Source organism: Anomaloglossus baeobatrachus, chromosome 3 (genome assembly GCF_048569485.1).
Source record: "Anomaloglossus baeobatrachus isolate aAnoBae1 chromosome 3, aAnoBae1.hap1, whole genome shotgun sequence".
Classification (NCBI taxonomy): Eukaryota; Metazoa; Chordata; class Amphibia; order Anura; family Aromobatidae; genus Anomaloglossus; species Anomaloglossus baeobatrachus.
Window position 1 is genome coordinate 289,262,756 of NC_134355.1, and position 72,089 is coordinate 289,334,844.

Below are 72,089 nucleotides of genomic sequence, written 5' to 3' on the forward strand. Positions count from 1 at the left end.
ACCGTGGCCTGCTGGATGAAATTGCCTGCTGCCCCGGAATCGAGGTATGCCTCAGCCGTGAACCGCGTCTCTCCCGTTGTCACTTGCACAGTCCACGTAACCGGGTCTGAGAGAGTCCCAGCACCTAGGGTGGCCTCTCCTACCAACCCTAGGCTTTGGAGTTTACCGGCCTCTCTGGACAGAAGCGTAGCAGGTGTGTGCCCTCTCCGCAGTAAAAGCAGAGACCCTTGGCGAGCCGCTCTGCTCGACGTTGTTCAGACTGCCGCACTTGGTCGATCTGCATGGGCTCGTGGACGGGGGCCCCAGCTGTTGATGACTGAAGTACGGAGGGCTTCTGCGGAGGAGAGGAATGCCGTACCGGACATCTCTCACGGGACACTTCCTTGGATCGCTCCTGAAAGCGAATGTCTACTCGAGTCGCTAGGGCAATCAGGGCATCCAGGGTGGTCGGTACGTCACGACCCGCCAGCTCATCTTTAATTCGCCCCGAGAGTCCTTCCCAGAAGGCGGTGGTTAGGGCCTCGTTGTTCCAGCCGAGTTCCGCAGCCAGGGTGCGAAACCGGATTGCGTATTGACCCACCGTCAGAGTCCCCTGACGTAACCGGAGAAGAGACGAAGCAGACGCGGAGGCGCGTCCGGGCTCATCAAAGGTGCCACGGAATGCCTGCAGGAACTCTTGGATGTTCGTGGTCACAGGATCCCCCTTCTCCCACAAGGGGTTCATCCACGCCAGTGCCTCACCCTCTAGATGGGACATGATGAAGGCGACCTTGGCTTGGTCGGAGGCAAACAAATGCGGCAGCTGCGTGAAATGGAGGGAGCATTGGTTTAAGAATCCCCTGCAGGTCTTGGGGTCTCCGGCGTACCGGAGTGGTGAGGCCAAACGAAGTCTGGAAGCTTCTGAAGAAGTCGCCACGGGAGCTGGAGCCGTGGCTTGACTAGTGGAAGCCCGGGATGTTGAAGACGTAACTGCTGCTTGTAGCGTGTTCAGGCGGGCGTCCACAGAAGACATGAATTGCAGCATGCGGGTCTGAGTCTCACGCTGGCGTTGGAGTTCCTCCTGTACGGCTGCTAGTGCTGCAGCGGGATCCATGGCCTGATCTTACTGTCAGGGCCAGGTGGACGGGTAGACCCAGGAGGTGGATCCACTGGGCCGAACTCCTAGATGGTGGTAAGGGGTCCGGTAGCTGGAGCACTATAGGCAGCAGAACAGTCCGTGCATACGAGTATAACGGAGAAGTCCCTGGGACCACGGAGTCACTGATGGTAGTCCGGGTGACGCAGCTCAGGTTCGGAAGCCGAGAAGATGTCAGGTGGGGTCCGGAACCTTTGGAGCGAGATGATGGGTCACCGCAGGGATCCGAGATGGTATGGACTGTCAGGATGGCAGATGGACAGCGTTCGGGGGTTCGGGATTCGGCAGGACCGGATGGCGAGGCAGGCACGGCTCTACAAGAGAGATAGGTGAGTATATCATAGAGACACCAGGAGACCTGACTCCTAGCTTAAGAAACACGAAGATCAGGCCCCGCCCCCTTGGACATCAACCCCTTTATACCCTGTACCTGTTTGCATCATTTCCTGTTAATGGACGCTGGCCCTTTAAGAAAGGGTCAATGACCGCGCGCGCGCCCTAATGCGCATGCGCGCGGCCCGAGTGCCAGAAGCCAGAGCAGGAAGCTGCGAGGAGGAAGTAGCAGGGCCGGGCTGGGGCTGAGAAGCCGACGGGCGCCGGGAGCGGGGACCAGGACGCCGGGGACGCGCCGGCAATGGATGCTGGAGAGCGGGGAGCGGCGGTGACCGGACCAAGGAACCGGGAAGCGAGGCAGGGGAGCCGGGGAGTGTGACAGGTGAGCCGGGGGGCAGCGCAGGGGACCCGGGGAGCGTGACATATATATACATACATATATATATATATATATATATATATATATAAATGTTATAATGAATGTCTTTTTGGTGATCTCTATTTCATGGCACTTTACTCTCTTTTCTATTTATATTTTCTACTAGTGCCAGTGGTGATCCCTTTATTATTATTATTATTATTATTATTATTATTATTATTATTATTATTATTATTTGAACTGATGCCCTCTACCCTTTTCTAGTTTCCTGCCAGGAGATGCAAATTTGGTGTTGAAATGTCTGCACCAGATTTCAGCACCAAATTTGCACCTCCTGGCAGAAAACTGCACTGAAACTATGGGAAAACCATATTTGTACATTTTTTTGCAAAAAGATGCAGATTTGCTGCTGAAATTTCTACAGTATATTCCTGCAACCAATCTACACCTCCTGGTAAAAAGAATGCATCAAAACCACATCATAAAGCATGCGGTTTTGATGTGATTGTTTGCTAGGAGGTGTAGCTTAGGTGCTAGAATATGATATAGAAATTTCATCACCAAATCTGCATCTATTGGCAAAAAAAACACAGTTTTCTGCCAGGACATAAAGGTCTGTGATCTTAGGGACCTCACCTGAGGTAAGGTTACTCAGTTCATTGAGGTCCCCTGAGGTCAGATTACCTGTGGTCACAGGTGGAGGGCCATGGGAACCTCCAGCTGCGACCCCCGACTAACCTGAGTGATATCACCACTAATCACTATGGCTCATTCTATGCCTGAAGTTACAGCATGTGGTCATGTTCTATGGCCTTACGCTGTCAGTTCACATGTAGCAGAGCTGGAATCATAGTGGGACCATGTGTGGATTACATCAGGCCTTGGTATTTTGGGGGTAAAAAAAAGGGTGATAAAGGTGGGAGTTTTATGTATTTTATTTCAAATATAAACAATTTTTTCAGTGTTTGTGTTTATTTACTTTCACTTAAAGATTAGAAATTGGGGGGTCTCTAAGATGCCTCCCATTACTAATCAAAGGTTAGTTAGTAGCAGCTGTGAGCTGACATTAACCGGTTATTACCCTGATTGCCACTGTACTAGGGCAATTGGGATGAGCTTGGTAAAGCTCCGATATTGTCACATCTAATGGATGCGACAATCATATTTTTAGGCTAGGGTTGACCTATAACCATGGGCCTCCCTAGGATGAGAATACCAGCCCCCAGCTGTTGGCTTTATCTTGGCTGGGTATCAAAATTGGGGGGACCACATGCCGTTTTTTTTAAATTATTTATTTTTTTAAAAAAAAGCCACATACGTTTCCTCTTATTTCGATACACAGCCAAAGTGCACGTGAGAGGGCTGCAGCCTGTAGCTGTGGGTTTTATATGTGCTGGCATCAATTAATGGAGTGACCGCATGCCATTTTTTAATTTTTTTAATTTATTTTACGCCAGTATAATGCTGTCAGAGAGAGTGGAGGCACCGTCTGACTACAGGAAATCAGAAACATCTGTGGGTGGGTAAAGCAGTGAATATGTATGAGGGATAATGAGCGGCCCCCTAAGTAGTCTTAAAGCCATGGGGAGACTCAGTAAGTATGTCTTGCTTTATTTCTTGCTTATTTTTTTCTTTTGCAGCCCCCTACACCATTTGGAGCCCCCTAAACCATTTTATAACACATAAGTTTTGCCTCCCATTGAATTTAATGGGTTTGGTTAGGATGATCGATAGGATCAGTGAATCCAGACTTGTTTGGCTATCCCAACCCAATCCTAGCCTCAGCAGGATTGCTCATTTTTAATTACAAGATTCAGCTCTAACCATCTAGACATGGAAACCTCCAAGATTTCTAAAGGAGTCCTGTGGTATCTGGCAAATTATTACAACCATGTTTTGAATTCTGTAAGTTGTAGCCTTCAAGGATCTGGTTTCTTTATTTCAGCTTATTTCGTTTGGATTAAGATCTAAAGAATTTGTGTACCATAGGCTGACAGTGAGTTACGGAGGAGGAATGTGGTTTACTGAGGGAGATCCAGGAGTTAGAGTTTCCAGTGGACTTGAACCCCTTCTCCTTTGGTAAGAAAGACCCAGGGGAGGAATGCACCAAAAAAAGTCCAAGACTGCATGGGAGGTGGAGAGTTACAAATATGTAGCTATGTCATGTGTTGCCCCTGCCACCTCCTGTGTAAACCCCGCCACACTCAAAAGCTCAGATTCTGAAGTGAATCCAATGTAAGGGAGAGGAGGAGAAAGTACAGTGACGCTACTGTCTGCATGGAGAACAGTGCAGGGGGCAGGGCTGTGGAGGCACCTGCAGTGTAGGAGATAAAACACCTGGCGGAGTTTCCATCACTGCCCACGCACGCCTAAGCCAGCTAACGCCAGGGCCAGGGGAGGTTGGATGGATGTGTGTGCTATCGTGAGGGGATGGTGTGAGGCGTCCCTGGCCCTGCCCTCCACGGCTGAGCTTGCTGACACCAGGGCTATGGTGGGCAAGGCTTAGGAGAGTGCCAATGTGAGAGGGGGGTGAGGTGACAGAGGTGCAGTGCCACAGCAGGCAGAATGCCTCAACGGATGCTTAAAATATGGGGTGTGCAGCTGCCATAGGGGAGCAGTACACCCCAAATGAGAATAGAAAGATTGTGACTCCCATAGCCGACAGCACAAGGTGCGCTGCTAGGCCAGATGGGCAGCGGGCTATGTTGGGAGAAATAAGCAAAAAGCATGAATCACGCTGTCGGGGTTGGACAGTGTATAAAGTCAACAAAGAATTCAGGGTATGTTGCTATGAAAGGTCAGCAGTGTGCCCAAGCACCCCCAAAAACTACAGGAGGGATTTTGAGAAATAGAGGTACAGGGTGCACTGCTGTCACAGGGAAGCAGCGTGCTTAAAGGGAACCTGTCATCAGAAATTTCGCCCAAAAGCTAAAAGATTCCCCCTCTGCAGCTCCTGGGCTGCATTCTAGGAAGGTCCCTGTTATTATTGTGCCCCATGTGAGACCAAAATAAAGCCTTTATAAAGTTCTACCTTTTTGTATGCAGCTTCTGTAAATCTGTCACGGGGGCGGGCTCTCTGGCGTCCGTTATTCTGCCCCCTGGTCCTGTATGCCGCCCCCATCGCTCCTTTCCATATCTGATGCACCGCCCACTGCTCCAGCCATCCCCGCGCATGCCCAGTGCCAGTCTCACAGGACTGAGCAGTGTGACCGCTGGTGACGTGTGCGCAGGCAAGTGATTATGGACGGGACTGTGACTGTTATCAGCAAGTACCCGGCCATAATCTCGTGAGCGCGCAAACCTCCCCAGCATTCACACTGAGCTCAGTGTAGATGCTAGACTGTATGGGCTGCTTCCAGGGATGACGTCCCTTTGTCATGTGATAGTATTTCGAACATGCCCCTATCACATGACAAAGGGACGTCATCCCTGGAAGCAGCCCATACAGTCTAGCATCTACACTGAGCTCAGTGTGACCGCTGGAGAGGTTTGCGCGCTCACGAGATTATGGCCGGGTACTTGCTGATAACAGTCACAGTCCCGTCCATAATCACTTGCCTGCGCACACGTCACCAGCGGTCACACTGCTCAGTCCTGTGAGACTGGCACTGGGCATGCGCGGGGATGGCTGGAGCAGTGGGCGGTGCATCAGATATGGAAAGGAGCGATGGGGGCGGCATACAGGACCAGGGGGCAAAATAACGGACGGCAGAGAGCCCGCCCCCGTGTCAGATTTACAGAAGCTGCATACAAAAAGGTAGAACTTTATAAAGGCTTTATTTTGGTCTCACATGGGGCACAATAATAACAGGGACCTTCCTAGAATGCAGCCCAGGAGCTGCAGAGGGGGAATCTTTTAGCTTTTGGGCGAAATTTCTGATGACAGGTTCCCTTTAAGCAATTAAACAAGTCTTTAAGATTAAAAGATTTAACATTGCCACAGAAGGGGGCAGGGTGCCTCAGGCACAAAAAGGGAGCCAGGGCCAAGCCAAATGGATTGGTTTTCGCTATTGCTGGAAAACAATGTGTAGCTGTACTGGCCCAGCAAATGAGAATATGGAGGCAAGAAACATAACTGATGATGGATGTGACTGTGCAAGGTGTACATAATAGTTTGCTTATGGAAAAGGCAGAAAATGGAGGTGATACTGCAAACAATGGGGGTTTGATTGTGGAAGAAGCAAAGCACTAAGGCAGTGGAAGAAATGGTACAGAAAATACTGGGAGTATTGGTGGTGTGAGGGAAGTTAATGATGCTCCCGCTGCTCCCCAGGAAGGAATGGGGGCCACAATCTCAACTTATTCATTCAGGTGTCATCGCTGCTGGGGGTAGTAGTGTGCCCTTGTCCGATGGTTCTGGGGATGGTTACTTACAATGGGGTCTTTGCCCACAGCGGGGCAGGAGGGTAAGAATGTGGTCTTTCTCCAGTGGGTAACTAGGGATGCTTTACCTGTTAGATTCAAGGTCACAGAGCTCCTGTTGGGGATGGCTTTTACAGCGCACAAAATCTTTAATCTAATTCATGTCTAAAGGACCTCTTGTTTTATGAGACTAGAGGGCTTAGAACTCCTCTGACCTTAGTATAAACTGATTCAAAATTGCCCTGCATGGTAAGGGTTTGCTGTACAGGCAATAACCTGCCAGAATGCAGTCAGGAAGGTGGCCGTTTTGACTGGTAACAGGTCCCTTTCCTGTTTTGACATTATGATGGGGATAAGTCAATATGGCAAGATAGTTAACACTCCAAAAAATACTACTATGACTATAACATCTGGTCATGGGCCTGGACCTTCAAGGTAAAGTTAAAGGTCTTGGGTAACACTTACCCATATTCTCTCCTCAACAATCATGGGGAGGGACAGAATCTTCATTTTCTATCAGGGGCAACCTAAGGTTTGTCATGAATGTAACATTAAGAAATGTGTGCTATGTGGACCCCTGAGTCATCTTTCCCCTGTGTCACAATCAGGTGTAACCTGTGGTGTTATTGGTCACCTGTTCAGTCGTTGTCCATGTTCATTTGCCAATGCGGTCATAACTGTGCCGGTGGCAGGACTGGGAAAGGCCAAGACTTATCATGCTGGTAAAAGGACCAATAGTGGCGATGGGAAGTGTGAAACTGGTGAGCAGAAAGGGGATGCTTAGGTGACAAGAGCAGAGCTGTACGGAAAGGGAACAAGGAGTTATGTCTCTGAATCGTGACCCAAACATTACACATGCAGCCGAGGCTTCTAAAGATAGAGAACTGAATGAAGGAGACAACTGACGGGAAAGGTAAGAGCAGGAGGACACCATAGCTTCCCAAGCATCTTCATCCGGTGATGAAGGAGGTGTTTGCAGAAAAAGAATAACAGAAGAAAAATGGGGAGAAAGAAGGGGGGTTCATGTCTAAAGCTTCCTCTTCAGAGTGGGGCCTTATAACTCCCTAAATCTGACTCCGGTGCCATTGGAAGATTCAATCGCTCCCTGTGGTGGATCTCTCCAACTGCAATTGGGCTCTCCAGGACTCCTCTGCTGAGAATCAGTACAGGAACCCAGAGCTGGGAATTGTGGAGAAGGTGGTCTGGGCTCAGGGGGTAGCCAAGTCTTCTTCTCAGGGGTAAGTAAACAGCCCTCTGAGGGGGAAATAACCCAGTACCACCAGATATGGGTAAGATTGTAAGTAAGGAAAGAATGGATGAGTCTGTCTTAAATGTATAAAGAGAAATAGCACATCATCGTCAAAGGGAGAGGGCTGGTCTGTTTTTGGTAGGGAAAAAAAAGGCTGTCCAATTCAATCAATAATGATGGTAGCACTCATTTCATTGACGCTGGCAACCCTTAATGTTGGAAGCATATAGTCTAATGCAGGTAGGTACACAGCTTTTCATTTTCTCTGCCAACTTTTTGACATTTTGTTTATGCAGGAGACCAGATTAAATGATATATCAACCTTGCATAAAGCAAGGCAGGAGTGGACAGATGGACCCTCCTACTGGTCTCTTGCAGCCGAGCCATATAGTGGGGTGGTGGTCATTTTTAGGACAGCAGAGGTTGCATGCAGACAATTGATCAAATTGGAAATGGGGAGTTGCTTGGTCTTGGATGTCCTCATGAGCGGGCAAGAGCTCCGGCTCATTAACATATATGGTCCCCAGTCTAAGTGGGATGACCGCAAATGTCTCTTATTGAAGATCAAACCTTTCTTTTTGTCAAGTTGGCAGGTGGCCTTTGGAGGGGATTTAAATAATGTCACAACACCCTGTGTTAAAAGAGGTTCCAGAGGCCATCTGACTTATGATGGTATTGCGTTAAACTGTATAGTAAGTGAGGTGTGCTTGGTGGACCCAGGTAACACAGGGTTCACTTACTTCAGAGGTAGTCAGTGCAGGTCTTGAATACACAGGTTTTATTTGAAGGAGGCCATCTCTACACCATTACCAGTTGTGGAGGTGGAATCCTCACATTACTGTTTGATTGTTTTCTCTGAATATTTCAGAAACTCTCCAGATAGGAAGAGGGGTTTTGGAAGCTAAATTCATCACTCCTTGAAAAAGAAGCTGTAAGATTGTCGATTGATGCATTTCTTTGGATTTCTTCAGAGCCAGGTAAAATTGCTGGGCCTCATTGGCACTAAGTTGGAGTAGAGGGAGATGTTCAAACATCGTGTGACAAGATGTTGCTGGCAGCTCTCGAACCTTAGAAGCCTGAACAGGAATCAACTGTATTAGAGCCTGAGGAGGAAACTTGAGCATCTTGTCTCTATTGGAGATGACCAGGAGGAAATCTCCAGTGAAGTGTTTGCTGATGCGGTGTCAGTACAATAGGCACACATCTTTGTTTTTTGAAAATTACTATAGAAACTACTACTCACCCAATCCTTACAAAATCTACAAGATGTCAGTGAATAGTAAGATAGTGATTGGGCTGATAAATAGTACAGAGTCCCTGAGAAGGTCCAGATCGGGGATCCTGCAGGTCATCAGTACCTACTACTCTCACCTCTTGGAAAGGAGGGAACTAGATGTCGCATTTTCTGACTGAGGCTGTTCCTAAGCCGGAGGCTGACCTCACATTTGGTGTTTTGGCAGATGAGATCAATGAAGAGAAAGTGATACTGGCAATTGAGGAGCTTTGGTCCAAAAATTCGCCAGGTCCAGATGATTTGACATTCAAGTTTTATAGGACCTTTAGGGACTCTTTGGTCTCCCTTGTGACTCAGGTTTTTACTAAGTATCTTTCCTCGGGCTCTCTACTAAGGTCATTAAAGAGGTCAGGTTTGATCATTCTGTCAAAGGGTAAGGACTCATCACAGATTGAGAATAGGTGGCCAATATTACTTCTCAATGTGGACAGGAAGTTTCTGGCTAAGATACTTAGACGTTTGTGGACTGGATCAAAAACTTGCATACAGCGGCTGAGATTTACCTGCTGGTGAATGGGGGTATTGGACAGCCTTTCAGTGCAAGCTCTAGTGTTCATCAAGGCTAACTACTCAGCCCTCTGCTGTACGGGTTTGCGATTGAACCTGTCAGGACTCCGGATATTCTGATTACCTTTTGGGCATTTTTACCCTCTTCCAAGATGGCGTCCTCTGCTTCATTCCTCTCCATGTGTTTTCTGCTCTCCTGCCTTTATAAACCCCAGTCCAGCCTCTAGTCCTCTACTTCCAGGTGCTGTTGACTTGCCCTCTGCTGCGGTTCTTGCTTGATCTGCCTATGCAGACATGTAATCTGGTTTGCTTAAATAAGTGCTCTGCCGCTTCCATGTTTGAATAGCTGTGGTAACAGAGTTCGGGACTGTTCTGGACTTTAGTTAACTGCTCTGCATCTGTTCAGGACTTTAGTAAATTACTCTGCATCTGTTCAGGACTTTCAGCGACTTTGCTAAAGTATCTACTAGTGTCAACAGAGCTTTAAAGTCTGCATTGCTAAAATGCACACGCCTGTGAGGTTTGCAAGAGACTTTCCTTAAACGTCTCATAGATACTTTTACTGTTTGTTTATGGACTTGTTTGTGTCTTTTCTCAACGCAAAAAGATTCCTGAGTTATCCGTTTTAATTATTACACAATCCTTCCTCGGAAGTGTTGATTGTGGACAGTTGGCGGGGGTGCGGATGGGCAGGATGGTGCAAGAGGCTATCCTGAAGATCATGACCTACATGGTTGATGTCAGTATCTTTGTTTCTTTGTTTCTTTGCAAGAGGAGGTGGGGGTGGTGATGATATCTAAAATGGAGCGCTACTCATAGACTTCCGAGTCTAAGGTCAACCAGGATAAGTATGGGAGTCTTTGTCTGGGAGGTGGAGATCCTCAGTTTGATCTTCAGACAACCTCTCAGAACCTCAAGAACATACCAAAGTCCTAGAAATGAATTTTATCAGGGAGAATGCTCCACCAAAAACTGGGAAAGCAGACTCAAAGGTGTTGCCCAAAGAGTGGACCAATGTAAGGGATGGTCTTTGATCTTGAGGGAAAGGATTGGCCTGTGCACAACTTTTCTGATGACCTTATTAATCTATTTGGGCAGCAGAAATCACCTGGTGAATGATCATGGGGTCTGTTCTTAGCTTGGAGTAGTATCCTGAACTTTGTGTGTGGTCAGAGCTGGAACAAAGGGGGTGGGATAGTTAGAGTAAGTGAAGATGTTTTTGTAAATTAATGGAAGAAGAAAAGGAGAATTTATTTTCCCCCTTAGTAGTATATGTATGTATTTGTGTATTTTTTCTGTATCTAGGGTTCATCATATGAATGAGGATTGAGTATCATTCTTAAGTTAAGGAAGTGGGACCAGTAGGTAAGTTTCAGTTTGGTTTAAGTATGGTTTGTAAATAATGTCATTAAGAGTGTATGACTAGTTAAGGTGTATATAATTTGGTTGATAAGTAGTTGGGTATCGGTTATAATTGTACATAGTAAAGAGAATCTAATAGGTTAGGTGGTTTTATATGTTTTTTTTGTGATTATTTTTTATGTACAATGGACTGGAAGGAAAAAACCATAACATATAAATGGTCATTTTCATCATTGTTTGGTTTATTTTTTGTTTGATTTCTTCATTTTTGTTTCTTTATTTTTGTTCTAAAATAAAGGTTAAGAAATGTTCCATTTGTTTTGGTTTGTTTCTTTATTTGTGTTTTTCTTTTGATTCTAATTATTTTGGCTGTAGTTTTATGTATTTTTGTTTATACTTATTTTATTTTATCTATGTATTTGATTTAGTTATTTACTTGTACTTGTAATTTTTCCTTTTTTTTTGCATAGCTATGATTTGAGAAATTGTATTTGTTTATTTTTGCAATGGAGATTGTGAGCTGAAATTTGCGATTATGATATGGTTTAATTTTATTCTCTTCTTTTCGTCTTTATAAATTCCCAGACTTACAGGACATCTACTTCATGGTCATTGAAAAATTTCTATGCCAATCTCGATGTATACTTTGTGTCTCTGTCCTGCATGAACACTATGTCATCTTTTTCAAACCCATAGTACTTGTATGTAGCTCAGCATTGAGACCACCATCAATCCCGGTCAAGTATCCACAGCCTTTGGCTGTAAAACAACCCAAAATCATCAGGTTTTCCCCACCAAACTTGATAGTTTATTCAATTTCTCAATCCATTGGCCCCTTAATCGCTTGTATCTTCCAGACCCATTTGCACCCATCAGAGCCTAGTCTATTGACTTCTGTCTCATTGCTCCAAATCACCCATTTCCAATCAGCTATTGTCCAATTTTTGTACTTCCATGCAAACTCGGGCTGACTTTCCTTGTGATTATATTGAAGTCAAAGCTTTTTCACCTTTTTTCATGCTACCATTCCAGACTTGTGTAACATGTTTCGCATGGACATCTGCGATCTTACTATTGCAAAGCATTTGAGCCACCTCCACTGTCATGTTTTCCAGACCAGAACTAATAGACCTTGTGATGAGCCAACTTGTTAACTCCGATAATTTGACTGGTAGTCCTGCTCCTGGCTTTTGAATGAATAGATGGCCTTCATTTCGTATTTCACCAACTGTCGTAGCACTCACATGATACAGTTTGGTAGTTTTCCTGGCCGAGAAACCACTATCGATGAGATGGTTGATACTGTTTTTCTTTTCATGGGAAATCCTTATGGCTTCTCCTCAATTCAAATTAATAACCTTTTGCTTCGGAATCAACTTAATAAACTACTGTGCTATTAGGAAATGTGATAAAAGGTTGAAATTTGTAGTATACAAAAAGAAAAAAAAATGTTCAAACACCAGGAGAAAAACCGTAACAATGTAGTAACATGACAAGAATCTGCATAACTAATCATATCCTAAATAATTGCACATCAAATTTATGTGTGAGATAGTCAAGATGATTGTCTATAAAGTGAAGGTAGTCTCACATTCAAAGCTGCTGTAGTGGATAGTGAGATATGGAGCCTGAAAGTCAAAAGTTCAAAACATTGTTACCCTTTTGCTCATCACTGTAGGTCTCATCACTCCATCTCTCACAAAGCCTCCTGGTCAGGCGAGAGGAGGATGATTAATTATGTACACACATAGATGTGGCAAAGTCATGATTCTACATTGTCATATTCTCTTAAAGGACCATCATAAGGAAATAATATGACCTCTATAGTCACACCAAACACAACTTTGATATATCCCTAATTCAAAGTGATATTGCCTTTCTGTGATTTGCCACCATTGAAAAACATTGCATTTACAGTTACTGGAGCCATTAGGTTCCCCAAACAGTGATATCACCATGACTAGTTTTGATGAAATCTGCTACTACAGATATGATATGGAAAATATTTCATAGTTTCATAGTTTCATAGTTTTTAAGGTTGAAGGGAGACTCTAAGTCTATCTAGTTCAACCTGTAGCCTAACATGTTGATCCAGAGGAAGGCAAAAAAAACCCAATGTGTCAAATAAGCTCCAATGGGGAAAAAAATTCCTTCCTGACTCCACATACGGCAATCAGACTAGTTCCCTGGATCAACACCCTGTCATAAAATCTAATATACATAACTGGTAATATTATATTTTTCAAGAAATGCGTTCAGGCTCTGCTTAAATTTTACTAGTGAATCCCTCATTACAACATCATACGGCAGAGAGCTCCATAGTCTCACTGCTCGTACAGTAAAGAATCCTCATCTGTGATTATGATTAAACATTCTTTCCTCAAGACTTAGCGGATGCCCCCTGTTCCAGTCGCAGGCCTAGGTGTAAAGAGATCTTTGGAAAGGTCTCTGTACTGTCCCCTCATATATTTATACATTGTGATTAGATCCCCCTAAGCCTTTGTTTTTCCTAACTAACTAACCCCAAATTTAATAACCTGTCTTGGTGTTGCAGCCCCCCCCATTCCTCTAATAATCTAGGTCGCTCTTCTATCTACCTGTAAGATTATGCTATTTATAACCTTCTATACTTTTGCTAACAAGAAATGCATCCATTCCTCTCTTAAATTCATTCAGTGAGTTGGCCATCACCACTTCCTCAGGAAGAGAGTTCCAGAGCCTCACTGCTCTTACCGTGAAGAACCCTCTTCTATGCTGATGTAGGAATTTTCTTTCCTCCAATCGAAAAGAATGCCCCCTTGTTCTTGTCATAGTCCTTGGTACAAACAGATCATGGGAGAGATCTCTATATGGCCCTCTGATATATTTGTACATATTTATTAGGTCTCCCCTAAGTCTTCTCTTTTCTAGAGTAAATAGACCTAATTTTGATAACCTTTCCGTGTATTGTAATGCACCCATTCCATTTATTATTTTAGTAGCCCGCCTCTGAACCCTTTCAAGTTCAGTAATGTCTTTCTTCAGCACCGGCGCCCAAAATTGCACACAATACTCCAAGTGTGGTCTGACTAGTGATTTGTACACTTTCCATCATGTATCATGTAAGGTCTAAATGACAGATGTAGGGTCTGCCTTAGGGGCAATTATCTGCCCTTTAATTTATTTACATATTCTTGCTAACTAAGATGTACAAAGTTAGCCCTTCCAAGAATTGTCATCTACTCATTAATTTAATTTATCTATACACAGGACCTGATGCCAGGTGTCAGTGATATTGGACGTATGTATCCTATCCATAACACAATCCATAACAAAAGGTTATACATTTTTGCTTTTAAATAAATTTAGTTTACATTTTATGGCAGTTGCGTCATTGAGTCATCTTTCATATTAATAATAGGTGTTGGATCTAATCAAATACTTGTTGATAAAGGTTTATATTAAATACCTCTTGTAAATTCTAATTAACAGTTTTGCCTATAATGCTGTATAATAACAGAAGCAGAGATTTTGGTGAGCACCCAGCCTAAAGAGGATTGAAGAGGACAATGCTGTGCAGACATTGCTGCTCCATAATTAGTATGCAGAACGTACAATCCGGAAATCTCTATGTGTTTTTGTTTGCCTTAATCATTCTAATTGCAATGGAAACCTTTAAATCCAGCTGCCTGGTTCCACCAAGGCTAATGCACAGTGAATATCCCAGTACAGAGACACCCACACAAATTTTCACTAAGGTGCGACCACAGACAACATAACTACCAATAAGATTATTATGTTCTCTTGGAGGGATAATAATATGCTTCAAGAGGGCATATTAAATCACTTGTAAGGTATTGATTTCAATCTGTAGTAAAGGAAATGAAACAACACAGGCACTGTGATTTAATTCTGGTCTATTAGACCTATTCCTGTGTAACGACAATTTACAGCAATACATGAGATCATCAATTATATAACAGGGTTTTGTTCTTTTCTATCAAAAATTGATACTTGCTGGAGTTGTACAGTCACTTAGCTTAGGCTGATTCTTATGTTTTGTTTTCTTTTATTTGAGGTTTATACTAATTACTCTAATTGTTTCATAAATGACTGAAATTCATGTATTAAAAATGACCTTGGTTTTTAATAATAATCTACTTTATTACCAGAATGAGCAACATGAGCTGTCCAAACACATAAGCTGACTGCAAATACTTGATTCACTGCCATGGAAAAATCCCTAATGAGTATGCCGATATATCCATAAACTTTAGTAGGTACTCTTATGCCATAAAAGTGACTAATTTACATATGTTTGGCCAATATACATGCACTGGAGATGAAAATTAGAGGACAACACGCAATTTCCTAAATGTTAAGGTCATTGTGTAGTCATATATGATTATATCCTAACATGAGTAAAACAGCAGTATTTTAAGCTTATCTCATAAATTGAATTAATTCTAAACCACATACTTAAAATGTAAATGAGGTAAAAGAAAAAGACCACTGATCAAAATTAGAGAACACTTTCAGATACCTGTAAGTTATTGGTGTTAATCTGGCACCTGGTGCTAATTTCCTTAATTATCTAACAAAACCTTTTTAACTGGCAGACTAACTTTCCAGTTTGCACTGACTTTGCAAAACTTGTGTAACTGAAAACCTCCGGCAGCAGGTTGTCCAGATGAAGGCCAAAAGGGGACACTATCAGCCAAAGCAAGAGAAGTTTGTCACTCTAAGCTTTGATTTTGAGAATATTGCATCTTTACAACATCAGAAATTCTTTCACGTCCCCCAAGAATGCTGGCAGTGGTCACCCTCGAAAGACAAATGCTATAGAGGACAGGATAATGTGGAGAATATCCATGGGTAATCGTTTCAACACTGCAGCTGGAATTGCTCATCAGTTCAGCACTGAACAGAGAAAGGATCTGTCTCATCATACAGTGTCACGATGTTAAGAACATTTGGACTGGATGTCCACTCAGCAGGGACCAAACCTCTCATTACCAGAATGAATCAAAATGCTAGACTCACTTTTGGTGAGGAGCATGTTGTGTGGACAGAGGAGATGTGGTCCACAGTTCATTTTAGTAATGTAAGAAAGTTTAATTTATTTAGTAGGATAGGAAACATTATGTTTGTGGACAAATTGGGGAATGACTGAACCCAAAGGGTGTTAAGAAGTCAGTGAAAGGTTGTGGAAGAAGTGTTATGGTTTAGGGAATATTTTCTGCAGCAGGAGTTGGACCTCTTATATAGCTACATGGCAGAGTGAATAGAAGTCAATATTAGAACCTTTTTCAACAACACATGGTTACTTATTTGTGTTCATCACTCAATCAGCCAGCAATTTTCATGCAGGACAATGCCTCCGGTCACACAGCAAAACAGGTGCCTTGAAAAAGAAAATATTGAAACAATGAAATGGCCAGCCCAGAGTCCTGATCTAAACCTAATAGAAAACCTCTAGAAAATCCTTGGTGACAATGTTATGGACAAGAAACCCACAACAGTCACAGAACTGTGGAAGAGACTGGAAGAAGAGTGGACCAAAATCACACCAGAGCAGTGTGAGTCACTAGTGATGTCCTGAGGCTGCAGCTGTACTGGTCATTCAAAGCAAAGACCTGTACACTTCCTACTGATTGGTGACTTTTGTTACCTTCAGATAATTTAGTTATAATCTTTCTCTGTGCTACAGTTATTGTTGTTTTTTAATTATGATCATCCCATTTTGGGCAAAATAAAGGTTTCATGATGATACATTTTGGAGATTTTGTAAAACAGCTATTCTAGTGGCATAGTGTACCCCTTCCAAAAAAACCTTCAAATGTTGATCAATGTAGATTACATTATTTCTGACAAAGCAAGTGATCATACATTGTTTTCTAATTTTGATCTCCATTGTAAATCTTGCATTTTATACATTTTGTATGTCAGTATATTTAAATGTATTCATCAATATCGACATATAGTTATATATGTCAACTAGTTATAGGAGAACATGTTTGACATTGCTCGTTACTTGATCAAGCATTAGTGTGCTTGAGTACTTTCGGAGCTCAGCCGAGTATCGTGGGTACCCAGATATTTCATCAGTAAACAACGACCACAACGCACTAGCTTGCTTTACTGCATGATGTGTGCAGGAACCCTAGGGAGAGCCATTCGCAGTCTATCAATGGCTCTCCTGGGGGACAAAACAACATTCTTGGATGTAGTGTGGCCAACTACAAAAAAAGCCCCGCCATCCCTACCACCAGAAATGCTCTGTCTATGACTGGCTGTATTTGGGCAGAAACCCAAACATCATTGACTTTCCATAATGCTTGTTACTCGCATCAAGCTCATCCGACCATCTGACAAGTTCAAATCAAGTAACGAGCATTCAAGCATTTTTGTGCTCACCCATTCCTAATGTCTACCTAAATGTTGGGAGGCATTTTGTCTTACAGACTGTAAATAACCATTATGGAGGAACAAAGACAAAGTTTTCCAGCACAGGTCCAAAAAGGTTAAAACTTGAAACTTTATTTCATGTCCATTAAAAGATTTCCATCATACAATCAGGAGAAAATACAAATAGGAGGACGCGTTTCGAACATTATAGTTCTTAATCTGTCTCTAAAGAATACAAACTGACAGAATGGTTTAAAAAGACATGAGACCGGAGATGAGATCAGAAAAGACTGCACAGGTTCAGGATAATTAAACATAGTGGTTCACTCCCATAAGAGGGGAAGGAATTCCATCAATACATATATAACATATCTTTTTTTAGATTCATACCCGAAGGCATCCTAGTATCCATAGTGAAAATCCACTTAATTTCTCTGCGGCAGAGAATATCTTTAAGATTGCCGCCACGCCTGGGCAAAAAAACTTTCTCAATTGCGTTCACCCGCAGTGAGCCCATATTGCCAGCATGCACATTAAGAAAGTGTTGTGACGCTCCAGACAACCCTCAAATGTGGTCATAAAACATGTGGGTTGTGCAAATATATGGTTGGCACTAGCAGTTTCACATCGTATTCTAATGGAAAAACTTTCCCTATTGATTCTATGATTAATTGCGGTACTGCCAATGTAATCTATTTGATCTCATGTGTTCAATGTCGGCTTCAATATATTGTCAGCACTTCACGCACGTTGAGAAAGAGATTATCTGAACATATATATGACGCCAATAACGCAACCACTAGAGGGTTGTCTGGAGCGTCACAACACTTTCTTAATGTGCATGCTGGCAATATGGGCTCACTGCGGGTGAACGCAATTGAGAAAGTTTTTTTGCCCAGGCGTAGCGGCAATCTTAAAGATATTCTCTGCCGCAGAGAAATTAAGTGGATTTTCACTATGGATACTAGGATGCCTTCGGGTATGAATCTAAAAAAAGATATGTTATATATGTATTGATGGAAATCCTTCCCCTCTTATGGGAGTGAACCACTATGTTTAATTATCCTGAACCTGTGCAAGTCTTTTCTGATCTCATCTCCGGTCTCATGTCTTTTTAAACCATTCTGTCAGTTTGTATTCTTTAGAGACAGATTAAGAACTATAATGTTCGAAACGCGTCCTCCTATTTGTATTTTCTCCTGATTGCATGATGGAAATCTTTTAATGGACATGAAATAAAGTTTCAAGTTTTAACCTTTTTGGACCTGTGCTGGAAAACTTTGTCTTTGTTCCTGCTCGTGCCAGGAGGTTGCCTTCCTCCTTTCCTTGGACGGTCCGGATTTGATCTCAGAGCAGGTGAGCGGGGTCTCCCCCTTTTTTCATGGTACTTTCAAGTTTTGGCTTTGTACCCTAGCTCCCTGTGTACATAGATTGCGAAAGAATTTGTTTATATTTTTTCGCTGTGTCAATCGGGACTTAAATGTGCTGGACTTTTATGTTTTAAGATAAAACATCTTATCCCGACACCTAGTGGAATTTCTATTTAAACGCATCTATGGAGATCAATAGCACTAATGCACCTAATGAAGACTTTTTTAAAGTAAATGATCAGAAAAGACTGGACAAAGCGGCGAAAATATTTTCTGGTGTTAATACAACCGCCCTCACTGAGGATCAAATGGAATTGAATAAATTAATTTGGGACTTGGAAAAAATTCTCTCAGCACGTATTCGCACATGGTGGGACAGAAAAACCTTGCAAGCTTATCTTGATAAACAAATGATACCCCGGGGCTTACGCCTCAAGAAGAGACCCACTACGGATTTTAACCCAAAGTTTATTATACAATGGGATCTGATCCTGTCCGAATGTTCAGCTAAATTAATACATCTTATTATCGAACAAGAAGATCTTAAGCTCAAGGATCTTGAAACAAAAGTACGAGATATGGAAGTTTCACTCACCAAATTTTCTGGCTTGGAATCTTATGGAGCTCTTAAAGAGCAGATTAATGTTAGCCTCAGTAAATTAGAAGATTCCATTACCGCATTTAAAGAAGGAAAGTTCAAACGTGATTCCAAGGACTATGAGAGGAATAGGGTATATAATTGGCACCATTTTCGTAAAACATATGAACATGGCCCTAAATCCATTCTGAAGAAGAAAAAACCAAATTCCAATAAAGTAATTTTCTCATCTACAGAACCGGAATCCACAGATGTAAACACAGATTTTTCTGACATGGATTCCGAACCCCTTCCAACTGGAGGTTCCAAAAATTATTCTGCTGTTCCAAAAAACTCCAGAAAAAAACTAGGAAAGCATGACGCAAACATGTCAGGAACAAGCAAGTATCAACACAGCCATTATACCAGGGGGAAAAGGATCTAGGTGAATTTGGTTTTTTTTCAGTCATTAATATGTCTGCATGTATACTTACTAGTTCAGAAATCAGTCTATTGGAAAAAGGACTCAATTTTGTTCCAAATGCCAAGTTCAATTTGTTTGACACGATTTTGGATGTTAATAAATTCATACGTAAACTTACAGTGAAAAAACATTTTTTTCAAGATGAGGAGAATATACCACCACAATCTGTGATTCAGGATATCCCTATTCTTTCTTCCTTCCAAGAACAGATGACTCTACAAAATTTAAGGGACTTATCTGATGAAGCTTGCAAACTTCCTAACCCATGTGATACTATTAGGAAAAACATTCCAAACCCAAAATTTTATCCTACTCAGTCTAAATGTGCTCAGATGGATGACTTTCAGAATTTGATTGAAAAGGAACTTACCATACTGCATAAGGATAATAAATCCATTTCTCAAAATCTTAGTAAAAAAGAAAAAAACGCATTGAAATCGCTCATAGATAATGAGAATATTATTATCAGAAATTCTGACAAGGGGGAATCGGTAGTGATTTTAGATGTGGGACTCTATGAAAAAGAATTGTTATGTATGCTTGATGACAGCACTATATATAGCAAATTGAAATCTGATCCCATCAATGATGTAAGAAAATCTTTAGAGCAATTAGTAAATGAAGGGTTCCACTTAGGGTTAATAACTAGCAAGCAAAAGGATTTTTTTCTTCCCACCCACTCTTTGACACCGTTACTGCACGCCCTCCACAAAACCCACAAGGATTTATTTCCACCTAAATTTAGATCGATCATTTCTGGTGTGGGATCCCTAATTGAACATCTTTCTGAGTGGCTTGATGAACATTTACAATTTCTTGCTAAAGCGTCCCCTAGTTATATACAGGATAGCAAGCATGTTCTCAATATTCTCTCCCATATGCAGTGGCAGAGTGACTGGAGTTGGATTTCTTGCGATGTACAAACACTTTATACTTCCATTCCCCATCACTTAGCTATATTAGCTTTAAAAAAACAAATGGAGAGATTTTCTGAATATACCCCGGATTTACAAAATTATATTCTGGAAGTCACCATCTTTTTGCTCAAGAATAATTATTTTTCCTTTTTAGGTAATTTTTATCTACAACAACAGGGTTTTTCTATGGGCGCTAGGTTTTCACCTTCGCTCGCAAACATTTTCATGAGTAATACTATTGTATGTTCTGAGGATTTCGATAGCGTTAGGGCAATGACAACCAGAGACGAGTTCTTGGTACAAAGATGTTTATAATATGTAACCACGATAGGTACACAAACGGAACAAACACAGTAGAACAATAACGCACGAAATACCTTCCCGAATCGGAGCGAAGGGAATTCCCGGGGCCACGCACCGGACTCCCCCAGGGAGACCACCAAGAGCGAACCCCTATACAGGGACTGTCTGGCAATCACCCCGGAAGGCCTAAATGCGCAGCAGCCGGGACACAAGGGGCAAGAGGTAAAGTCCAGAAGTGTCCGTACGGGATGATAGTCCAGAGTGGTTACGAACCGGAAGGAACCGGGCAGAAGTGCTGACCAAAGACGGCAGACGGAGTCCGGGCACAGCTTGAAGAAACCGGGTACGGTCCAGAGTCGGTGTCGGTAGTCTTTCAGGAGGATCCAAATGGCAATCAGGAATTAGGAGCAGCAAGGCAGGAGCACACAGCAAGCAGTATACTCAGGCACTGGACTAGGCTTAGAGGCGGCCTTTTAAGCAGCTGGACAGGAAGTAGGGCAACAGAACAGTAAACTCCATCTTAACCGAGGGCAAGCTCTTTCAAAAGAGAACTGGAAATCCCGGAAACCTGACATTACTCCCCCCCCCAGAAACGGCCTCAGGACGGATCAGGGCCTGGCTTGTCCGGGTACCGCCGATGAAACTGAGCGATCTTCCGGGGTGCCCGAATGTTACCCACCGGTTCCCAGGAATCGTCCTCGGGGGCGTACCCCTGCCAACGTACCAGATACTGAAGCCTATGACGATGGAGCCGGGAGTCAATAATGTCCTCAACCACGAACTGCTCCTCGCCGTCAACCATCACAGGCGGAGGAGGAGGCACGACACGACCATGAAACGTATTAGGAGAAACGGGTTTGAGGAGAGAAACATGAAAGACCGGGTGTACCTTTAGATGGTGCGGTAACCGTAGCCGACAGGCCACAGGGCTCACGATCCCGGTGATCTTAAACGGACCGATGAATTTTTGTCCCAGCTTCTGCAAAGGAACACCCAATCTCAGGTTTTTGGTGGATAACCATACAGAGTCCCCTACCTTATACATGGGTGCCGGTTTCCGGTGAGTGTCTGCCGACCTCTTGTAACGCTCCTGAGCCGTAGCCACAGTGTCCTTTAGAACCTCCAGATTTTGTCGTAGCTCTGTCAATCTGTCCTCCACCGCTGGCACCGAAACCGCAACCGGTGACCTAGGCAAAACATTCGGATGGTAACCCAAGTTAGCGAAAAAGGGCGTTACCTTAGTGGAGCTGCTCTGAGTGTTGTTATACGAGAACTCCGCCAACGGAAGAATCTTCAACCAATCGTCCTGCAGATGGCTGACATAACATCGAAGGTATTGTTCCAGGGTTTGATTAGTCCGTTCGGTTTGCCCATTTGTCTGAGGATGGTATGCAGAAGACAAACAGACATCAATCTGGAGTGCCGAACAAAACCCCTTCCAGAACTTAGACGTGAACTGCACGCCCCGGTCAGAGATGATCTCGTCTGGTACCCCATGCAATCGGAATACGTTCTGGATAACCAAATCCACTGTCTCTGCGGCTGAGGGAAGACCGGTACACGGAATAAAGTGAGCAGCTTTTGTCAACCGATCCACCACCACTAAAATGGTATTGTGACCGCCTGAGACTGGCAACTCCACAATAAAATCCATTGAGATAGATCCCCAAGGGCGAGATGGAATGGGTAACGGTTGGAGGAGTCCCGTAGGAGCCACACGAGGGACCTTGCACCGGGCACAAACCACACATGAGTGGACATAGTCCTTTACATCCTTTAAACAGGTAGGCCACCAGAAAAAACGGCTCAGAAATTCCTGCGTCTTCTGTACCCCCCTATGACCAGCCAACATGGAGTCATGGACCAACTTGAGAACCCGAAGTCTTACGGCCTCCGGGACATAAATGCGTCGCTCTCTCAACCACACACCATTCCGAAGAACAAGAGTTACATCATTCGGGGGGGCAGCAAGAAATACGTCACCATCATAGGCCAGCTTGATGTCCTTCCACAAGTCCTGGTCCTGGATTACTCCAACGAAATTGGCATCCGATAACACGGTCTGAGACGGGGTTCCAGGCACGGAGTCCACGGCGTGGATTCGGGACAAGCCATCGGCTTTCCCATTACGTGAACCTGGACGGTATGTAACGATAAAATTGAACTGGTTAAGGAATAGGCTCCAACGGGCTTGCCGTGGAGACAGGCACCTGGCAGACTTAAGAAATTCCAGGTTACGATGATCTGTGAGTACTATCACTTGCTGCGCAGCTCCCTGTAAGTGGTGTCTCCATTCCTTAAAAGCTGAAATAATCGCCAACAATTCCTTGTCCGCAATGTCATAGTTCCTTTCTGCAGGGGACAACCGGCGAGAAAAGAAAGCACACGGATGCAAGAGACTCTTGTCCCCAGTCCTTTGAGAAAGGATTGCCCCTAATGCATAGTCGGAAGCGTCGACTTCCACAATAAAGGGAAGTGCGGGATTCGGATGTACTAATATTGGCGCTGAGGTAAAACAAACCTTGAGACGATGGAAAGCTTCCTGGGCCTGGGCGGACCACACAAACTTCTGTCCTTTCTTGGTTAACAGAGTGATGGGACGGACGATCTCTGAAAAGTTACGGATAAAGCGTCGGTAAAAGTATGCAAAACCGACAAAGCGTTGTACCTCTTTGATGTTTCCCGGTTCCGGCCAGTCTAGAATTGCTTGTATCTTGCCAGACTCCATGTTCAGTCCCTGAGGAGAGATGACATAACCTAAGAATTGTATTTGTGAGCAATGGAATTCGCATTTCTCCAGTTTAATGTACAGGTGGTTATCCCTCAGACGGGTAAGTACGGTCTTGACGTGCTCCTGGTGTTCCTGTAGGGAATCAGAAAAGATCAGGATATCATCCAGATAAATCACCATGAATTGGTCCATTATATCCCTAAAAATATCGTTAACTAGATGTTGGAAAGCCGCGGGAGCGTTACAAAGTCCAAAAGGCATCACTAGGTACTCATAATGTCCATACCGACATCGGAACGCGGTCTTCCACTCGTCTCCGGGACGTATGCGAAGTAGATTATATGCCCCACGGAGATCCAATTTAGTGAATATCTTTGCCTGTTGGACTCTCTCCAATAGCTCAGGAATCAACGGTAACGGATACCGGTTCCGGATGGTTATTTTATTCAGTTCCCGGTAGTCAATACAGGATCTCAGAGTCCCCTCTTTCTTTTTCACGAAAAAGATGGGTGCCCCTGCTGGTGAGGTAGACGGACGAATAAATCCCTTGGCTAGACTTTCATCGATGTACTCTTTTAGTACTTCTAGCTCAGGTGCCGCCAACGGGTAGACATGACCAAACGGGATCTCCGCCCCTGGGAGTAAGTCTATGGGGCAATCATACGGTCTATGCGGGGGAAGCCGATCGGCTTTTCTTTTGTCGCATATATCAGCGAAGTCATGATAAACCGGGGGTAAAACAGGTACCTGTACAGTGCCCTCCGCATTCGGTGTTACTGGAACCGGTACAGTTGGACTAATGGTCGGACCACTCTGCGGTGGGAAGGATATTTCCTTAGTCTCCCAATCGATGACTGGATTTGTAGACCGTAGCCACGGAATTCCTAAAATAATCGGAAAATGAGGAGAAGAAATCAACATGAAAACAAGGGTCTCCTGCTGACCTGGCTTCATCACGCATTCTAGGGGTACTGTTTCCCGATCAACTGGTCCAGAAACTAACGGAGATCCGTCTACCGTCTCCATGGTAACCGGTGAGGATCTTTGCTGAGTCCGGATACCGTGTTTCCTGGCAAAAGAAGAGTCCATGAAATTACCCCCTGCCCCAGAGTCTATCATTGCAGATGTAGGTATTAATTGTCCCTCCCACCGGATCTGAATGGGAAGCGAGCAATGGGTATATTTCCCTTCTGAGTCCTTAGGTGATGTTGACATTACAGTCAAGGGAAATACCGCATCCAGGTGTCCACTTGCCTCAGAGATATCGGACTCTGCGTCCGTGTTGTCACACTCTGCCATGGCTGCCAATACCTTATTTGGGCGATTTGGACGTCTCGGGCAGTCGATCAAGAAATGGTCCGATTGACCGCAATAGAAACACAAACGCTCACGGAGCCGGTGTTCACGACGTTCGTTGGTCTCTCGCTTTTGCAGAGAGTCCACTTGCATAGGAACGTCCTCGGCCTCCCGTGGCGTCCTGAGAGCGGGTTCTCTGGAAGGAAACGCAAAGTTGGTTACCCGGTTTACAGCTGCCCATTTTTCCTGTCTACGTTCCGTCAAGCGGGTATCAATACGCACACAGTGTTGCAGAAACAGTTCAAAATCCCCTGGAGATTCGGAACGAGCTAACTCGTCCTTGATGGTACCGGACAAACCTTTTCTGAAAACTGACAATAACGCATTGTTTCCCCAGTCGGTGTCTACCACTAACCTCCTGAACTCAGTGGCGTATTCAACGACAGACCGCTTTCCCTGACGTAAGGAAAGGAGAGCCGATTCAGCGGTAGCACGGCGATTCGGATCATCAAACATTTGCGCCATTGCGGTCAGAAAGTCATCCAGGTGATTTAAACGGATATCCCGATTCTCTATCATAGGATTAGCCCAAGCCAGTGCTCGTGAGGTTAATAACATGATTATACATAACACTTTTGACCGGTCAGAACGGTAATAATCAGCATGTACATCAAAAAACAGTATACATTGGTTAACAAATCCACGAAACTGACTACGATCACCATTGAAACGGAATGGGGGTAACCTAGGCATACCGGCAGCTGATACGGACGTAGTGGGGACGGCTTCCTGAGCCTCCACTCTGACTTGCAAATCCTGAATAGCCGGACCCAGTACCTGGTGATCATGGCCCAGCTGTGCCTCCACATCTCTAAGTTTAGTTTGTACCGCCTCCATCTCCTGCTGCAAGGAGTTAATCATGGAAAAGAGCTGATCTACTCGTGTCTCAGTCATTGCCCCAGCGAAATCCTTTTATGGCCTGAGTATAAAGTAATACTATTGTATGTTCTGAGGATTTCGATAGCGTTAGGGCAATGACAACCAGAGACGAGTTCTTGGTACAAAGATGTTTATAATATGTAACCACGATAGGTACACAAACGGAACAAACACAGTAGAACAATAACACACGAAATACCTTCCCGAATCGGAGCGAAGGGAATTCCCGGGGCCACGCACCGGACTCCCCCAGGGAGACCACCAAGAGCGAACCCCTATACAGGGACTGTCTGGCAATCACCCCGGAAGGCCTAAATGCGCAGCAGCCGGGACACAAGGGGCAAGAGGTAAAGTCCAGAAGTGTCCGTACGGGATGATAGTCCAGAGTGGTTACGAACCGGAAGGAACCGGGCAGAAGTGCTGACCAAAGACGGCAGACGGAGTCCGGGCACAGCTTGAAGAAACTGGGTACGGTCCAGAGTCGGTGTCGGTAGTCTTTCAGGAGGATCCAAATGGCAATCAGGAATTAGGAGCAGCAAGGCAGGAGCACACAGCAAGCAGTATACTCAGGCACTGGACTAGGCTTAGAGGCGGCCTTTTAAGCAGCTGGACAGGAAGTAGGGCAACAGAACAGTAAACTCCATCTTAACCGAGGGCAAGCTCTTTCAAAAGAGAACTGGAAATCCCGGAAACCTGACATCATGTTTTGGTGAGAGGAAGAGTTTATTTTTAGTTCTGCAAATCCTTTTTCATCGGACATTGTAATATATCTGAGATTTATTGACGATATTCTTATGGTATGGCGTGGCACTGACATCATGGCCAAAAATGTTTTCTCCTATATCGCCAATAATCCTTACAATTTGTCTTTCACCCACCAACATGAAAAAAGTGAAATTAATTTTTTGGATATGACCCTTACTGGCAATATCAATGAAGGGGATCTTGATATTCTCTGCCGCAGAGAAATTAAGTGGATTTTCACTATGGATACTAGGATGCCTTCGGGTATGAATCTAAAAAAAGATATGTTATATATGTATTGATGGAATTCCTTCCCCTCTTATGGGAGTGAACCACTATGTTTAATTATCCTGAACCTGTGCAGTCTTTTCTGATCTCATCTCCGGTCTCATGTCTTTTTAAACCATTCTGTCAGTTTGTATTCTTTAGAGACAGATTAAGAACTATAATGTTCGAAACGCGTCCTCCTATTTGTATTTTCTCCTGATTGCATGATGGAAATCTTTTAATGGACATGAAATAAAGTTTCAAGTTTTAACCTTTTTGGACCTGTGCTGGAAAACTTTGTCTTTGTTCCTGCTCATGCCAGGAGGTTGCCTTCCTCCTTTCCTTGCACGGTCCGGATTTGATCTCAGAGCAGGTGAGCGGGGTCTCCCCCTTTTTCCATGGTACTTTCAAATAACCATTATGGTATTATTACCCTTCTTTTCTCTAATAGCAAACGTAAGAGAATTCAAGTTGCTATAATATACACTGTGCGCAGAATTATTAGGCAAATGAGTATTTTGATCACATGATACTTATTATGCATGTTGTCCTACTCCAAGCTGTATAGGCTTGAGAGCCAACTACCAATTAAGTAAATAAGGTGATGTGCATCTCTGTAATGAGGAGGGGTGTGGTGTAATGACATCAACACCCTATATAAGGTGTGCTTAATTATTAGGCATCTTCCTTTCCTTTGACAAAATGGGTCAGAAGAGAGATTTGACGGGCTCTGAAAAGTCCAAAATTGTGAGATGTCTTGCAGAGGGATGCAGCAGTCTAGAAATTGTCAAACTTTTGAAGCATAATCACTGAACAATAAAGTGTTTCATGGCAAATAGCCAACAGGGTCACAAGAAGCGTGTTGGGCAAAAAAGGCGCAAAATAACTGCCCATAAATTGAGGAAACTCAAGCGTGAAGCTGCTAAGATACCATTTGCTACCAGTTTGGCCATTTCAGAGCTGCAACGTTACTGGAGTATCAAAAAGCATAAGGCGTGCCATACTTAGGGACATGGCCAAGGTAAGGAAGGCTGAAAAATGACCACCTTTGAACAAGAAACATAAGATAAAATGTAAAGACTGGAATATCTTAAGACTGATTTTTCAAAGGTTTTATGGACTGATGAAATGAGAGTGACTCTTGATGGGCCAGATGGATGGGCCAGAGGCTGGATCAGTAAAAGGTAGAGAGCTCCATTCCGACTCAGACGTCAGCAAGGTGGAAGTGGGATACTGATATGGGCTGGTATCAACAAAGATGAACTTGTGGGACCTTTTCGGGTTGAGGATGGAGTGAAGCTCAACTCCCAGACCTACTGCCAGTGGTCCCTCATAAAATGTGAGATCTACAGGGAGGGAAAAGAGTACACCTCTCGGAACAGTCTCTGGGAGGCTGTGGTGGCTGCTGCACGCAATGTTGATCATAAACAGATCAAGGAACTGACAGAATCTAAAGATGGTAGGCTGTTGAGTGTCATCATAAAGAAAGGTGGCTATATTGGTCACTAATTTTTGGGGGTTTTGTTTTTGCATGACAGAAATGTTTATCTCTAAATTTTGTGCAGTTATATTGGTTTACCTGGTGAAAATAAATACATGAGATGGGAATATATTTGCTTTTTATTAAGTTGCCTAATAATTCTGCACAGTAATAGTTACCTGCACAAACAGATATCCTCCTAAGATAGCCAAATCTAAGAAAACCCCACTCCAACTTCCAAAAATATTAAGCTTTGATATTTATGAGTCTTTTGCATTGATTGAGAACATAGTTGTTGATTAGTGATGAGCGAGCATGCTTGTCACTACTCGGTACTCGCACGAGTATCGCTGTACTCGGGCTGCTCGGCGGGGACCGAGTAATCTCGCGATACTCGTGCTGTACTCGTGGTCTTCATTTCTGCATGTTGGCGCTCTTTTGAGAGCCAGCCCTCATGCAGGGATTGGCTGGCAGACCACTGCAATGCCACAGCCCTGTTAGTTGTGGAATTGCAGTGATTGGCCGGCCTGCACAGCGTGACCGAGCCTTTATATCGGCCGGCGCGCTGTGCTCTGCTCACAGCTATCCAGACAGTGAGTGCAGGGAGAGTGTCGCTGATTCAGGGAAAGCTTTGCGGCCCTTTATAGCTTTTTCAGTTGCAGGGCTGCAAACAGTGTGACCAAAAGTCCTTCTCAGGACTATTCTAGTTGTATACAGGCAGGCAGGGTATAGCCAGGTCGGAGTACAGTAGCAGAGTCCTTCTCAGGACTATTGTTGCTATATACAGGCAGGGTATAGCCAGGTCTGAATACAGGCTAGTGACCAAAAGAGTCCTTGTCAGGACTATTGTACCAGTATACAGGCAGGCAGGCAGGCAGGGTAGTGGTGACCGTATACCAGCCTTCATCATATCTGGGGCTGGTGTACACAGTGTAAAACAGTCCAGATAGTGTCTGACTTGTCTGTAATTGTCGCTCCCCAAAAAAACCTGTTAGGTTCTTATTGCGTCCGTGCTTGGTTTTTAAAACCGCACGTGTGTGCCTGTTGGTGGCAGCGTACAGGTGCACTTGTGTGCAATTTCCACAAACTTTGATATAACGCACAAGTAGTGAATATACACGTCAGCAGTGCACAGCATTGCAAAATGCGCAAGGGCATTGGCAAGGAACAAGGAAGTGGACGTGATGGTGGTGCAGGCAGAGGCCGAGGTCGTGGGCAAGCTCTAATTTCGCCACAACAAAGGGCCACATCTAGTCGCTCGCACGTCCTGTCCCAAATTCTTGGGGACCGCAGCAGTACACCGCTCTTGAACCAAGACCAGTGTCAACAGGTTGTTAGTTGGATAGCAGATAATGCTTCCAGTCAGATTGGCACCACCACAAACACTCTGTCTTCCACACGGTCAAGTGTCAGTAGCCGTGATACTGCACCGCACATTTCTGAACCTGATCCTCCTTCCTACCACCAGGCTGAGTACACGTCCTCCTCGGACATTAATGATCCCACACTTGGACACTCGGAAGAGCTGTTCACGTTTCCATTCACACATTCTGGCCTCTCGCCAGCTCATATTGAAGTGGAGGAGATCGTCTGTACAGATGGCCAAATATTTGAGCAGCCACGTTCTCACGAAGTTGGCAACGTGTCTCAACAAGTGGTGGACGATGATGAGACACAATTGTCAGCAAGTCAGGAGGAGGAGCAGGGTGCGGAAGAGGAAGACGACGTGGTGGATGATCCAGTAACTGACCCAACCTGGCAGGAGGATATGCAGAGCGAGGACAGCAGTGCACAGGGGGAGGGAGGCGTAGCATCACAACAGGCAGTAAGAAGCAGGGTGGTGGCCCCAGGCAGAAGTCAGGCAACCGTTCCCCGGAACAACACGACGACACAAGGTGCCTGTACAAATGTTAGGTCTTCCCGAGTCTGGCAGTTTTTTAAGTTGGATCCAGATGATTCAAAAAAGGCCATTTGCAACACCTGCCGTGCCAGCATCAGCAGGGGTACCAAAACTAGCAGCCTGACCACCACCAGCATGATCAGGCACATGTCAGCCAAGCACCCGACTTTGTGGGAAGTACAACAGAGTCGAGGAGCAGTGCTTGCTGATGTCACTGCTACGTCTTCGCTGGTTGTGCATGCGAGCCAATCCTCTGTCCATGCTGCCTGCGAACAAGCCTCCTCCACTCCTGCACCTGCAGTTGCCTACGCAGAAAGAACCCCATCATCAAGCATGTCCTTGTCCCAGCGCAGCGTTCAGTTATCCATTCAGCAAACCTTTGAACGCAGGCGCAAATACACTGCCAACACCCCACATGCCACAGTTCTAAATGCTAACATTTCGCGACTGCTTGCGCTGGAAATGTTGCCTTTTAGGCTGGTGGAGACAGAAGCATTCCGTGACCTGATGGCGGCAGCTGTCCCACGTTACTCGGTCCCCAGCCGCCACTATTTCTCCCGGTGTGCCGTCCCCGCGTTGCATAACCACGTGTCACAAAACATCACACGTGCCCTGAACAACGCTGTTTCACCCAAGGTCCACCTAACCACAGACACATGGACAAGTGCTTGTGGGCAAGGCCGCTACATCTCGTTGACGGCACACTGGGTTAATATTGTGGAAGCTGGGACCCAGTCTGAGCGAGGGACGGAACACGTCCTTCCCACACCAAGGTTTGCAGGCCCTACCTCAGTCAGTGTTTCACCCACACTCTACAGCTCCGGAATGTCATGCTCTTCAGCCTCCTCCTCCTCCTGCGCATTCTCATCCACTGTGCCCTCCACACCAGTCACAAGCTGGAAGCACTGCAGCACTGCCTCGGCGAAGCGGCAACAGGCTGTGCTGAAGCTAATCTGCATAGGTGACAAACCCCACAATGCAGAAGAGCTGTGGACAGCTCTGAAACAGCAGGCAGATCACTGGCTCACACCTCTGAACCTAAAGCCAGGAAAGGTCGTGTGTGACAATGGCCGGAACCTGGTGGCGGCTTTGAGGCGAGGCCAGCTGACACATGTTCCATGCGTGGCCCATGTGCTCAACCTCGTGGTTCAGCGGTTTATAAAGTCATACCCAGAGCTGTCTGATCTGCTGGTAAAAGTTCGCCGCCTGTCTGCACATTTTCGAAAGTCACCTACTGCTTCAGCCGGCCTTGCCGGCTTTCAGCGCCGTTTGCATCTTCCGGCTCACAGACTGGTGTGTGATGTCCCCACGCGTTGGAATTCAACTCTGCACATGTTGGTCAGGATATGTGAGCAGAAGAGGGCAGTTGTTGAGTACCTGCATCACCTAAGCCGTCGGGAAATGGGTCAAACTCCACACATAACACCTGAGGAGTGGAGATGGATGTCAGACCTATGTACCATCCTCCAAAACTTTGAGGACTCCACCAAGATGGTGAGTGGTGATGACGCCATTATTAGCGTCACCATACCGCTACTCTGCCTTCTAAAACGGTCTCTGCTGAAAAACAAACATGATGCATTGCAGGCGGAGCGCGATGAGTTGCAGCAAGAAACAGTAGTGGGTGTGGGTGATAACACACAGCCCAGCCTCGTCTCATCACAACGTGCAGTGGAGGACTATGACGAGGAGGAGGATGAAGACATGGAGCAACTCTCCGGCCAAATTGAGGATATGACATGCACACCAGTCATATCCTCGGTTCAGCGTGGCTGGCCAGAGGACAGGGTAGATGAGGAGGAGGAGGAGGAGGAGGACAGCATGTTCAGTCATCTTGTTGGTCAGGCTACTGAAGTCCTGGCTGTTAAGAGTCTGGCGCACATGGCTGACTTTATGGTAAGCTGCCTGTCTCGTGACCCTCGCGTTAAGAACATCTTGGCCGACAATCATTACTGGTTGGTAACACTGTTAGACCCACGCTACAAGGAGAACTTTTTGTCTCTTATTCCCGTGGAGGAGAGGTCAACCAAAATGCAGCAGTTCCGGAAGGCCATACTCACGGAAGTAGGCAAAGCATTCCCCTCACAAAACGCTAGCGGCATAGGTCAGGAATCAGTGGACAACCGAGGCGTACAGCCGAGAGAGGCACAAGTCCAATCCGCCAGAGGTAGGGGAACAGTCTTTAAGATGTGGGACAGTTTTCTCAGCCCCTCACGTACCACAGCCCCTGAGGTGCGGGGTAGTGCCACAAGAAATCCTAAGTTTTCCCAGATGCTGAAGGAGTACCTTGCAGATCGAACAACTGTACTCCGACATTCCTCTGTGCCTTACAATTATTGGGTATCCAAGCTGGACACGTGGCATGAATTGGCTCTCTACGCCTTGGAAGTCCTGGCCTGCCCTGCTGCTAGCGTTTTGTCAGAGCGTGTTTTTAGTGCCGCAGGTGGAATCATTACAGATAAACGCACCCGCCTGTCAACTGAAAATGCCGACAGGCTGACTCTGATCAAGATGAACAAGGGTTGGATTGGGCCAGACTTCACCACACCACCAGCAAATGAGAGCGGAATTTAAAGTTTGCCATGTACCTCCACTCACCCATGGGTACACACTTCTGGACTTTGGATAATCGCTGGACTGCTCCTCCTTCTCCTCATGCGCCACCATGATGATGACCGTTACAAATTGCAATACTTAGGCCTTTGTTTCAGGTATACCCCCAGTGGTAAATTTTTTCGCCCATTCTTTGCAGAATGGACATTACAACGACCGGAGACCCGCTCCTTTGCAATGGGAACAATGTTTTGAGGCCCTCATGCACGTCTCTACCCAGGGACAACGTGGAGCCTCCCAATTTTTGGCTGCCCTGCCTAAGGGCTATACTATAATACACCCACTTCCTTAAAATGGACACTTAATGTTTTGAGGCCCTCATGCACGTCTCTATCCAGGGACAATGTGGAGCCTCCCAATTTTTGGCTGCCCTGGCAAAGGGCTATACTGAAATAGACCCACTTCCTTACAATGGGCACTTCTGGTTTACAGGCCATCATGCACGTCTCTATCCAGGGACAATGTGGAGCCTCCCAATTTTTGGCTGCCCTGGCAAAGGGCTATACTGAAATAGACCCACTTCCTTACAATGGGCAGTTCAGGTTTACAGGCCATCATGCACGTCTCTATCCAGGGACAATGTGGAGCCTCCCAATTTTTGGCTGCCCTGGCAAAGGGCTATACTGAAATAGACCCACTTCCTTACAATGGGCAGTTCAGGTTTACAGGCCATCATGCACGTCTCTATCCAGGGACAATGTGGAGCCTCCCAATTTTTGGCTGCCCTGGCAAAGGGCTATACTGAAATAGACCCACTTCCTTACAATGGGCACTTCAGGTTTACAGGCCATCATGCACGTCTCTATCCAGGGACAATGTGGAGCCTCCCAATTTTTGGCTGCCCTGGCAAAGGGCTATACTGAAATAGACCCACTTCCTTACAATGGGCACTTCAGGTTTACAGGCCATCATGCACGTCTCTATCCAGGGACAATGTGGAGCCTCCCAATTTTTGGCTGCCCTGGCAAAGGGCTATACTGAAATAGACCCACTTCCTTACAATGGGCACTTCAGGTTTACAGACCATCATGCACGTCTCTATCCAGGGACAATGTGGAGCCTCCCAATTTTTGGCTGCCCTGGCAAAGGGCTATACTGAAATAGACCCACTTCCTTACAATGGGCACTTCTGGTTTACAGGCCATCATGCACGTCTCTATCCAGGGACAATGTGGAGCCTCCCAATTTTTGGCTGCCCTGGCAAAGGGCTATACTGAAATAGACCCACTTCCTTACAATGGGCACTTCAGGTTTACAGGCCATCATGCACGTCTCTATCCAGGGACAATGTGGAGCCTCCCAATTTTTGGCTGCCCTGGCAAAGGGCTATACTGAAATAGACCCACTTCCTTACAATGGGCACTTCAGGTTTACAGGCCATCATGCACGTCTCTATCCAGGGACAATGTGGAGCCTCCCAATTTTTGGCTGCCCTGGCAAAGGGCTATACTGAAATAGACCCACTTCCTTACAATGGGCACTTCAGGTTTACAGGCCATCATGCACGTCTCTATCCAGGGACAATGTGGAGCCTCCCAATTTTTGGCTGCCCTGCCTAAGGGCTATACTATATAATACACCCACTTCCTGACAATGGACACTTAATGTTTTGAGGCCCTCATGCACGTCTCTATCCAGGGACAACGTGGAGCCTCCCAATTTTTGGCTGCCCTGCCTAAGGGCTATACTACAATAGACCCACTTCCTTACAATGGGCACTTCAGGTTTACAGGCCCTCATGCACGTCTGTATGCAGGGGCATTGGTGAACATCACAATTTTGGACTGCCCTGGCAAAGGAAAATACTACAAAGACTCACTTCCTCAAAATGGGCACATTAGACTCAAGAGGCCTTCATGTACGTCTCTTCTCAGGGACATCGGAGTGCCACACAATGTTTTCACGTAAAATCTTTCATGTATTAATCTCAAAAAGTAACATACACCAGCTCTATCTCACTATTGGGTATGTGCCCTTAACATTTCTGCCATGAAAAATCATTTTGGGGTCATTTTGGAAGGTTTTCTGGTGAGTCCGTAAAAATGGCGTGAAACGCGGACAAAATTGTTCACAGCTGTGACTTTTGAGTGATAAATGCTTCAAGGGGTCTTCCCCATGCTGTTGCCATGTCATTTGAGCACTCTTCTGAGACTTTTGTGACATTTTTAGGGTTTCTCCATGCTGCCGGGGGGTCATTTCACAAAAATACTCGGGTCTCCCATAGGATAACATTGGGCTCGTTGCTCGGGCCGAGTACACGAGTATCTTGGGAGGCTCGGCCCGAGCTTCGAGCACCCGAGCTTTTTAGTACTCGCTCATCACTATTGTTGATCAATAATTAAAAAAATCCTCAAAAATACAACTTGCCTAATAATTCTGCACACAGTGTATACCAGGATGAGGCCATTATGGGGACATATATACCAGAATGGGGACATACAGTGCCTTGCGAAAATATTTAGCCCCCTTGAATTTTTCAACCTTTACCCACATTTCAGGCTTCAAAGATACAGATAAAAAAAATTAAATTAATGGTGATGAATCAACAACAAGTAGGACACAATTGTGAAGTTGAAGGAAATGTATTATTTATTTTAAACATTTTTAAAAAATAAAAAACTGAAAAGTGGGGTTTGCAATATTATTCATCCTTTTTAAGTTAATACTTTGTAGGGACACCTTTTGCTGCGATTACAGCTGCAAGTCTCTTGGGGTATGTGTCTATCAGTTTTGCACTTCGAGAGACTGAAATTCTTGCTCATTCTTCCTTTGCAAACAGCTGGAGCTGAGTGAGGTTGGATCGAGAGCATTTATGAACAGCAGTTTTCAACTATTTCCACAGATTCTCGATTGCATTCAGGTCTGGACTTTGACTTGGCCATTCTAACACCTGGATACATTTATTTGTGAACCATTCCATTGTAGATTTTGCTTTATGTTTGGGGTCATTGTCTTGTTGGAAGACAAATCTTCGTCCCAGTCTCAGATCTTTTGCAGACTCCAACAGGTTTTCTTCAAGAGTGGTCCTGTATTTGGCTCCATCCATCTTCCCATCAATTTTAATTATCTTCCATGTCCCTTCTAAAGAAAAGCAGGCCCAAACCATGATGATGCCACCACCATGTTTGACAGTGGGAATGGTGTGTTTAGGGTGATGAGTTGTGTTGCTTTTACGCCAAACATATGGTTTGGCATTGTTCCCAAAAAGTTCGATTTTGGTTTCATCTGACCAGAGCACTTTCTTCCACATGTTTGGTGTGTCTTCCAGGTGTCTTGTGGCAAACTGTAAATACACTTTTTATGGATACCTTTCAGAAATGGCTTTCTTCTTGCCACTATTCCATAAAGGCCAGATTTGTGCAGCGTACGACTGATTGTTGCCCTATGGACAGACTCTCCCACCTCAGCTGTAGATCTCTGCAGTTCATCCAGAGTGATCAAGGGCCTCTTGGCTTCATCTCTGATCAGTCTTCTCTTTGTTTGAGATGAAAGTTTTGAGGGATGGCCAGGTCTTGGTAGATTTGCAGTGGTATGATACTCCTTCCATTTCAATATGATCACTTGCATAGTGCTCCTTGGGATGTTTAAAGTTTTGGAAATCTCTTTGTAACCAAATCCAGCTTTAACCTTCTCCACAACAGTATCACGGACCTGCCTGTTGTGTTCCTTGGTCTTCATGATGCTCTCTGTGCTTTAAACAGAAAACTGAGACTATCACACAGCAGGTGCCTTTATACGGAGACTTGATTACACACAGGTGGATTATATTTATCATCATCAGTCATTTAGGACAACATTGGATCATTCAGAGATCATTCAGAGTTTGCTGTACTGAAAGTAAAGGGGCCGAATAATATTGCACGCCCCACTTTTCAGTTTTTTATTTTTAAAAAAGGTTTAGAATAAGCAAAAAATTTCGTTCAACTTCACAATTGTGTCCCACTTGTTGATTCTTCACCATTATTATTTTTTTTTGTTATCTTTATGTTTGAATCCTGAAATGTGGGTTGACAAATTCAAGGGGACCGAATACTTTCGCAAGGCACTGTATATACCAAGATGGGGTCATGATGGAGACATATATACCAGGATGGGGACATATGTACAAGGAAGGGGCCAGGATGTGGATATATACCTGGATAGGGCCAGGATGTGGACATATACCAGAATTGGCCATGATGGGGACATATATACCAGGATATAGCCATGATGGGGTCATACAGCAGGATGTAGCCATAATATAAACATATGTACAAGTATTAGGCCATATATACCATGATAGACCATGAAGGGACATATATACCAGGATGGGGCCATGATGGAGCCATACAGTCATATGAAAAAGTTTGGGCACCCCTATTAATGTTAACCTTTTTTCTTTATAACAATTTGGGTTTTTGCAACAGCTATTTCATATATCTAATAACTGATGGACTCAGTAACATTTCTGGATTGAAATAAGGTTTATTGTACTAACAGAAAATGTGCAATCCACACTTCAACAAAATTTGACCGGTGAAAGAGTATGGGCACCTCAACACAAAAGTGACATTAATATTTTGTAGATACTCCTTTTGCAAAAAAAACAGTCTCTAGTCGCTTCCTGTAGCTTTTAATGAGTTCCTGGATCCTGGATGAAGGTATATTTGACTATTCCTGTTTACAAAACAATTCCAGTTCAGTTAAGTTTGATGGTCGCCGAACATGGACAGCACGCTTCCAATTATCACATAGATGTTCAATGATATTCAGGTCAGGGGACTGGGATGGCCATTCCAGAACATTGTAAGTGTTCCTCTGCATGAATGCCTTGAATGAGTTTGTATGTTCTCCCCGTGTTTGCGTGGGTTTCTTCCGGGTACTCCGGTTTCCTCCCACACTCCAAAGACATACAGAGAGGGAATTTAGGCTATGAGCCCCAATGGGGACAGTGTTCCTGATGTATGTAAAGCGCTGCGGAATATGTTAGCGCTATATAAAAATAAAGATTTATTTATTTATTTATTTAATGCCTGAGTAGATTTGGAGCAGTGTTTTGGATCATTGTCTTGCTGAAATATCCATCCCCTGCATAACTTCAACTTCGTCACTGATTCTTGCACATTATTGTCAAGAATCTGCTGATACTGAGTTGAATCCATGCGACCCTCAACTTTAACAAGATTCCCGGTGCCGGCATTGGCCACACAGCCCCAAAGCATGATGGAACCTCCACCAAATATTACTGTGGGTAGCAAGTGCTTTTCTTAGAATGCCGTGTTTTTTTGCCTCCATGCATAACGCCTTTTTGTATGACCAAACAACTCAATCTTTGTTTCATCAGTCCACAGGACCTTCTTCCAAAATGTAACTGGCTTGTCCAAATGTGCTTTTGTATACCTCAGGCGACTCTGTTTGTGGCATGCTTGCAGAAACGGCTTCTTTCTCATCACTCTCCCATACAGCTTCTCCTTGTGCAAAGTGCGCTGTATTGTTGACCGATGCACATTGACACCATCTGCAGCAAGATAATGGATGCTGCAGGTCTTTGGAGGTGGTCTGTGGATTGTCCTTGACTGTTCTCACCATTCTTCTTTTCTGCCTTTCTGATATTTTTCTTGGCCTGCCACTTCTGGGCTTAACAAGAACTGTACCTGTGTTCTTCCATTTCCTTACTATGTTCCTCACAGTGGAAACTGACAGTTTAAATCTCTGAGACAACTTTTTGTATCCTTCCCCTGAACAATTATATTGAATAATCTTTGTTTTCAGATCATTTGAGAGTTGTTTTGAGGAGCCCATGATGCCACTCTTCATAGGAGATTCAAATAGGAGAACAACTTGCAAGTGGCCACCTTAAATACCTTTTCTCATGATTGGATACACCTGCCTATGAAGTACAAAGCTCAATGAGGTTACAAAACCAATTTACTGCTTTAGTAAGTCAGTAAAAAGTAGTTAGTAGTGTTCAAATCAGGAAATTGATAAGGGTGCCCATACTTTTGCTCCGGTCAAATTTTGTTGAAATGCGGATTGCACATTTTCTGTTAGTACAATAAACCTCATTTTAATCCAGAAATATTACTGAGTCCATCAGTTATTAGATATATGAAACTGAAATAGCTGTTGCAAATACCGAAATTGATATAAAGAAGAAAGGTTAACATTAATAGGGGTGCCCAAACTTTTTCATATGACTGTATATACTAGAGTGGGGCCATATATTCCAGGATATAGTCATGATTAGGTCATACAGGATCGGGGACATATTTACCAGGAAGTTTCCCAGGGTGGGGGACATTAGTACAGGATGGGGGTCAGTACTACACAATGAAGTGGAGGGGGGGCAACTCATATGTCTTTATAGGATTTAGAACTCTACAACTCCCCATAGATCTGACCAACATGTGTGGAGGGACCAGGCTCAAACTTTGCACCGGGGTGCATCGGACTCTAGTTACGCCACTGGGTACAACTTCTCTGGGTTCTTATTTCCATTACCTGTGTATGCGTACATTACGTGCATAACATTATTATTTTTATTTGGTATCTAATGTTCTCTTTGATCCTAGAACTAAATTTAACAAAAGATCTTTCTGGAATAAAACTAGATTCTCACACATAGCAGATGCATTGAAGCTCTGCTGCTGTGAAATCTAACAGATGTTTACTGTTAGTAAATGTGAATTTGTGAAATTTCTTTTCAAACATTGACCTTTTTCTTTTTGAGATTTAAGGGCTCCTTCACGTAGTGTTTTTGCTCAGCATTTCAAATCAAGCATTTTTCATTGCATTATTCTACAATTGTTTGTCGCGTCTTTTATTTTCTAAAATTTGAATATAAATTTCTTAAGGTACTTTGAAGGATTTTAGAGACGTCTAAAGGAAAAACTCCAGGAAAAATATAGGCAGGATTCACATGTCTTTAAAATGCGGTCCATGATTAACCACAATATCACTCCCGACCGTGTGTTTCTTGACCTGAATTAACTACCTCAATTATCCCTAGAACGTAGTAAGTTGAGGTCAAGAGATTGAAGGTCAGGTAAGGTATAGTACTGCAAAGTGCAGACCATATCAAAACAATCCAACCTAACCCAAATAGGCTATTTAAAATAAAAAAAACTAGAGAGGATGAAAATGCACCTCAATTCTGTGTCATATTAACCCCTTCACACCCGGCCACTAAAACACCCTAATGACTGGGCCATTTGTTGCAATTCTGACCAGTGTCACTTTGACAGGTTATAACTCTGGAACGCTTCAACGGATCCTAACGATTCTGACATAGTTTTTTCATGACATATTGTACTTCATGTCAGTCATAAATTTAGGCCAATATTTTTGCGTTTATTCGTGAAAAATTTGCGAAAAGTTTGAAAATTTTGCAATTTTCAAACTTTGAAAATTTATGCTTATAAATCTGAGAGATATGGCACACAAAATAGTTACTAAATAAAATTTCCCACTTGTCTACATTACAGCAGCGCAATTTTCGAAACAATTTTTTTTTCGTTAGGATGTGAGAAGGGGTCAAAGTTCATCAACAATTTCTCATTTTTCCAACAAAATTTAGAAAATATTTTTTTAGGGACCACATCACATTTGAAGTGACTTTGAGAGGCCGAGGTGACAGAAAATACCTAAAAGTGACCCCATTCTAAAACCTGCACCCCTCACACTGCTCAAAACCACATCCAAGAAGTTTATTAACCCTTTAGGTGCTTCACAGGAACCAAAGCAATGTGCAAGGAAAAAAATCAAAATTTTACTTTTTAACACAAAAATGTTTCTTTAGCCATAAAATTTTCATTTTCACAAGGGAGAAAAGAGAAAGTGCACCATACAATTTATTGTGCATTTTCGCCTGAGTACGCTGATACCCCATATGTGGTAAAAATCAATTGTTTGGGCACACGGCAGAGTTTGGAAGGGAAGGAGCGCCATTTGAATTTTTGAACGCAAAATTAGCTGCACTCATTAGCGGACGCCTTGTCGGGTTTGAAGACCCCCTGAGGTGCCTAAACAATGGAGCTTCCCCACAAGAGACCCCATTTTGGAAACTAGAGCCCTCAAATCATTTTTCTAGATGTTTGGTGAGCACTTTGAACCTCTGGGGGCTTCACGGAATTTTATAACGTTGAGCCGTGAAAAGAAAAAAAATGTTTTTATCACAAACCGTTGCTTCAATTAGGTAGCTTTTTTTTCACAAGGGTATCAGGAAAAAATGCACCATAACATGTATTGTGCATATAATCCTGAGTACGCAGATACCTTATATGTGGTGGAACTCAAATGTTTGGGCACACAGCAGGGCTCGGAAGGCAAGGAGCGCCATTTGAATTTTTGAGTGCAAAATTAGCTGCACTCATTTGTGGACGCCATGTCGGGTTTGAAGACCCCCTGAGGTGCCTAAACAATGGAGCTCCCCCACAAGTGATCCCATTTTGGAAACTAGAGCCCTGAAATAATTTTTCTAGATGTTTGGTGAGCACTTTGAACCCCTGGGGGCTTCATGGAAGTTTATAATGTTGAGCCGTGAAAAGAAAAAAAAAATTTTACCACAAAACCTTTGCTTCAACTAGATAGCTTTTTTTCACAAAGGTATCAGGAAAAAATCCACCATAAAATGTATTGTGCATTTTCTCCTGAGTATGCAGATACCTCATATGTGGTGGAACTCAAATGTTTTGGCACACGGCAGGGCTCGGAAGGCAAGGAGCGCCATTTGAATTTTTGAGTGCAAAATTAGCTGCACTCATTAGCAGACGCCATGTCGGGTTTGAAGACCCCCTAAGGTGCCTAAACAATGGAGCTCCCCCACAAGTGTCCCCATTATGGAAACTAGAGCCCTCAAATAATTTTCCTCGATGTTTGGTGAGCACTTTGAACCCCTGGGGGCTTCACGGAAGTTTATAACGTTGAGCCGTGAAAATAAAAAGATTTTTTTTTACCACAAAACTGTTGCTTCAACTAGGTAGCTTTTCTTTGCACAAGGGTATCAGGAAAAAGTGCACCATAATATTTATCGTGCATTTTTTCCTGAGTATGAGGATACCTCATATGTGGTGGAAAGTAATTGTTTGGGCGCATAGCGAGGCTCAGAAGAGAAGGAGCGCCATTTGACAGCAAGATTGATTAGAATCATTAGCTGACGTAAAGTTGCATTTGGAGACCCCCTGAGATGCCTAAACAATGGAGCTCCCCCAAAAGTGACCCCATTTTGAAAACTAGACCCCTCAAGGAATTTATCTAGATGTTTAGCGAGCCCCAAGGGGCTCCACAGAGGTTGATAATGTTGAGCCATGAATACAATTTTTTTTTTTTTACCACAAAACTGTTACTTGAACCAGGTAGCTTTTTTTCACAAGGATATCAGGAAAAAATGCACCATAAAAAGTATTTTGCAATTTCTCCTGAGTACGCAGATACCTCATATGTGGTGGAAAGTAATTGTTTGGGCGCATGGTGGGGCTCAGGAGAGAAGGAGCACCATTTGACAGCAAAATTGGTTGGACTCATTAGCGGACGCCATGTCACGTTTGGAGACCCCCTATGGTGCCTAAACAGTAGAGCTCCCCACAAATGACCCCATTTTGGAACTAGACCCATCAAGGAATTTATCCAGATGTTTGGTGAGCCCCATGTACCCCCAGGGGATCCACAGAAGTTGATAACGTTGAACCGTGAAAATATTTATTTTTTTTTACCACAAAATTTTTGCTTCAACCAGGCAGCTTTTTTTTTCTTACAACAACGGTACCAGGAAAAAATGCACCATAAAATTTATTGTGCAATTTTTCCCGAGTACGCAGATACCTCATATGTGGTGGAAAGTAATTGTTTGGGCGCATGGTTGGACTTGGAAGAGAAGGAACGCCATTCGACTTTTCAAACGCACAGACGCCGTGCACTGATCGGCCGCTGCTGGACGCACAGTCGGATGAGATACAAAAAGCGTAGGGGATATGGAAAAAAAAAAGTCACGCCAAAAATTGAGCAGGGATGCCGATCCTTTATGTGCATCCCTGATCAGCGCTCGGCCGCTGCAGGACGCACACACGGATGAGATGCAAAAAAAACGATGCAAGATACGGACAAAAAAAAAAGTCCCACCGACAATTGACCACGGATGCAGATATGCTATCTGCATCCCTGATCAGCGCTCGGTGGGACGCACGGACGGATGCGATACAAAAAGCGTCGGGGATACGGAAAAAAAAAGTCACGCGAAAAATTGACCATGGATGACGATCCGTTATCTGCATCCCTGATCAGCGCTCGGCTACTGCAGGACGCACACATGGATGAGATGCAAAAAAACAATGCAAAATACGGACAAAAAAAAAGTCCCGCCGAAAATTGACCACGAATGCAGATATGTTATCTGCATCCCTGATCCGTCCGTGCGTCCCGCCGAGTGCTGAAGCGTCGGGGATACGGAAAATAAAAGTTCCGCCGAAAATTGACCATGGATGCAGATCCGTTATCTGCATCCCTGATTAGGGCTCGGCGGAATGCACACACGGATGAGGTATAAAAATGGACAGGGGATACAGAAAAAAAAAAGTTATACTCACAGGACCCAGAGGATTAGCAGGAGGATCACTGACCAGAGGAACTGTAGGAGGAATACAAGGCAGCGAGATGGACAGCTTCTTACAGGAGCAGCAGGCAGGAGGTTGGACAGCTTATCAGAACACCCAGGAAGGACCCAGCGATGGAGACAGATTTGATCGGGCCAGTGAAGACCTCGGACGACCCGGTGAAGGCAGGTAAAAGGACGTCGGAGAGGGAGAGCAAATGGGGAGGGGGAGGGGGACACCGGAGAAGGAGCTGCAGAAGCAGAATAGAGATCACGGGGGAGGCAGGCAGATCGCGGGGGAAGCAGATCGGGATGTCGGGGGGCAGATCGATGCATGGGGGGGCAGATTGCGGAGGGGCACGGGCAGGAGCCATCACGGGAGTGCGCAGGGGCTATCACGGGAGTGCGCAGGGGCCATCAGAGGGAGCTGTAGTCACATGGAGCGGTGATCGGGCGGCGGTAGCAGCGGCAGCGGCGTGGTACTACAAGTACCAGCCAGTTGCACGCTGCAGAAATGTTGGGGGAGGGCTTCCCAGACCAACACAGGCCTGGGGAGGGTGGTCACCTGCAGATCAGACCGCCCCACTGCACACTGATTGGAGTGATTGCACGTCATAGCACGATCACTCCAATCAGTGCTGCAGGGGCAGGGGGGCGACATGTTAGAGCTCCAGCTATGATCTGCTGCAGCTGCTGCGGCAGCTCATAGCAGGATCTCACAGTATTGCACTGATTCAGGCATTTTTTTAGCCGAAATCAGTGCGAACAATGTGGTTGGCGGTTCAGATTTGAACAGCCAATCACAACGATCGTCAATGGGGGGGTGGTGATGCCACCTCCCCAGGGGTCAAGAAAAGGTCCCCTGCTGTAAGAAACAGCAGGGGACATCATTTGAAAGCCATTGCTATGGCCACGGCAATCAAATGAACTTCGTTAAGTCACGTTAAAATAGGACGTAACTTTACTGCCCGCGGTCGTGAAGGGGTTAAAAAAAATTCTGGCTCCCATGTCAAGTGTTAGATTTATTATGGGTTTAGACACTTGTTGATGATATGTAAATGTTAAAAAAATGGAAATTACCTTTTAAAAACATCTTCTTTGATTAATTTAGACTCAAGTATGAATGACACATAAAGAATGAATGGTGCGCTGGTGCACATCTAGCCACCACTCCATTCAGACAGGTTTCTGCAGCACCCGGTTTTCAGGATTAACATTCTTTCACATCTGCTGAACTGATCAAGTTATCACCAATCCTTCTAAATCTGGAAACATAAAATTAAAAAAGAAAATCTGAGAAAAAAGGCAGGCATATTTACCAACACCAAAACACAAGATTACATGCACTGCAGACCCCTATCAAAAAGACCAAGACAGCATAGGTGCAAAATACTGATTGCACATACACACAGAAACAGCATGTCTCACAGATAAATGTAGTGTATACGTAGTGTATGGATAAACATATGAACCAGCTCTCACTGCTTGCAATATACTTAGGACAATTACCACTTGATCCAGCACGGAAAATCCTAGGTCAGGATGTCCTCAATTCAAGAAAAAGCAAATATCCAGCGGATCCAGGCGTTTTTTCCTTAAAAACGTCTTTTATTGCATTACATTAAAATTTCAAAGGAATGGCATCCAGCAGATAAAGGTCTTACATTAGATTACATCCAATGCGTTTCGACACATTAGTATGTCATAATGTCTTATTCATGGGCATGCCTTTATCTGCTGGATGCCGATCCTTTGAAATTTTAATGCAATGCAATAAAAGAAGTTTTTTAAGAAAAAAAACGCCTGGATCCGCTGGATATTTGCTTTTTCTTATATGTAGTGTATGGATTACTGGGCATTAGTGACGCCCATGTAGCACCCCTGAACCCATCAGGGCACTACTAGGTACTGCATCCTGACAAAGATGCAGGGCCTATCCCCAGGTACCTGGACGACCAATGACGGTACCAGCAAAACACATAATATCCCCAGTTTTCCACACACCATTAGGGATGACTGACTAGTCCGGGACCCAATGGATGGCCACCCAGAGGTGGAGCCAGTCCAATCCAGTAGCCGACAGCCCGGAGGGAGGGGACAAACAGACACAGACAGACACTTAGACAGAGGTGTCCGGTAGTGACAGTTGAAGGGGACAGATGAGTCTCCAAACGGGGTCGTGTAACAGTGCCCTAGGTAGCAAAGAAGAGTGGTTGCCAGGAGAATACTGCTAGGTACCTCTGGAACCAGAGCACCGATGGGGCACAAGGCCCTAGGTCAGGCGACACCTTCAGGCAACCTGACAAACACCTGCACAGTGAGGGGACCTTCACGGACCTCACTAACCCAAGATTCCAGGGGCACCAGCAGTAAAGCCAGGGGCTGGAACAGAACACCAACCCTACAGGGCTCATACTGCACGCCTTACGGACGAAAGACTGCCAAAAAACAGTAAAGGACCCACAAACGCTCCAAGCTACGGGGTCCCACCAACCAGTGAAAGGTGCCGAGGAAGGAGACTACCAGGTCACCACACTGGCACTGGGACAAAAGTGACCAGGGGTCTGAATGACCCATCCTCAGGGCCACAGCTCAACAACACTGGGAGTAAACAGAAGTTGCACTGCATCCCCATCATGTGGTCTCCCTTCTTTCTGTCATAGACCCCTCCATTCACTCCCTGGGGCCCAGTCCTACTTGCAGAGGGCCTACCATCCAGGCTGCCACCACCATCAGCCCCAGAGGTAACAGACTGTGGAGGGGCGGTTCCATCACCGTAACTGCAACCCGCAAGTGGTGTTACACTACAAACTCTTTCATTCCCCTGTACACACTCCCTATTAAAAAGCGTCCCCAGGGTCACGGAATCGGGCATCGGCCATTATACAACCGTGACACAGCATCCCCGTACATATATGGGCCGGGACCGAGTACCCCATAGCCCTGGCTGACACACCCATACTATTAGATCAGGCGTGCTGCCCAGCACTGTATAAGGGCACTCCATGGAGTGCATTTAATATTGTGCCTTGGTGCTGGTCCTTTTTTATGTGATGTTTATTAATCTTCAATGACATAATAAATATTAAATGTGTTCATTCGGAGGACATAAAGTAGCTATGAAAAATCAAATAAATGTAGCCATCATCTTAAAAGTGCTGATTAAAATAGTGCTCATTTGCTGCATAAAAGAACAACTGAAACAGAACTGAAATAATTCAAAGTCTATATTTAATCCATAATTTTATCTGTCAGCGCTGTCATATTCTTTGTATAGCTATACATTTGTTATCTTCTCTCTGTTATATTTTCATGTTTTTATTTTCTACAGAAAGATTAGCCAATTAAAGTTCATTTTTGTGGGGGGTTTTGTAGTCACTGTAGACGATCCATTATCATTCCTTTAGACAATGTGCAGAATAATTGCCAAAGTGTTGAATTATGTTGTATGTATTAAAATATTATTTTAGCAACCAAATAACTAAAGCAATACTTCATATTTTCTTAAACTGAATTTTTGCGTATTTAAAAAAAAAAAAAAAGCTTCAGGGTATATATTTGAAATCATTTGTTTTCAGTTCAAACTCCAAAATAATAAGAAAACCTAGAAAACTAAATTATTCATGGAACTCTTGAAGTAAAGAATACAAATATTACAAATGGCTCACAGTAAATGTTCTGTATATGTTATTTTAACAGGTTGTTTCACAACTTTAACGTAAAGTGATATATTGGAAATGGCAGAACAGATGGTAAGCCTGAACATCTAAAATATAGAACACTATTTTATGTTAATATTGTTACACCTGTAAAATTATATTCCAGGTTCACCCAATGACTAAAATTAGGTGTTGTATTTGGTACAAAGCAAAAGCTTACTACCTTAAATGTATCATTACAATACAAAGGCGATCTGTTGGAACACAACCTTCATAGTAATGCTCCAAATCTTCTCTCCAGATGCTGGAGCCTAAAATATATTTTTACTTATCTTGTTGCTTTTTGCTAACAATTTTACAAGTATGTGATGAATTAATTTCTAAAAAGGTATACACTGCATGTAAAGGCATTAAAATATGCCTTTTTTAAAGTAACATGGAAGTATTAAAGGGAACCTGTCAAGTGCAATATGCACCCAGAATCACGAGCAGTTGTGGGTGCAGATTGCTAATCCCTGCCTAACCATCCCTGTATACACTAGCATAGATAAAGAGATCTATAGAAAAAGTATTTCTAAAGATCCTCTATGGTATGCTAATGAGTGCAGGGACTAGTCGCAAGGGTGCTAGTTCCTGTACTCATTCCCCCCTCTTAGCAAGGCAGCACGCCCACAGGGGCGTGCTAACATAGGGGCGTGCTAACATGCGTGCAGCATCACCAGCGGTGATGTATGCACCTCTGTCCACTGATTAGATGTACTGGCACTTCTGGTCATGCGTACTAGACCTATCTGAAGCCGGGACCCGTACACCCGGCTTCATACTACGCATGGCCGGAAGTGCCGATACTTCAGATCAGTGGTCACAATGGACAGATATGTGTATCACCGCTGACGATGTTGCATTAAATAACATGTTAGCAATCCCCTGTGGGCATGCTAGCATGTTAAGAGGGTGAAATGAGCGGAGGAACTAATGTCCTTGGGACTAGTCCCTGCGCTTATTACTATATGATCAAAAATCTTTAGAAATACTTTTTCTAAAGATCAGTTTATCTATGCTACTGTCACACTGCACTACTGAAGCGACAGGTAATGTAGCCTCAGAGTGCAGTATAGCAAGCAACCACTAGAGGGCAGCAGAATAGTCAGTAATCCAAGTTGGCAAGAGGAGGTCTTAGACAGTAGCAAAGGGAGAGACAAATCGTGGTCAGGAGCTAGCAAAGGGTCAGAAGCCGAAGAGTAGCGTATAAACTAAAGGAGAAGATGAATGCCAGAGTCAGGAGTGAGGATACACGTCAGAGGCCGGGAAGTCCAAGTACAGATAGGGGAGTAGGACCAACAGGTTAGGACAGGGGAATATGGTAGACAGGAATGAGGAGTCAGAGACCAAGACGGGCAGATGAATGGGGGATGGTACGGGTCAGGACACCTTAGCAGGAGGCAGGACAGATCGGGAACACTAACCAAAGCCAGTATATGTTCTGCATAAATATCACTGGCACTGAACCAGAGGTGCAGCACCAAAATATAGTGTCCCGGGATCCGGAAGGAGGCAGGGATAGTTATCCCCTGACATGACCAGGCCGTAGCTGCGACACCACAGCTGGGGAAACCGGCCTGGATCATTACAGCTACTAGATACAGGGACAGTTAGGCAGGAATTAGCAATAAGCACCCAAAATATATCACCTGTCACAGTCGTCTCCCTTTTCTTGGAGACTAGTGGCAGCTTGAGGACTGGAGCCTCTTATTACTATCTAGGACTGCATTTAAATGTAATTTTATTTCCTTTGGTATTAAAGTAGTTAATGTCAGGGTTTTTTTATGCTAGAAGCTCTCCTGCAGTTAAGGTCAGCTGCACCTGCTTTGTACACACACCCTTGTGTTTAAATAACTAGGTCTCCCAGCAAGCTCTGCTGACTATACAAGTCCATTTGTATGAAAGCTGCTTTGGTGGAAGGCGCTGCTGTGGATCTTCCTGGAGTCATATCCTATCTATTTTGTTATTTATCCCTTGTTTGTCTTCCCTACATTCTTGTCTCCTTAGTGCTGCGGTAGGTTTAGAGAACCTCACCCGCCTCTCACTAGTCAACTGTAGGGTCTCCCATGGACTCAGGGTGCTACTCAGCGACAGTTGTGGAAACTGTATAGGGACTGGCTAAAACAGTAGGGATAGCTACAGGTGAGGATAGAAGGCGTCCATCTACCCTCTCGCATTGTTGTTATTATTTCCTCCGCTGTCCCCCTTGTATGTGGTGTTTTTGAAGTGAATTTTTCATTGTACGTCAGACTTTAGTTGGTCTGAATGTGCTCACCACACCTGTTGCATGACAGGATATTACTCCAGTTTATTTTATTTTTACACCACTACAGACACGCACACAGTGCCTGTGATTGAAAGCAGTCAGACATGGTGTCACACAGGTTTGGAGTGCATCTGACTGCAACCAATCAGAGATGCCAGGACTGCTGGTGGGCGGGGTAAGCAGTGAATATGCATGAAGGATATTGAGAGGTCCAGGAAGTAGCGTTACAGCCACGCGGGAACTCGGTAAGTATAACAAGTCTGCTCTAATCCAGCTATCTCTTCTACCACCATTTTAACAAGCCAGATTCAAGTCCCCATAGACTCATATGGAGGCCAGCATCCGAGCAGATATCCAGGAAAAATTCCGGGCTGGAACTGTTTTTATTTTTTAACCTGGTTGGACCTGTCGATCCCGGGTATTTGCGGGTACGCCTATCACTAGTCAAGCACCAAAGACATTTTAGAGTTCGTTATAGACTAAAACATACTATTGTTATACAGAAGTTAGATAACAATAATATCCGTAGGTTAACTGCAGTAGATCTGGTGGCTACAGGCGCACTTTATCCTTTTTGCCTAAGGAGGCAGAAAATCTCCCTTCAACTCATATTGGAAGGACAATGACTCCCAACATACCTCAAGAAGCACTCCCAAATGGATGAAAACAAAGCGCTGGAGAATTCTGAAGTGGCCAGCAATGAGACTTGATCTAAATCACAATGAAGACTTATGGAGAAATCTTAAAATTGCTGTTGAAAGAAGGCATCCTTCAAATATGAGAGAACTGGAGCAGTTTGCAAAAGAAGAGTGGTCAGAATTCCAGTTTAAAGGTATAAGACGCTTGTGGATGGTTATAGGAAATTATTGTGGAGCACCCCACGGAACCTGGGGGAATACTCGTCACTGGGCCGGTGAATGGTCAGGGGATGTCACAGGTAGCCTTGCCAGGTTTCGAGACCCCAAGGTGTCCATGGAGGGGATGGATGGGGGATGGGGAGGATGAGAGTAGTAGTGGATGAGGGTGAGTGTCTCGTGACGCCACCTGCGGTACGCGGCCAAAGATTAGCTGTCGCTGTCCCCCGTGGTGGATGGTAGTAGCAGCAAGGATGGTTCTGCTCCACACAGGTGGAGTGGGCCCCAGGGAGGATGACGAGGGGAGTAGTGGCCATTGGCGCCGAAGCGCGGGGCTACGGCAATCAAAAGGCCGAGTCAGCTGCTGCAGTTCCAGGTCTTTTACTCACTGTCTTTAGCAGGGAGGATTGCCAGGGAGGAACCGGTCACCGCTGTGGTGGGCTCCAGCCAATCCTGGTTAAGTTAGAGGTAGCCACTGGTATTTGAAAGTGTCCTTTCCAAGAGATGCCCCTTCAGGAGTAAGGAACCTGGGCTGCGCTTTCTGCTCCAAGGCTCAGGCCCTGTGAAAGAAAAGAAGAAGAAAGTGGTGTCGTGTCGCCAGAACTGTAGTCCCGACTTGACTGGATTAGTGTCCAGGTTGCTCCTACTTCTACCCCAAGTGGTGCCCGCCCCCAGTGGTCATCCTAGTAACTTTGAAAGTCCCATGCTTCGTGATGGCCACCCCCCAGCCACCCTAGTCCAGTTCCCCAGTGAGAAGGTACCTAAGCTGTATGTGAAGTGAAATGTGGAAACACCAGTGATTAACTCCCTCCTTACCCGAGATGAATACTGCACCTTAAGTGAGGTGCAGTACCCTCTGGTGACTGAAGCCTCAGGGGCGCCCACATTCCCCCACAGTGAATAGCAGCACTCCCAAGCTTCAATAAAATAACAATGGTATACCGCATTTTATATGCAAGTAAACAAATTAACAATCTTCCCTTTATGGGAGGCACCATCAATCAACAGTTTCAAACATTTAAACAGTTACCGGTTATCAGTGTAATCAATACAACAAAACATCAACATTTGCATATGAAAACAGTTATTCTTTCTTGGCTGCTGGTGGTGCCAGAGGGCTGGTTTCAACCCCCTGGATCTGGGCACGCAAGGGACATCCTCTGGCAAAATGTTCAGCCTGCTTACAACACCTGGTGTCAGAAACGTTATTCTCTTCAGGAGCTGCTCCAAAGCGCTTTTCCAATAAAACACTCTGCAGAGGCTGGATCGCAACTACCTCAGTCTTTCCTCCATCACGGGGCTCCAAGAGTTTATATTGCCAAAGCTGGACTCCCCAGGGACTCGGGTGGGCCAAGGGGACACTGTGGGAGTTTCGGTCTTGGAGCATACTTTTGGAAATCACAGAGTCCGACACTCAACAGAGATGCTTCTGTGGCACCCCTGACCTGGTTAGGCACCACAGAGTACTGCACCCATGCTGGGACAGTGCTTCCAGATAATTCCAAAAGGCCAGAATGAGGTGTGTACACACAGACACATAGCAACCAGGTCTCCCACACCTTGAGAAGGGACCCTTGGGTAACCCTGAAGAGGTTAACTTTCAATTTCAATTCTCAGCAAGGGGTGTAGAGGAGGGGCTGGAAGCTAGATGCAGTGGCAGACAGGAAAAAGAGGAGGAGCAAGCCAGTCTGGAGCAGAGTGTACAGACGTTGCTGAAGGAAGCAGACGTACAGCCACGCTAGCCAGACCCTGCATGTGTGGTAGCTGTTAGCGGAGGAGTACAGTGACCAGAAAGTCAGCCTGAAAAACACCTGAAGAGAGACAGTCGAGTACGGGGATTGCTAGTAACTACGCACGCACACGGAACAAGTCCTTAGAGCCAGATATTGATCTACTGATCTGCTAAACTTGCCGGTGTAGGGGACTAAAGGTTCCTCATTAAAGACACAAAGCTCGAGCCTCAGCAGCAACAGGTGGATCCATAAGGAGATAGGGCCAGAAGCCATCTCACCAGGTCCACGCTGCCGGCAAATGGGCCAGAAAGGGAAGGAGAGGCAGTAGCAACTTTTCCTGGATGAATCCCACATACTGCAACTCAGGGGTTATCCAAAACAAAAGAAGTGCAAGGAAGGCGAGTTAATAGCTACCCTCAGAACGGCCTGCAGGAATTCCTGGTTCCACCTGGTATAATCTCAGCATCGCCCGGGTATCTCACCAACCAACTAAAAGTGAGTAAACAAGTTAAAAGACTTTCTGGACTGTGTTTGAGTTATTCTGCGATCTGTGGTTCCACAAACATATACCCGAGCCGCTGGGGCCATCCTCACTCTCGGGAGGCCATAACACCAGACTGCAGATACCATCAGCCCCAGACGCTCGTTAAACTGCAGTGGCGGTCACCCCTCATCCTGACCGCAAAACCGAGAGTGGCGTCACGACTCCTATACAAGTAAACCTGACATACCTGTTGCCAGAAGGGTCCCTTCAGAGAAGTCCCCGCAGTGCCCCGCAGTGTCCCGCTGCAGCGCTGTGGTGGGCGACTCACTTCCTCTGAGCACCGCGGTGCCCACTCCTCTCCAGAGGTGCAAAGCTGTGAGCCCAGCATCTCCGGTATCACAGGTGCAGTGTTTGAATTGTCCTCAGTCTTAATCGACAATATCTTTCCTTCTGGTCCTGCCTGGTTGTTAGCATTCGCCTCCAGCAGTGGGGCCTCTGTTTGCATGCTTTTTGTGGTGCCACCCTCGACAGCACGTCCCCTTTTCTTCCCTCACAGAATGATGGATGGCGACTGTCCTTTTTAAGCAACACATTTTTAACACAGTCCTATAAGGCACACAGTACCCAGTTATTACGGGTATGCAATCCTGTTCATGACGCCAAGTGGAGCACCCCACAGGGTTTTGGGAATACTTGCCACCGGGGCAGTGAAGTGTCAGGCGATATCACAGGTAGCTTTGTCCGGTTTTGTGACTCCAAGGTGTTCACGGAGGAGATGGATGGGGGGATGGAGAGGATGAGGGTAGTAGTGGACAAGGGTGAGAGTCTTGTGATGCCACCTGCAGTACGCAGCCAGGGATTATCTTCCACTGCTGTCACTGTCTTCCGAGGCAGATGGTTGTAGCAGCAAGGATGATTCTGCTCCCCACAGGTGGAGCGGGCCCCGGGGAGGCTCCACTTGGCGTTTACTCACTGTCTTTAAATTGCCCGGGAGGTACCGGTCACAGCCGTGGTGGGCTTCAGCCAATCCCAGTTAAGTTAGAGGAAGCCACCGGTATTTGAAAGTGTCCTTTCCAAGAGATGCCCCTCCAGGAGTGAGGAACCCAGGCTGAGCTTTCCGCTCCACGCCTCAGGCCATGTAAAAGAAAAGAAGAAAAAAGTGGAGCTGTGTGGCCAGAACTGTATTGCCGACTGGATTGGCTTAGTGTTCAGGTTGCTCCTACTTCTACCCCAAGTGGTGCCCGCCCCCCAGGTTGTTGTCCTAGGGATCGGGAAAGTTCCATGCCTCATGATGGACACCCCCCAGCCTACCCTAGTCCAGTTCCCCAGTGATAAGGCACCTAATCTGTATGTGAAGTGAAATGTGGAAACACCGGTGATTAACCCCCTCCTTACCCAAGATGAATACTGCACCTTAAGTGAGGTGCAGTACCCTGTGGCGCCGAAGCCTCAGGGGCACCACAATTGCAGTGAGTTATTCCAAGTTGAAGATTCCAACTATTTTGGATGGCTAATTTTTTTAGGTTTTGTGTGAAACTATTCCCAATTTGCCTTTTTTTTCTCTTTTTTTGTGTTGCTCCAAAACACACAAAGGAAATAAACGTGTATAACAAAACTATGAGTAAATGCAATAATTTTCTGGGAGAAATAGTTTTGGCCATGATTGTATGTTACTTTGAGTAATGCCTCTATGGCTTAGGCAATGTGAAATCAACTTTCCACCAACCAGAATAATCATTTTCTCTATGCCACACCTTTACTTTCTTTACCGTATTTTCCTTGCTGGTAAGCTTTTTAGCTCTCTGTATATCTAATGTTTGCTCAAGGTCTTGCCCAAAATGTTCAAATTTGTTGCTTGTTTACAAAAAATATTTTTATTTCTCAGTTTCTAGTGTTATAAAGAATTAAACATTTAATTGTTTCAAATATATTTCTTAAAGAAATACAATTTAATATGTCTGCTTTATCTGTTATAAACAAGAAGTGTTTCATTTATTTTGACAGTAGGTGGAAATAAAACTGAAATAGATTTCCAAATAAATGCTCTGGGCTGCAATAAAAACTTCAGCCCACTTGTTTCTGCTGTTACCTAGTAAAGAATTCATTTATAGGTCTGAAACATTTGTTTTTCCTAGTATGTGCCTAAAATTTATTGTTTCTGTTTCTAAAATAAAGTTTGTATCTAGAAGGGTTTATTAAGAGTAGTCAATTGTAAAGGACAGAATCACCTTTTACAAGATATTAGGTAAACACAGAATGTAAAAGAAAGGTTTTTACAATATCTATCTGTTTTATTGGGTTTTCTTGCCTTATATTCTATAGCAGAATCATGTAAATAATCATTATATTACTGATTTCCCTGTGTTATCATAACTCCTTTATGATTTGCATCCAGTGGTCTATAACTTGCAGAATATATCATTTGATTTTCAGATTTTTTTCTCAATTTATTTTTTATTTTTTTTATTTCATCTTTGAAATTTAGACTGAACAAATATGGAAGGTATCATAGTGGCTTGGTGGTTAGTTAGCACTCTTGCCTTGCAAGGATAGTGTCCTAAGTTTGCATTTCACCATATTCTCCTCTTGTTTATGTAGATTTCCTCCAGGTATCTTAAAGGGGTGGTTCACCCATTTTGTTTTAGCTTTTTGCTATCAATTTAAATCCCTATTATAAGTCTCTTTTTAATTACCTTCTATTTCCAGTTCTGGTACTGTTCCTATTCTGCTCACCTATCCTGGCACTCTGGCTATTCTGCTCACACAGTGCCGATCACATGACCCCCGAGTGCTGCGGCCACTGGCATCCACTGATGTCACGTCAACTTCCGGGCTCTGAAAGTTGACGTTACATTAGCAGCTGCAGTGACTGGGCTGTGGGTGGGGTTTCCCTGCCATTCACAGCCCAGCATCAAGAGGAGAAGGAGAGGAGGGTTTACTTACCCATCCTGCAGCTGTGTGCTGGCACCAGATGTGAGATGAGAGGAGGGGGAGGAGTCATGTCGGGTGAGTATGTTATCGCACAGTGGGTGGGAGAATGAGCAGAACGCAGTGTGTGCACAGTATGTGAGAGCAGAGCACAGTGTGTGTGTGTGTGTGTGTGTGTGTGGAGTGCAGAGCACAGTGTGTGTGTGTGTATGTGTGTGTGTGGAGTGCAGAGCACAGTGTGTGTAGAATGCAGAGCATAGTGTGTGTGTGTGTTGTGTGTGTACAGTGCAGAGCACAGTATGTGTGTGTGTGTGTAGAGTGCAGAGCACAGTATGTGTGTATAGAGTGCAGAGCACAGTGTGTGTGTGTGTGTGTGTGTGTAGAGTACAGGGAACAGAGTGTATGTGTGTATGAGTGTGTGTATGTGTAGACAGTGTGTGTGTGTGCGTGTGTGTGTGCGCGTGTGTGTGTAGAGTGCAGAACACAGTGTGTGTGTGTGTGTGTGTGTATGGAGTGCAGAACACAGTGTGTGTGTGTGTGTGTGTGTGTGTGTGTGTGTGTGTGTGGAGTCATACACCGTCACTAGCTGAGAACTAAATTTTATTTGGCATCAACTATTCCTCATTATCTCCCCATACACATGCTTGTTCAGTTTGGCGAAATATGCGTGTATTCTGAGCGGACAGACAGGAGTAAGCCAGTGCCTGATGAGACCTGTATTAGCAGCTTATTTATCTGTAGAACAAAGGATCTGTCATGGTGGTTTTTACTATGTCTGATCCTTTTATAACCCCCCAAAACTGACAAACATCAGATAAACGTCTAATACACAATACACTGTGTGCAGAATTATTAGACAAATGAGTATTTTGATCACATGATAATTTTTATACATGTTGTCATCCTTCAAGCTGTATAGGCTTGAGAACCAACTACCAATTATGTAAATCAGGTGATGTGCATCTCTGTAATGAGGAGGGGTGTGGTGTAATGACATCAACACCCTTATAAGGTGTGCTTAATTATTAGGCAACTTCCTTTCCTTTGGCAAAATGGGTCAGAAAAGAGATTTGACGGACTCTGAAACAGTCCAGAATTGTGAGATGACTTGCAGAGGGATGCAGCAGTCTTGAAATTGCCAAACCTTTGAAGCGTGATCACCGAACAATCAAGTGTTTCATGGCAAATAGCCAACAGGGTCGCAAGAAGCATGTTGGGCAAAAAAGGCACAAAATAACTGCCCATGAATTGAGGAAAATCAAGCGTGAAGGTGCCAAGATGCCATTTGCCACTACTTTGGCCATATTTCAAAGCTGCAACGTTACTGGAGTATCAAAAAGCACAAGGTGTGCCACACTCAGGGACATGGCCAAGGTAAGGAAGGCTGAAAAATGACCACCTTTGAACAAGAAACATAAGATAAAACGTCAAGACTGGGCAAATATCTTAAGATTTTTGCAAAGGTTTTATGGACTGATGAAATGAGAGTGACTCTTGGTGGGCCAGATGGATGGGCCAGAGGCTGGATCAGTAAAGTGCAGAGAGCTCCACTCCGACTCAGACGCCAGCAAGGTGGAGGTGGGCTACTGGGATGGGCTGGTATCATCAAAGATGAACTTGTGGGACCTTTTCGGGCTGAGGATGGAGTGAAGCTCAACTCCCAGACCTACTGCCAGTTTCTGGAAGACAACTTCTTCAAGGAGTGGTACAGGAAGAAGTCGGTATCATTCAAATAAAAACATGATTTTCATGCAGGACAATGCTCCATCACATGCATCCAACTACTCCACAGCGTGGCTGGCCAGTAAAAATAATGACATGGCCCCCTTGTTCACCTGATCTGAACCCCATAGAGAACCTTTGGTCCCTCATAAAAAGGATCTACAGGGAGGTAAAACAGTGCACCCCTCAGAACAGTGTCTGGGAGGCTGTTGTGGCTGCTGCACGCAATGTTGATCATAAACAGATCAAGCAACTGACAGAATCTATGGATGGTAGGCTGTTGAGTGTCATCATAAAGAAAGGTGGCTATATTGGTCACTAATTTTTTGGGGTTTTGTTTTTGCATGTCAAAAATGTTTATTTCTAAATTTTGTGTAGTTATATTGGTTTACCTGGTGAAAATAAACAAGTGAGATGGGAATGTATTTGTTTTTATTAAGTTGCCTAATAATTCTGCACGGTAATAGATACCTGCACAAACAGATGCAGATCCTCCTAAGATAGCCAAATCTAAAAAAAAACACCCCAACTTCCAAAAATATTAAGCTTTGATATTTATGAGTCTTTTGGGTTGATTGAGAACATAGTCGTTGATCAATAATAAAAAAAAATTCTAAAATACAACTTGCCTAATAATTCTGCACAAAGTGTATATGTTCATCCGGTTCACCAAAATTGGTAGGTTTGGCTCACCTAAAGGGGGCTTTACACGCTGCGACATCGCTAATGCAAACTCGTTGGGGTCACGGAATTGGTGACGCACATCCGGCCGCATTAGCGATGCCGTTGCGTGTGACACCTATGAGCGATTTTGCATCATTGTAAAAATGTGCAAAATCACTCATCGGTGACATGGGGGTCCATTCTCAGATATTGTTACTGCAGCAGTAACGAAGTTGTTCCTCGTTACTGCGGCAGCACACATTGCTATGTGTGACGCCGCAGGAACGACGATCCTCTCCTTACCTGCCTCCCGGCCGCTATGCAGAATGAAGGAGGTGGACGGGATGTTACGTCCTGCTCCGCTCCGCCCCTCCGCTGCTATGGGGCAGCTGCTTAGTGACGTCGCTGTGACGCCGCACGGACCGCCCCCTTAGAAAGGAGGCGGTTCGCCGGTCACAGTGACGTTGCCGGGCAGGTAAGTATGTGTGACGGGTCTGGGTGATGTTGTGCGGCACGGGCAGCGATTTGCCTGTGTCGCACAACAGATGGGGGCGGGTACCCACGCTGGCGATATCGGGACCGATATCGCAGCGTGTAAAGCCCGCTTTAGCCAAATGTGAATGGACAGCTTAATACACCACAATAAACAGATCTTTTCTGTATGCTGGTCTATTTATTTGCCTGATGTTGTAAAAGGTGAATTTTAGGAAAAAGTGTGAATTTTGACTTGAAGGTGTTTGCCAATAAATCCCATATCTGAAGACATAGATACATAGGAATAAGTTATTATTCCTGCACTTACTACCTGCACGTTAGAATTAGGAGTTGAGACGATGTTGCTAAATACTATATGCCTTTCCCATTATAGCAATATATTTTTAGCTAAGATTTGGTCCTGGACCACCACAGTTCAAACCATAGCAGAATTGCAAAGAATATTGCCATGGTGATGTGTAGTTCTTAATAACAAAAGGAAATTGTGTGTTAATCCATGTTCTTTTCATTCTTTGACTGTATGTGTCTGAATAACAAAAATATAAATTGAAAGACATCAGCTTCTAATTTGTTCTGCACTAACAGTTCCCAAGAAGAAATTGAGATGCAAAATGTGGCTTAAAAGCGATGGTAATAGAGCTGTAATTTTTCATCAAAAGTTTTGCTTTTTAAATAAGCATTTTGAAGTTGAGTATAAAGGTATAGACAAAGAATGTGCCATAATCATGGTATATATGACAGTTTCAGATGTAAGAGGCAAAGCAGCATTTTAATGTTTGCTGCTCCACTTTTTTTTTATAAAGAAAGTTCTAAAAGTAAATTTTTGAAGATCTGAAGTTCAAACCTGAGAAATATAGCGTAGACAGGAAATACTTGACAATTGAATATGTAGTGTTGTCAAAAACAAGTCTAAAACTACATTAAGTGTCTCTCATATCAATAAGATATTGTCAATTCTACCGACATTGAGTTCTCTATAGAGAAAATATATAATATTTTGTTGTGATTTTATTATGTATTTTTATCTAATAAGTCATCAGTTGTTGGTTTGGATGTACTACACAATATAAATGTGCTATAGGTAGCCCTGAGTGAAGGCCACATCTAAAGGGTGAATTCACAAGTGAACATAAACACTGCATTTACAGTGGGTATGGAAAGTATTCAGACCCCTTTATATTTTTCCACTCTTTGGTTCATTGCAGCCATTTGGTAAATTAAAAAAAGGGTTTTTTTCTCATTAATGTACACTCTGCACTCCATCTTGATAGAAAAAAACCCAGAAGTGTAGAATTTGTTTAAAATTTATTTAACAAGAAAAACTGAAATATCACATGGTCATAAGTATTGAGACCCTTTGCTCAGACACTCATATTTAAGTCACATGCTGTCCATTTCCTTGTGATCCTCCTTGAGATGGTTCTACTTCTTCATTGGAGTCCAGCTGTGTTTAATTAAACTGATAGGACTTGATTTGGAAAGGCACAAACCTGTCTACAGTATATAAGACCTCACAGCTCCCAGTGCATGTCAGACTAAATGAGAATCATGAGGTCAAAGGAACTGCCCAAGGAGCTCAGAGACAGAATTGTGGCAAGGCGCAGATCTGACCAAGGTTACAAAAGAATTTCTGCAGTACTCAAGGTTCCTAAGATCCCAGTGGCCTCTATAATCCTTAAATAGAAGAAGTTTGGGACCACCAGAATTCTTCCTAGACCTGGCTGTCCAGCTAAACTGAGCAATCTTGGGAGAAGAGCTTCGATAAGAGAGGTAAAGGAGAACCCCAAGATCACTGTGGCTGAGCTCTTCCAATGCAGTAGGGAGATGGGAGGAAGTTCCACAAAGTCAACTATCACTGCAGCCCTCCACCAGTCAGGCCTTTAAGCGTCTCCTCAATTCGAGATATATAAAACACCGCATAGAGTTTGTAAAAAATAAACTTGAAGGACTCCCAGACTATGAGAAATAAGATTCTCTGGTCTGATGAGATGAAGATAGAACTTTTTGGTAATAATTCTAAACGGTATGTGTCAAGAAAACCAGGCACTGCTCATCAACTTCCCAATACAATACCAACAGTGAAGCATGGTGGTGGCAGCATCATGATATGGGGATGTTTTTCAGCTGCAGGGACAGGACAACTGGTTGCAATTGAAGGAAAGATGAATGAGGCCAAGTAGAGAGATCTCTCTCTCACCTTCCAACAAGGCAATGGCCCTAAGCACACAACTAAAATAACAAAGGAGTGGCTTCAGAACAACTCTGTGACCATCCTTGACTGGCCGAGCCAGAACCCTGACCTAAACCTGATTGAGCATCTCTGGAGAGACCTGAAAATGGCTGTCCACCAATGTTCACCATCAAACTTGACAGAACTGGGGACGATCTGCAAGAAAGAATGTCAGAGGATCCCCAAAATCAAAGTGTGAAAAAATGTGTTGCATCATTCCCACAAAGACTCATGACTGTACTGGCTCAAAAGGGTGCTTTTACTCAATACTGAGCAAAGGGTCTGAATACTTATAACGTGATATTTCAGTTTTTCTTGTTTAATAAATTTGAACAAAAAGTCTACATTTCTGTTTTTTTTCTGTTAAGATGGGGTGCAGAGTTTATATTAGGTTGCTGTGGCTGTGGAGACTATGTCCGGATTTCTTGCTACTGCACATGTGCAAGCGCTGGAGACTAAGTCCTATCTTGGAGCCATTGCACATGTGCGGGTGACATCATCGCTGACACGAGGTCACATGTCTCTGACACCTTCTAAGCTGATTGGCCACTGGTCATGTGCTTGTGACACGTGGTCACATATCTCAGACACCTTCTATGCCGATTGGTCGCTGGTCATGTGCTTGTGACGCTTTGCTCGGTGATAGGCCAGCGTGACGTCATCGCTGTCATTCTGGCAGCGGATTGGCTCTGGTGTCCTCCATCTTGGATGAGGCACAGAGTCTATATAAGACCCTGATGCACGCCGCCAGGCGCTCAGTCCTCTTGCTTCATGCATGCGAATAGACGCTCTGTGCACGTTCCTCTAGACATCTTTCTGTCTATGTTAGGTGAGCGCTACCGGCAGGGTAGCGTTCTTATACCTTACAGCTTCGGCTGCAGTCTGTATCCTTACCTCTTAGTGGAGCGGACATAGGCAGGTGCCTGAGGCACATGGTCCGGCTGGGCCTTGTGATTCTACTCGTAGGTGGACGTTGCCGCTAGGGTAACGTTCCTTATACTGCGTCTTGCAGTTGTTCGTATCCTCGCACACTAGGGGAGCGAACAAAGGTTGGAGCTTTGTGCTGCTTATGCTGCTGTCTGTCTCTTTTGCACCACTAGAAGAGCGGACCTAGGCAGGTGCCATATCTAGTGGTTCGTGTCCTCGCACACTAGTGGAGCGAACGCAGGTAGGAGCTTTGTGCGGCTTACGCTGCTCTCCGTCTCTTTTGCACCACTAGAAGAGCGGACCTAGGCAGGGGCCATATCTAGTGGTTCGTGTCCTCGCACACTAGTGGAGCGAACGCAGGTAGGAGCTTTGTGCGGCTTACGCTGCTGTTCGTCTCCTGGCACCACTAGAGGAACGGACCTAGGTAGGTGCCATTTCACACTCACTGCTTTTGTCTCTGTGATCTTTAACAGAGACCATTGCACACACCCTCCAAGTAAGGGAGGAATTGCTTTATTTTCTAATTTTATTCCTCTATGAGTATAACAGAGGTATTGCACTCTGCACTTGTGCTATCATTATTTACAGAGGCACACTTATATACCCCTTATCTCCTACCATAGTCTGCAGCAGAGTCTTTGCACGGTGGACCCTGACTGTCTGACATTCCTTTAGGTTTTATTATCAGACAGCCCCCCGTAACAGTGTACATTAATGAGAAAAAAATGAACTTTTTGAATTTACCAAATGGCTGTAATGAAACAAAGAGTGAAAAATTTAAAGGGGTCTCAATACTTTCCGTACCCACTGTACATGTAAATTAGATGTATTCACATGGCTTTGAGAGCTCTAAAGACTGTCAAGAGACAAAGGAGATGCTAGATAATATGTCCCCCAGTTTTCAGTTGTAATTATATTAAATGTGATTTCATTTATTAAGCACTGCCATAACTTTTTATACAACCCCTGGCAAAAATTGTGGAATCACCTGGCTCTGAGAATGTTCATTCAGTTGTTTGCTTTTGTTTAAAAAAAAAGCAGATCACAGACATGGCACCAAATTAAAGTCATTTCAAATGGCAACTTTCTGGCTTTAAGAAACACTAAAAAAAAATCATGAAAACATAATGTGTTAACCAGTAACTGTTACTTTTCAAGACCAAACAGGGGGAAAATTATGGAATCACTCATTTATGAGGAAAAAATTATGGACTCACCCTTTAAATTTTCATTCCCAAAACTAACATCTGCATCAAATAAGATCTGCTCGTTAGTCTGCATCTAAAAAGGAGTGATCACATCTTGGAAAGCTGTTGCACCAAGTGGACTGACATGAATCATGGCTCAAACATGAGAGATGTCAATTGAAACAAAGGAGAGGATTATCAAACTCTTAAAAGAGGGTAAATCATCACACAATGTTGCAAATGATGTTGGTTGTTCACAGTCAGCTGTCTAAAATCTTGACCAAATACAAACAACATGGGAAGGTTGTTAAAGGCAAACATGCTGGTAGACCAAGGAAGAGAGCAAAGCGTCAAGACAGGAAACTTAAAGCAATATGTCTCCAAAACAGGAAATGCACAACAAAACAAATGAGAAACGAATGGGAGGAAACTGGAGTCAATGTCTGTGACCGAACTGTAAGAAACTGCCTAAAGGAAATGGGATTTACTTACACAAAAGCTAAACAATAAAAAAATGACTGCCTGAAGAGAACATGTAAATTTCAACAGTCATTGATGATATGGGGCTGCATATCAAGTAAAGACCTGGGCAGATGGCTGTCATTACATCGTCAATAAATGCCCAAGTTTCCAATGAAATTTTGGACACTTTTCTTATCCCATCAATTGAAAGGATGTTTGGGGATGATGAAATCATTTATCAAGTTGATAATGCATCCTTCCATAGAGCAAAAACTGTGAAAACATTCCTTGAGGTCAATGTCATAAGGTCAATGACATGGCCCGCAAATAGTCAGGATCTCAAAACAATTTAAAATCTTTGGTAGACGTTGATGAAAATGGTCTATGACAAGGCTCCAATCTGCAAAGCTGATCTGCAAACAGCAATCAGAGAAAGCTGGAGACAGATTGATGAAGAGTACTGTATGTCACTCATTAAGTCCATGCTTCAGATACTGAAAGCTGTTATTAAAGCCAGAGGTGGTGCAACAAAATACTAGTGATGTATTGGAGTGTTCTTTTGTTTGTTTGTTTTTCATGATGCCATAATTTTTTCCTCATAATTGAGTGATTCCATATTTTTTTTACCCCTGTTTGGTCTTGAAAAGTAACCGTTACTGGCTAGCACATTATGTTTTCATGATTTTTTTTAGTGTTTCTTAAAGCCAGAAAGGTGATATTTCAAATTATTTTAGTTTTCTGCCATGTCTGTGATCTGCTTTTTTCAAACAAAAGTAAACAACTGAATGAACATCCTCAGAGCCAGGTGATTCCATAATTTTTGCCCGGGGTTGTAATAGAAAACATTTTTGGAGATGCCATCAACTGTAAGAAAAAATATTGACAAATACAGAGCATATCACACTATAACTATTGATGAGCAAGAAGAAAAGTGCTCAGGTGCATGGTACTCAAATTGAGCATGTCTGATGTTCGGAAATGCTCAACTCAAGTACCGAGCACAAAAAGAGTCAATGGGTGACTCAAGCATATTTTTACAAAGTCCCTATTCTGTTACTTGCTCTGACACAGCCTCCGGCCACCCCAGTCCCCACGTGCAGCAGGAAGCAGACAACACCTCACAACCTACGTTCCATCTTCCCAGCCACTACAGTCATCTGTGTACAGCTGGCATCATCCGACAAACCCCTTTCAGTGTGTGTGGTCCAAATGTTCCCTCTTAGCTCAAGTAACTGTGCGGTTAGTTATGCTCCTGTGCTTATCCGGAAAAGCGAGAGGTTTACTTTAGGGAACAGGGACTCGAGTGGAGCTAACCACACAGTTACCTTGGCCAGGGGGAACATTTAGATGGTGTACACGGAACGGAAGTTGCCGGGTGATGCCAGCTGCATGCGGATGACTGTGGTGACTGGAAAGACGAAACAGTGGTTGCAGAGTGATGTATGTTGGCTGCTTCACACGGATGATGGGGACTTTGGAGGCCGGGGGCTGTGTGAGAACAGGTAACAGAATGGGGAGTCCAGCATTTAGCTCGAGCATCCATGGACTCAATCGAGCACCAAGCGTTTCAAGCACCATGATGCTTGATCAAGTACCGATCAGTGCCATCATGCTCACTCATCACTAACTATAACTACATACTTGAACACTGACGAGTAGCATATTAGTATTAGTGAAAGGGCAAGATTGTGAAATTTGCTGATTTGGGGTATAAAGCAATATATGCTGCAATTGCATATGGAGAATATAGTGGAGAGTTGAAGCAATTCAGGACATTTGAAAACAGCATGCATCAGAGAGAAGAACTTTCCAGTTTGTATGGAAGAAGTGTGAGATCATAACATTAACAAGTACATTGCAGAAAACAAATCTGTTCCTATGGTAAAGATTGGAATTTCTTTATCAAATAATGTAGACTGTATTATTTCTTTTATATACAAGGGTGAACTGAAAAAGAGATTTAACATGTGTAAGTATATAGGCACTTCATCAGTTAATAGCTTGGTGTAATTCTAAAGTCTCAGGCTTTATTCACACAAAACTTTTTTGCATGGTTTTCAACACACAAAAAAGATTTTTCTCCTATTGTTCAAAAAAGTGCATCAAAATATTTGAAAGAATGGCGCCCAAGAGCTAAATAATAGCACTATCCAATATGATTAACAGCATGGAAATGCAATCTCAGTTGGTAACCAATTAAGCCTGGTACATGATTGGCAGTTAGCCGATTGCCGTTTTTTTCTCACTGGTGATTTAGGTGTTTGCAGCCTGTAATTATTTTATCCGTGCTGTAAGGACCCACGGTATACTGTAGTGTAAATTTCATATAAAACTGGTAGACAATGAACCTGCATATGTTGTTTTATATGCTGTAAAAACTGTGCAGATGTTGTCCCTGTAACAAACAGGAGCTCAATCATCAAATAAGAAACTATAGTTTAACTTTTAATATAAAGATTCAGTACATTTTATCAATAATTGTCAAAAAGTCATCAATATAATAGCTTGTAGGTAAGGCTATACCAATATGAACATCATACTGTCTTAAAGAGCATATTTACTAATATTTCAGTCCTAAAACACAAGACACCACACAGTCTCCTCTGGTGTATAGCACAAAAATTATACACGAAGCAGTCTTATTTAACTCTGTATACCCTTCAATGGTTTTCCCTGCTCGAAGAGACTGCTAGCTACCAATCTTTCCAAGGAAGGGCACATTCACTTAAATGGAGTTTTGCTGTAGGCACTTGTAATGCAAATGAATGGGGCTCCTTGATTCAGAGTGTATGATTGAAATAACACTGTACAGTTAAAATTCATAAAGTACCGTATATATACTATTACATGAACATTACTTTTCTTCCCATGATTGGTCAGTGTCCCAGAGGTCGAACCCCTAGAGATCATAAAATAATACTTTTATAAGATGAAAATTCCTCTAAACGGCAGCAGTTCATGCACATGCAGTGCACTTCCATCGGGACAGTTATACAGTTATTTGAAAAAGTTTGGGCACCCCTATTAATGTTAACCTTTTTTCTTTATAACAATTTGGGTTTTTGCAACAGCTATTTCAGTTTCATATATCTAATAACTGATGGACTGAGTAATATTTCTGGATTGAAATGAGGTTTATTGTACTAACCGAAAATGTGCAATTCGAATTTAAACAAAATTTGACCGGTGCAAAAGTATGGGCACCTCAACATAAAAGTGACATTAATATTTTTTAGATCCTCCTTTTGCAAAAATAACAGCCTCTAGTCGCCTCCTGTAGCTTTTAATGAGTTCCTGGATCCTGGATGAAGGTATAATTGACCATTCCTGTTTACAAAACAATTCCAGTTCAGTTAAGCTTGATGGTTGCCGAGCATGGACAGCATGCTTCAAATCATCCCACAGATTTATAATGATATTCAGGTCTGGGGACTGGGATGGCCATTCCAGAACATTGTAATTGTTCCTCTGCATGAATGCCTGAGTAGATTTGGAGCGGTGTTTTGGATCGTTGTCTTGCTGAAATATCCATCCCCTGCGTAACTTCAACTTCGATACTGATTCTTGCACATTATTGTCAAGAATCTGCTGATACTGAGTTGAATCCATGCGACCCTCAACTTTAACAAGATTCCCGGTGCCGGCATTGGCCACACAGCCCCAAAGCATGATGGAACCTCCACCAAATTTTACTGTGGGTAGCAAGTGCTTTTCTTGGAATGCCGTGTTTTTTTGCCTCCATGCATAACGCCTTTTTGTATGACCAAACAACTCAATCTTTGTTCCATCAGTCCACAGGACCTTCTTCCAAAATTTAACTGGCTTGTCCAAATGAGCTTTTGCATACCTCAGGTGACTCTGTTTGTGGCGTGCTTGCAGAAACGGCTTCTTTCGCATCACTCTCCCATACAGCTTCTCCTTGTGCAAAGTGCGCTGTATTGTTGACCGATGCACATTGACACCATCTGCAGCAAGATGATACTGCAGGTCTTTGGCGGTAGTCTGTGGATTGTCCTTGACTGTTCTCACCATTCTTCTTCTCTGCCTTTCTGATATTTTTCTTGGCCTGGCACTTCTGGGCTTAACAAGAACTGTACCTGTGTTCTTCCATTTCCTTACTATGTTCCTAACAGTGGAAACTGACAGCTTAAATCTCTGAGACAATTTTTTGTATCCTTCCTCTGAACAACTATGTTGAATAATCTTTATTTTCAGATCATTTGAGAGTTGTTTTGAGGAGCCCATGATGCCACTCTTCATAGGAGATTCAAATAGGAGAACAACTTGCAAGTGGCTACATTAAATACCTTTTCTCATGATTGGATACACCTGCATATGAAGTTCAAAGCTCAATGAGGTTACAATACCAATTTAGTGCTTTAGTAAATCAGTAAAAAGTAGTTAGGAGTGTTCAAATCAAGAAATTGATAAGGGTGCCCATACTTTTGCACCGGTCAAATATTGTTTAAATGAGGATTGCACATTTTCTGTTAGTACAATAAACCTCATTTCAATCCAGAAATATTACTCAGTCCATCAGTTATTAGATATATGAAACTGAAATAGCTGTTGCAAAACCCCAAATTGTTATAAAGAAAAAAGGTTAACATTAATAGGGGTGCCCAAACTTTTTCATATGACTGTATGTTTGATAAAGATAAGACTCCTCACAATAACCCAAATTTAAAGCTTACTTTATATTTTATACAATTGATGTCTGTTCTAAAATTAGCAACTTGTCTTTTTGAAATGCTTGTACAATACATAGCTTTGATAATAAAGAAAAAAATCTAGGATCTGCACACCTTCTGTATTGAATTAATGTACTGTTTTTCAAATCAGTTATTTTGTCAATACACAGATATATACATATGTGGCACCCATGAGGCTCAGTCGCCACAGGTTACTGTATCTCTTTTAAGATGTAGTATTCATTCCAGGTAAGAAGGGGTTAATCCCTAGTGTTTGTTTCACTTACAGAAAATCCAGTCAGTGAGTCAGCAAGTTACACAACACAGGAAGCCAGACAGCCTGGGGAATTCCCGGTTACCAGGGCAATCTTCAATTAGTCATCCAAAGGGTGGGTGCTGCCTGAGGAAGTGAGCAAACACAAACAGTTTCTAGTCAGATCAGATTGGGACAGAGAAGCAACAACAGGTCCCTAGGGGGTGTGGAACCCAGCTCCCCTTAGGGACACTGCCCAGGGTGCGTGCTTCAGAGCTACCCTAGGAAAGGAGAAAGTGCCAGAACATCATGGGACTTGTAGTACCACAGCTGTTATAGAGAGTGCTTAAGAGCTTCTGTAGCTGGAACCAGCAGACTGGAAGAGGGCGAGAGGCAACCGGTGGAGATGGTGAGACAGAGGAGAACATGGTAGCTGGAGGTCGAGCCTAACAGTTCCCACAGTGCCGAGCTGACAGGGTGCAGAAGCCATATGGCAGATTATACTCTATGTCAGTGATGGTGAACATATGGCACGCGTGCCACCAGGGGTACGCAGAGCCCATTCTGCTGGCACGCGTGCTGTTGCCAGATCCTGCTGCTTTGATCTGCTAGTGCAGTGGCGCCTGCAGATCAAAACTGTGTTGGAGCGGAGGAGACATTTCTCCTCGCTCTGACACTCCTCCTCTCCCAGGCTGCAGGTGTGTTGCCTAGGAGACGGAGGAGCGTCAGTGAGCGGCGCCGGCATAATGATGAAGTCTTCTGGACACGTGGGAACTGAGGACCCAGCGGCGCGCAGCGGGGGAGCGTGTGCTGGAAGGTAAGTTGTGTGCTGCTTTTTTTTTTTCTTTAATAACTCGTGTGCGGCTGTGCCAAGATGGGGATTGGGGGTGGCGGTGGGGGAAAGCACATGCCAGCATGGAGTGGCTATGGGGGAACGCACATGCCAGCGTGGGGTGGCGGAACGCACATGCCAGCGTGGGGTGGCGGTGGGGGAACGCACATGCCAGCGTGGGGTTTCAGTGGGGGAATGCACATGCCAGCGTGGGGTGGGGGTGGGGAACGCACATGCCAGCGTGTGGTGGGGGTGGGGGAACGCACATGCCAGCGTGGGGTGGGTGAACAATGCATGCCAGGATGTGGAAACATGCATGCAAGGATGGGGAAAACATACATGGCAGGATGTGGAAACATGCATGGCAGGATGGAGGAAACATGCATGCCAGGATGGAGGAAACATGCATGCCAGGATGAGGAAAACATGCATGCCAGGATGGAGGAAACATACATGCCAGGATGGAGGAAACATGCATGCCAGGATGGATGAAACATACATGCCAGGATGGAGGAAACATGCATGCTAGGATGGGGAAACATACATGCCAGGATGGAGGAAAATGCATGTCAGGATTAGAGTTGAGCACGGTTCGCGGTTCGTGGTTCTCCAGTTCGCGGTTCGAGTGATTTTGGGGGCTGTTCTAGATTGAACTAGAACTCGAGCTTTTTGCTAAAGCTCGTTAGTTCTAGTTACATTCGAGAACAGTTCTAGCAGCAAAAAGCCAAGCTAATTACTAGCTGGCTTTCCTCTGTAAAGGCCCCCTCACACTAAGCAACATCGCTAGCAACATCGCTGCTAACGAACAACTTTTGTGACGTTGCTAGCGATGTTGCTGTGTGTGACATCCAACAACAACCTGGCCCCTGCTGTGAGGTCGTTGGTTGTTGCTGAATGTCCTGGGCCATTTTTTAGTTGTTGCTGTCCCGCTGTGAAACACAGATCGCTGTGTGTGACAGCGAGACAGCAACAACTAAATGTGCAGGCAGCAGGAGCCGGCTTCTGCGGAGGCTGGTAACCACAGTAAACATCGGGTAACCAAGAAGCCCTGTCCTTGGTTACCCGATATTTACCTTTGTTACGAGCCTCCGCCGCTCTCACTGTCAGTGCCGGCTCCTGCTCTGTGCACATGTAGCTGCAGGACACATCGGGTTAATTAACCCGATGTGTGCTGTAGCTAGGAGAGCAGGGAGCCAGCGCTAAGCATTGTGCGCTGCTCCCTGCTCTGTGCACATTTAGCTGCAGCACACATCGGGTAATTAACCCGATGTGTGCTGTAACTAGGAGAGCAGGGAGCCAGCGCTCAGTGTGCGCTGCTCCCTGCTTTCTGCACGTGTAGCTGCGTGCGCTGGTAACAAAGGTAAATATCGGGTTGGTTACCCGATATTTACCTTAGTTACCAAGCGCAGCATCTTCCACGCGGCGCTGGGGCCTGGTCACTGGTTGCTGGTGAGCTCACCAGCAACTCGTGTAGCCACGCTCCAGCGATCCCTGCCAGGTCAGGTTGCTGGTGGGATCGCTGGAGCGTCGCAGTGTGACATCTCACCAGCAACCTCCTAGCAACTTACCAGCGATCTCTATCGTTGTTGGGATCACTGGAAAGTTGCTACGTGTGACTGGACCTTAATAGTGTAAGTCACTCTGTGACTCACACTATTATGAAATTTTAGCGTATAGTGTGCGGGAACAGCGCATTCAAATCACTGCTGCTGGGATAATGGCGATAGCCATTTTTTTTTTTTTTTCCTTGTCTTCCTTCCCTAAGCGCGCACGTGTAGTGGGGCGGGCCAGCATGTCAGCCAATCCCAGACACACACACAGCTAAGTGGACTTTTAGCCAGAGAAGCAACGGCATGTGTGATAGGATGTCCATGTCACATGTCCCTGCACTATAAATACGGGCATCTGCCCGTCTGAACGCCATTATCTGCCTTCTGCGTCTGGGTGTCAGTCACTGCTGGCATAGCTCCTGTCTCAGATACTGCTGTGTACGCTCTATACACAGCTCTATACAGAATAGGAATAGCAGTTTCTTTCAGCTCTTGTAAGGGCTAATTACAGCAGGCTCACAGCCGTAGGTGACAGTCAGGTCCGTGGAAACAGATTTTAACAGCTACACAAGATAACAGCGTCTGTGTAGCTAAGGTTAGGGACTTCCTCGCTGCATTTCCCCATTAGGAGGGATATAAAGTCAGGCTTACTTTCCTCTACCCAGATCCACAACCTGCCACTGTACCCTCCTGCCCTTTGCACACTCAAGCTCATTGTTACTAAGCCATTATAGTAGCAAACACTGAGTAAACTTAGTGGCATCCTAAAAGTGGCTGTTGGACTTCCATTAGTGTCCCACTAGTGCAAATCTATTTGCAGCACCTCTGCATTGCACACTCAAACTCATTGTTACTAAGCCATTATACTAGCAAACACTGAGTAAACTTAGTGGCATCCTAAAAGTGGCTGTTGGACTTCCATTAGTGTCCCACTAGTGCAAATCTATTTGCAGAACCTCTGCATTGCACACTCAAACTCATTGTTACTAAGCCATTATACTAGCAAACACTGAGTAAACTTAGTGGCATCCTAAAAGTGGCAGTTGGACTTCCATTAGTGTCCCACTAGTGCAAATCTATTTGCAGAACCTCTGCATTGCACACTCAAACTCATTGTTACTAAGCCATTATACTAGCAAACACTGAGTAAACTTAGTGGCATCCTAAAAGTGGCTGTTGGACTTCCATTAGTGTCCCACTAGTGCAAATCTATTTGCAGCACCTCTGCATTGCACACTCAAACTCATTGTTACTAAGCCATTATACTAGCAAACACTGAGTAAACTTAGTGGCATCCTAAAAGTGGCTGTTGGACTTCCATTAGTGTCCCACTAGTGCAAATCTATTTGCAGCACCTCTGCATTGCACACTCAAACTCATTGTTACTAAGCCATTATACTAGCAAACACTGAGTAAACTTAGTGGCATCCTAAAAGTGGCAGTTGGACTTCCATTAGTGTCCCACTAGTGCAAATCTATTTGCAGAACCTCTGCATTGCACACTCAAACTCATTGTTACTAAGCCATTATACTAGCAAACACTGAGTAAACTTAGTGGCATCCTAAAAGTGGCTGTTGGACTTCCATTAGTGTCCCACTAGTGCAAATCTATTTGCAGCACCTCTGCATTGCACACTCAAACTCATTGTTACTAAGCCATTATACTAGCAAACACTGAGTAAACTTAGAGGCATCCTAAAAGTGGCTGTTGGACTTCCATTAGTGTCCCACTAGTGCAAATCTATTTGCAGAACCTCTGCATTGCACACTCAAACTCATTGTTACTAAGCCATTATACTAGCAAACTATGCTGCCAGTTTAAGGGCCATAGTTGCATTGTCAGGGATAATTATTGTTGTTTATTCTGCTGTTAATAAAGCTAGACCACCGCTGCAATCTACACCACCTCTCAATTTTT